The sequence below is a fragment of the Anomaloglossus baeobatrachus genome, chromosome 11 (genome assembly GCF_048569485.1).
Source record: "Anomaloglossus baeobatrachus isolate aAnoBae1 chromosome 11, aAnoBae1.hap1, whole genome shotgun sequence".
Taxonomy (NCBI): domain Eukaryota; kingdom Metazoa; phylum Chordata; class Amphibia; order Anura; family Aromobatidae; genus Anomaloglossus; species Anomaloglossus baeobatrachus.
In genome coordinates, this window is record NC_134363.1 from 29011180 (window position 1) to 29083268 (window position 72089).

The 72089-nt window shown below is 46.6% G+C and overlaps 3 protein-coding genes and 1 pseudogene across 3 annotated transcripts; all 4 read right to left on the bottom strand.

Annotated features, from left to right (window-relative positions):
- Window positions 1-8353: 8353 nt before the first annotated feature.
- LOC142256467 (interferon-inducible GTPase 5-like) lies at window positions 8354-9550 on the bottom strand. Its single transcript, XM_075328164.1, has one exon. The coding sequence runs from the start codon at window positions 9548-9550 to the stop codon at window positions 8354-8356; it is 1197 nt and encodes a 398-aa protein (XP_075184279.1).
- A 3466-nt stretch (window positions 9551-13016) lies between these two features.
- LOC142255767 (interferon-inducible GTPase 1-like) lies at window positions 13017-26163 on the bottom strand (annotated as a pseudogene).
- A 16244-nt stretch (window positions 26164-42407) lies between these two features.
- LOC142256444 (interferon-inducible GTPase 5-like) lies at window positions 42408-43631 on the bottom strand. The gene has a single exon (XM_075328131.1). The coding sequence runs from the start codon at window positions 43629-43631 to the stop codon at window positions 42438-42440; it is 1194 nt and encodes a 397-aa protein (XP_075184246.1). The 3' UTR covers window positions 42408-42437.
- Window positions 43632-55152: 11521 nt separating this feature from the next.
- LOC142256341 (interferon-inducible GTPase 5-like) lies at window positions 55153-56432 on the bottom strand. Its single transcript, XM_075327973.1, is given in 2 exon segments — window positions 55153-56181; window positions 56184-56432. Coding segments are annotated over 2 exon segments (1191 nt in total). The 5' UTR covers window positions 56428-56432; the 3' UTR covers window positions 55153-55234.
- Window positions 56433-72089: the final 15657 nt, after the last annotated feature.

The following is a 72089-nucleotide window of genomic DNA, read 5'->3' on the forward strand; positions in this document are numbered from 1 at the left end:
CCCCGCGACCCTGCACCTCACCAGGCCCCGTAACCCGCCTGACATCCCTATCACCCTCACCGGGCCCCGGGACAACCAAACCCCCCTACCCACGGAGGGGAGAAACAACATCCAAGCTGCTCCCTGTCACCGCTCCCGGGATCCCCGTCCAGAGCAGCGGTGGTGTCGTAACCTCACCACGACCATGGGTGGCGTCACGGACAATATCCCTAAACCACAAACATCCCCCTTTTCAGTCACGGGCGAGGAGCGCCGCTCGAGTCCCCGGGATTCGACCCACCGCTCGAGCCACCGAGCAACAGCAGCAGCAGCAGCCGGACCCGATCAGTGGGTGAGCGCAGCGTCCCCTCCTCCGCCCGCGACAATCGTAGCGTGTAAAGCCTGCTTTAAACTTAGGATCTCTGGGGATCTCAGGTACCTGATCAGACTTTTATAACATATCAAACTTGACTATAACTTTTCAAACCATCGGTTCTCATTTCTGCAGATACTAAAATGAAAAAAAAAAAACATTTCTTTAACTACACGTCCTAGCATACCTATCTGAATCAACAAAGTGATAACCAAAGGAACTGAAAGTACAGAACTCGGAGATCTGGTTACAGCTCACTGTGTGTTATAAGAACAGGCCCTCCATACAGAGATGCTTTCCTTTTTATATCTGGTTTCTACTCCCTTTTTCCCATTTTATGCCATTGGAACTCTAAATTCATAAGATTTGTTTTACAAGCACTTAGAGATATCAATACAGCACACACGTTTGTGATGTACTGAGAGTTTCTGTTTTATTACATCATGTGACCAGCTTATATAGTACCCCAAACAAAGAAATTACTATGCACCAATAGGAGCCACAGGGGTGTGTGTAGAAATGTGAAACTTCCCCACCCATCAGGGTTAGCTGAACAATATGACATCATTCAGTTATAAGATAAGATGGTTTCTATACAATACAAAATGGCTTATATTCTCACACCATCTATGGCTGATACTTTGGCTATGGAGATCTTGTGTTACCTACCTTGCTCTCCACTCTTTCTTTCTACTTATTCAAGTTGTGGATGTGACCTCACGGTGGTGTTTGTATATAATGTAAATGAAACACGATAACCTTGCAGTCTAAACAGGCGGCCAGTCCCTCAACAAATGAACACACCACTTAGTGAAATGATCTTTTGTACTGCATAAAGTGTTGTTTGCGACAGTACATTGTCCAGGGTAAAAAGAGTTTGCGCTACCGAGAAGAATTTAGCTTACGAGCACTGAGCAATTATCACATGGAGTTTTGCACAAAACTCGCCGACTGTCATGGCGGCGTCAGGCTTTGTTCACATTGCAGATTCTGACACTCCGCCCAGTGGTTTCTTTGAGCAAAAAGCAGGTTGATGCCAGGTCTGCCTGTGTTGATCATAGACAGGCTAGCAAGCCTCTGCCAGCCTGCTCGTTAAGCTTCTTTGATCACATGTTGTAAGGAAGCCAATCACATCTGCTCCTCTCATATTTATGTTGGAGGAAATCTTCTACCCATGCCAACTATAGTTTATTCTGTATTGGTCTGTGTGTTGTGGTGTCCCATATTTGCTGGTGAAAAATTTTCTCCTTGGTATTGTTGAGGAGTTTACCCGGCCTAAAGAGGGTATAAGATCAGGACTAGTCAGAAGCAGGGCCAGGAAGGAGATTCAGGCATCCCCACCTTTAGGGGTATCTCTGAGAATAGGGATACCTCAGTTTTGGTTCCCCTGTCTGTCTGTTTAAGTGGGTTAAATCACACTCCTGTCCCGCCCCTCCGGGGAAGGGGAGATAAGATCAGGGCTGGTTAGTAGCAGAGCCAGGAAGGAGATCAAGCATCCTTACCTTTAGGGGTATCTCTGAAATTAGGGATAGCGCAGGCCTTCTAGCCTGAGGGTCAACTTAGGAGTCTCTGTTTCTTGCTACCCCCATACTCGTAACCACAATATGCACATACTCACCTTGTTAAACAGACTACTAATTGACTATCGATCAGGAAACAGGACTCTAATCAGTGGTCAGCCCGTGTAAACGGACCTTAAGAATTCGTCACTGAGCGTGTGCTGAATGGGAGTTTGTAACACTTTTATATGACTTACTAGAAGGTGGCCCGATTCTACGCATCGGGTATTCTAGAATTTACATATTGTGTAGTTAATGTATGATTTTTGTATATATATATATATATATATATATATATATATCGGATGTTGTTGAGTGTAGTTGCCAGTGTTTGTGTAGGGCGCTGTAAATGTGTTCTGGGTGTGCGGGGGGGGGGGGTGTGAGAGAGGTGTTGTTTGTGTGTTGCGTTGTGTGTGTTGCGTTGTTTGTGGAGCGCTGTGTGTCTGTAGCATTGTGTGTGTGTTGCGCGGTTTATGTGGGTATGGGGTGCGTGTGTGTGTTTTGGGGGAGGTATGTTTTGTGCAGTGTGTGTGTTGCGCGGTATGTGCGTATATTTGTGTGTGCCGCGGTGTTTATGTGTTGGGTGTTGCGTGTGTGCGGCGTTGTCTGTGTGTGTGGCTGTCTGCGTAGGGTGGTGTTTGTGATTCCCAGTGTGTGTGTGGTATGTTGTGCGGTGCGTGTGTGGCGGTGTGTGTGTGTTTTGGGGGGAGGTGTGCACCCCCATTGTGCTCCGTTCCCCATGCTGCGCACCCCCCTCGTGCTCCATCCCCCATGCTGCGCACCCCCCATCGTGCTCCATCCCCCATGCTGCGCACCCCCCATCGTGCTCCGTTCCCCATGCTGCGCACCCCCCATCGTGTTTCATCCCCCTATTCTGGGCACCCACCATCGTGATCTATCCCTCACGCTGCACCCCCCATCATGCTCCATCCCCCACGCTGCACCCCCCCATCGTGCTCCATCTCCCATGCTGCGCACCCCCCATCGTGTTTCATCCCCCCATTCTGGGCACCCACCATCGTGATCTATCCCTCACGCTGCACCCCCCATCGTGCTCCATCCCCCACGCTGCACCCCCCCATCGTGCTCCATCCCCCATGCTATGCACCCCCCATCGTGCTCCATCCCCCATGCTGCGCACCCCCCATCGTGCTCCATCCCCCATGCTGCGCACCCCCTATCGTGCTCCATCCCCCATGCTGTGCACCCGCCATCGTGTTTCATCCCCCATTCTGGGCACCCCCCATCGTGGTCCACCCCCCATGCTGCACCCCCCCATCGTGGTCCACCCCCCCATCATGGTCCACCCCCCCATGCTGCACCCCCCATCATGCTCCATCCCCCATGCTGCGAACCCCTCAGAGAGGAGTATAATGGGAGGAGTAGTCCTGGGGGGTGGTGTACAGGTGCCCAACGTGTGCAGGGGGCGTGGCCTAGTGGGTATCGCGTGCGGGGAGCGTGGGCTAGAGGACATCGCGTGCGGGGGGCGTGGGCTAGCGGACATCGCGTGCGGGGGGCGTGGGCTAGCGGACATCGCGTGCGGGGGGCGTGGGCTAGCGGACATCGCGTGCGGGGTTCGTGGGCTAGCGGGCATCGCGTGCGGGGGGCGTGGCCTAGCGGGCATCGCGTGCGGGGGGCGGGCCTGGCCAAATTCTTAATCCATGGGGGGCGGGGCCAGGCCGAGCGGCCAATCCGTGTGGGGGGGCGGGGCCAGGCCAAGCGGCTAATTTGTGTGGGGGGGCGGGGCAGGCCGAGCCAAGCGGCCAATCCGTGTGGGGGGCGGGACCAGGCCGAGCCCAGCAGCCAATCCGACGGATGTCACTATAAGGACACAATTTTGGAGCAAGACAGACAGAATAAGGCAATGATATATATATATATATATATATATATATATATATATATATATATATATATATATATATATATATGGATGATTTATAACCACAGACCACATCAAAGGACAGATGATCTTTAATGTGGTCATAAATCAGCTGAGAGCTCAGTAACACACAGATAGAAGATCACAACAGGTTATTGTCCAGCAAGAGACATTTTTAATTACACCCTATTGCAAAAACTAAATACAAGTGCTTCTTAATAGAATATCAAATAGTTAATTTATTTCAGTAATTCAATACCGAAAGGGAAACACATATTATATATAGTCATTACACACAGAGGGGATCTATTCCTATATATTGTATAGAGTCATTACACACAGAGGGATCTATTTCACATGTTTATTTCTGTTAATGTTGATGATTATGGCTTACAACCCATGAAAACCCAAAAGTCATTATCTCAGAAAATTAGAATATTGCCGACAAAACACCTGCAAAGGTTTTCTAAGTGTATAAAATAGTCTCTCAGCCTGGTTCAGTAGACTACACAATCATGGGGAAGACTGCTGACTTGACAGATGTCCAGAAGGCAGTCATTCACACACTCCACAAGGAGGGTAAGCCACAAAAGGTCATTACTAAAGAAGCTGGCTGTTCACAGAGTGCTGTATACAAGCATATTAATGGAAAGTTGAGTGGAAGGAAAAAGTGTGGTAGAAAAAGGTGCACAAGCAACCGGGATAACCACAGCCTTGATAGGATTGTTAAGAAAAGGCCATTAAAAAATTTGGGGGAGATTCACAAGGAGTGGACGCTGCTGGAGTCAGTGCTTCAAGAGCCACCACACACAGACGTATCCAGGACATGGGCTACAAGTGTCACATTCCTTGTGTCAGGCAATCATGACCAATAGACAACGTTCTCAGTGCTCCAAGGTGTTGTTTTCAGATGAAAGTACATTTTGCATTTCATTTGGAAATCGCGGTCCCAGAGTCTGGAGGAAGAGTGGAGACCACAATCCAAGCTGCTGAGGTCTAGTGTGAGGTCTCCACAATCAGTGATGGTTTGGGGAGCCATGTCATCTGCTGGTGTAGCTCCACTGTGATTTATCAAGACCAAAGTCAGCGCAGCCGTCTACCAGGGAATTTTAGCAAACTTCATGCTTCTTTCTGCCGACAAGCTTTTTGGAGATAGAAATTTCATTCTCCAGGAGGATTTGGCCCCTGTCCACACTACCAAAAGTACCAATACCTGGTGTACTAATCACAGTATCACTGTGCTTGATTGGCCAGCAAACTCGCCTGACCTAAACCCCATAGAGAATCTATGAGATACACCAGACCCAACAGTGCAGATGAGCTGAAGACGGCTATCAAAGCAACCTGGGCTTCCATAACACCTCAGCAGTGCCACAGGCTGATTGGCTCCATGACGCATTAATGCAGTAATTCATGCAAAAGGAGCCCCGACCAAGTATTGAGGCATTTATTGTACAGACTTTTTCAGAAGACGCCAACATTTCTGAGTTCACCAATTTTTTCAGTTGGTCTTATATAATCTAATTTTCTGTGATAATGACTTTTGGGTTTTCATTGGCTGTAAGCCATAATTATCAACAGAAATAAGTGTGCCCACCCATATCCTGTCCACCGCCATTAACTTGAGAACGGCGGCAGCTATAGGCATAGAAGTGGTGTCTAGGTATAGTAAAGTAGCCATGCGCTACGCAATGAAACCACCTATAGCACCACCTGGTGGAAAACAACGAGTTAGCATTTTTATCTCGAAAACGGAACGAGATACAGAAAAAACTGAATTACAAAGTTGTAGGGCATCATCAATTCAATACGAATCAACACCTTGCATACAGAAATGCTATGATTAGAACGTGTAAAACTCACAAGGCTGCGGACGTGAAGCGATACCTCATGGAGACCTTCCTACGAGTCATCGGGTATGGTGGCTGTGTGGAGTGGCCTCCGCTCACCTGACCTGACCCCATTGGACTTCTTTCTGTGAGGTCACATCAAACAGCAGGTATATGCTACCCCTTCACCAACATTGCAGGACCTACGATGACGTATCACAGATGCTTGTGCAAACGTGTCACCTACCATATTGCACAACGTGCAAGCCACCATACCTAATCACTTGTAGGAAGATCTCCATGAGGTATCGTTTCACGTCCACAGCCTTGTGAGTTTTACACGTTCTAATCATAGCATTTCTGTATACAAGGTGTCGATTCATATTGGATTGAAGATGCCCTTCAACTTTGTAATTCACTTATTTTTCTCTCTCGTTCCGTTTGAGATAAAAATGCTAACTCCATTGTTTTCCACCAGGTGGCGCTATAGGTGGTTTCATTGCGTAGCGCATGGCTACTTTACTATACCTAGACACCACTTCTATGCCTATAGCTGCTGCCGTTCTCAAGTTAATGGCGGTGGACAGGATATGGATGGACACACTGTATAATGTATAGGAATAGATCCCTCTGTGTGTAATGACTATATAATATATGAGTTTTCCTTTTTGTATTGAATTACTGAAATAAATGAACTCAATAATATTCTAATTTAGGGCTCATTCACATGACCATTCCGTTTGTCCTGGTCAGTTCCTGTTTTTTTTTGCGGACTTACGGAAAGGACCATTTTTTCAATTTCTTTTGTGTAGGATCGGATGGCACAAGGAAGAACTTCTGTATGCATCTGATCCTACAAAAAAAAAAAAAAAAAACCCACATCGAATGCTGTGTCTGTTCCGGTATTATGGAACATGTCCTATTCTGATCCGTAATAATGGACCATGACTCAATACAAGTCAATGGGCCAGCAAAATCCCTGGAAACCGCACAAAAGCACTTCCGCATGACCTCAGTCGGGTGCCTGTGCAGTCTGTGTCCTGCTCCCGCACAGCAGTGTGTCAGTGTCTGCCCGCAGTGTAGTATCAGCAGCTTCTTACACAGCAGTGCGGGCAGCCGTGGGAATGACGAGCGCTGCTGTCAGGAGGTTAGATGAGATCATTACCTGCTGTGACGATCTCCTGCACTCGTGAGGTCAGCGTTGTCACTGACTTCTATGCCCGCCGCGTTCTCACATCAAGGCTCACGGGCGTCCCGAGACTGTCACTAGTGGTGACGTCACGGGCTTCCGTGATTCTTTGCTGTGAACGTGGCGGGCAATGGAAGGCAGTGATAGCACTGACATCAGGAGTGCAGGAGATTGTCACAGCAGGTAATGATCTCATCTAACCTCCTGACAGCAGCGCTTTTCATCCCCTGCAGTGACCTGAGCTGACCTATTGATGTTAGCTCAGGTTACTGCACTGTTCTCCCAGCCAATGGGGAACATTCTGTTCTTCGACTGCGACTATGGTATGGATCGTCGTGGAACCCCCTTATTGGATTACGCCGGACCCGGATTTGATTTTTCCTTTCAATAAAATTGGTGAAAGAGGTAATGTTTTGGGGAGTGTTTTTTCAATATTTAATTTATTTTTTTGTTATTACTGACTGGGTTGGTGATGTCGGGTATCTGATAGACGCATGACATCACTAACCCCAGGGCTTGATGCCAGGTGACATTACACATCTGGCATCAACCCCATATATTACCCAGTTTGCCACCGCACCAGGGCAACGGGATGAATTGGGGAAAAGCTCCAAGATTGGCACATCTAATGGATGCGCCACTTCTGGGGCGGCTGTAGCCTGCTATTTTTAGGCTGGGGAGTGTCCAATAACAGTGGACCTCCCTAGTCTGAGAATTCCAGACCCCAGCTGTCCGCTTTACCTTGGCTGGTGATCCCATTTGGGAGGGACCCAGTGTTTTTGTTTTAAATTATTTAATTTAAAACAACAGCATGGGGTGCCCTCTGTTTTGGATTACCAGCCAAGGTGAAGCTGCCAGCTGTGGTTTACAGGCTGCAGCAGTTTGCTTTACCCTTGCTGGCTACAAAAGATAGTGGGAACCCCCCATTTTTTTTTTTTTATTTAATGGCTAAATACAAGGCTAAGCACGCTTTAGTGCCACATGAAAGTCACTAAAGGGTGTTAGCTTAGAATATGCAGGGGGGGTAGGACTTTATATATGTCTCTCTCATCTATCTATCCCTCTATTCTTTCGTTCATCCATCCATCCCTCTATCTACTCATCTATTTATCTTTCTTGCTGCTTCCATTTTTTGCGGTCCGCACAAATTAAAAAAACAAAAAAAAAAAACAAAAAAAAAAAAACCACACACCACACAACACACGGAAGGCACACAGATGACAGACCGTATACGGAACGGAAGTCACACGGATGCATCTGGGGAAAAGAAAAAAAAAAAAGCGGACCGCAAAAAGGAAACGGTCATATAAATGTAGCCTTATTGAGAAGCATCGATATATACATTTAAGTAAAAACAAAATACTTATATTTCCCCTTGAATATGTTCACTTTAACTGAACGATAGCAAACATAGATAATGTAAAATTTTATTGCCTCAAATTAATAAATCATTGACTCAATTTTTCATTGCTTTGTTTATTTTTTTTTTTTCCCGTTATATTCCATATCTGGTAGGTTTTTTTTTCTATTGATAACAGATGCCTAAACGGGTGACTCCAATGCCTTCATAAGAACACGCACTGCATCTTCAGCAATTTCTGTAAGAAAGTCAGAGAGCATGCAGTAAGTGGTACCAAAGGAGATGCCCCCGGCTATCAGGCTTCCTAGCAGTGGAATATTGCTAGCAGCATACTCCACGAACATGAGACCCCCCGTGACCCCACTTTTTAGTAAAGTGATGACAAGCTCTTCATTTATCTCTTTTGTGACTGTAGGGGACTTGATCACAGATTTTAACTCGCTGACATCTTTACCAAACGTGTCGGCCAACTTTTCCAGAGATTTTTCATCCAAGCCAAATGCATTCTTATAGCTTGTCATGGCATTCATCGGGATTCTTATGTCACAAGCTACAGACAGGCCTGGGATTGGGACTACAGCCGCTCCAGCAGAAAGTAGAGACAACTTCCATATATCCGTCTTGAAAGCCTGACGCTTCTTCTCAAGGACTGGCAGAGAAATGTTGGGTAGAGAGATCAGGAATATGTGCCTCTTGTGCTCTGGAAGCTCCTTTTCAAGAGTGTCCTGCATTATTTGAAAGTCGAACTTGTCCAGTTCCAGGAATGAGAGGAGAAACACTTGGGGTTTGGTGATTCCCCCATCTCTGAGACTTTGAATGCAGTTATTTCTTATTTCATTGAGCACGTTCTCTTCATTGAACGTCTTCTTCCTTCGGACCTGGGAGGCATACAAGTCGGAGTCAACTTTGGATCTCACAAAGTAGAATTTCTTGTTCATTGCTTGAATCGCCTTCGCTAGGTCAATGTCATTTTTCTTAAAACGTTCTGATGATAGGATGATGAAAAAGTCGTAACGACTGAAATGAACAGATTGAAGGTAACTGTCTGGAGCAAAATTTGGAGTTCCTATTCCTGGAAGATCCCAAACAGTTACATTAGTATACTGTGGATGGAGGTATGGAGTTGGCTTCTCTGTTGTCTCCACCACACCAGTTTTGGCTGAACCTTCTTCTTCATCATCCATGCCACGAATGGCATTAACAAAAGTGGACTTTCCCGTTCCTGACTCTCCCGTGATGGCAATGTTTAACGGAGCATTTTCTATATCCTTGAGATACTCGCTGACTCTTTCAGTTGCTGTACAGAGGTCACCTTCTTCTAAAGCGGCCCGAATGTCCTGCACTTCTTCATTGCTGATGATGTTGAAAGAGGAAGCCATTTTCTGTTATTCTGGGAGAAAAATTAAAAAAAGAAAAAAAAAATGGTGAGAAAAGAACTCAGTAAAATCTGACCTTCAATCTCTACATTTTCTGGTCAAGAATATACAACCCCTGGCAAAAATTATGGAACCACCTGCCTCTGAGGCTGTTCATTCGGTTGTTTACTTATGTATATTAAAAAAAAAAAAAAAAAAAAAAAAAAAAAAACACAGAACAGATCACAGACATGGCACAAAACTAAAGTCATTTCAAATGTCAACTTTCTGGCTTTAAGAAACCTTTAAAAAAACAAAAAAAAAAAAAAAAACCAAAAAAAAAAAAAAACCATGATGTGCTAGCCAGTAATTGTTATTTTTCAAAACCAAACAGGGGGAAAAATTATGGAATCATTCAATTATGAGTAAAAAATTATGTAAGTTTTCATTTCCAAAACTAACACCTGCATCAAATAACATCTGCTCGTTAGTCTGCATCTAAAAAGGAGTGATCACACCCTGGAGAGCTGTTGCACCAAGTGGACTGACATGAATCATGGCTCCAAAATGATAGATGTCAATTGAAACAAAGGAGAGGATTACAGTATCAAATTCTTAAAAGAGGGTAAATCATCATGCAATGTCGCAAAAGATGTTGGTTTAACAGTCAACTATGTGTAAAATCTGGACCAAATACAAACAACATGGGAAGGTTGTTAAAGGTAAACATACTGGTAGACCAAGGAAGACATCAAAGCGTCAAGACAGGAAACTTCAAGCAATATGTCTCCAAAACAGGAAATGCACAACAAAACAAATGAGGAACGAATGGGAGGAAACTGGAGTCAATGTGTGACCGAACTGTAAGAAACCGCCTAAAGGAAATGGTATTTACATACAGAAAAGCTAAACAATATAAAGATGACTGCCTGAAGAGAATATGTAATTTTCCACAGTCATTGATGATATGGGGCTGCATGTCAGGTAAAGGCACTGGGGAGATGGCTGTCATTACATCTTCAATAAATGCCCAAGTTTACATTGAAATTTTGGACATTTTTCTTATCCCATCAATTGAAAGAATGTTTGGGGATGATGACATAATTTATCAAGATGATTATGCATCCTGCCATAGAGCAAAAACTGTGAAAACATTCCTTGAAAGAAGACATAAGGTCAATGACATCTCTTGCAAATAGTCCACATCTCAATCCAATTGAAAGTCTTTGGTGGAAGTTGAAGAAAATGGTCCATGACAAGGCTCCAACCTGCAAAGCTGATCTGGCAACAGCAATCAGAGAAAGTTGGAGCCAGATTGATGAAGAGTACTGTTTGTCACTCATTGAGTCCATGCATCAGAGACTGCAAGCTGTTATAAAAGCCAGAGGTGGTGCAACAAAATACTAGTGATGTATTGGAGTGTTTTTTTTGTTTTTCATGATTCCATATTTTTTCCTCATAATTGAGTGATTCCATACTTTTCAAAACCAGATGGGGAAAAATTAACAGTTACTGGTTAGTACATTATTTTTTATGATTTTCATAAAAACACATTGAGTGAAAGTGAAAGGTGGGTTAAGTTGAGCACATATGAGAATTTGTTTGTTTTTTTTCCCCAACTCATTTGACTTCATAAAAAAAGTGCTTCTCGACCCATAAAACGTACATTTTTTAATGGATATTCCTGCTAATATGCTCACAATTTCTCCTAATCTGCACAGTATTTGCTCTGTCTTCATATTTGAGCCAGGATGGAAGTTTCAACCATCATGAGCCATATTGAAGGCTTTCGGCAGCAGTCCTTGGTCAACCTGTCACCTACAAACTCTAAGGCCGCTTTCACGCATCAGTTTTTTGGCATCAGGCACGATCCGGTGAAAAAAAACTGATGCGATGGCTCCGGCGAATAAACGGATCAATTGCATCAGTTTTTTTCCATCAGTTCCTTCAGTTTGACAGATCCGGTGTGATACTGAGCATGCGCAGTTCAAAAAACGGATCCGGCCGTCGGATCCGTTTTTTGCCGGATCCAGCGTTCACAGGCTTCCCTTATAAAACACGCCGTGCAGCGCGATCAGTTTTTTTCCGGACACAAACGTTCACTTCAACGTTTCATCCGGCCGCCGGACAAGTACATTTTGCCGGATCCGGCAAAAAACTGATGAAACGCAAGGCCAGCCGGCACAATCCGGCGCTAATAAAAGTCTATGGGGGAAAAAAAAAACGGATCCGGCGGCAGACGCCGGATCCATTTTTTCATGATTTTGACGGATTGTGCCTGATGGCAAAAAACTGATGTGTGAAAGCAGCCTTACCTGTTCCCTTCTCTCTCACTTCCCTGTCTATCTCCATGTATTTTGCAGTCCGGTGTGGCTATTTTACATGATGCACAAGAGGTAGAATTGCTAAATAGAGAAACAACCACGTAACCTCACACGTGAAACCACGGAGCAGGCTTTTTACTATGAAGCTTTGAAGTACGGCTCAAACAAAAGTCTAGCAAAAAAGCATTTAGTAGAAGTTACAGTAATTGGCTGGTAGGTTCTCACCATCGTTAACACTAAAAATTAAAAAAAAACAAAAAACTAATGAACCTCAAAATGCAAACATACTGTAAAAGTCATTGTAAATTTTCCTGAAGATCACTGGTGTACCTACAGGGAGTCTTCAAGGGTGGACATACCATCGGTGCAACCTGTACATCTTCTCGAATGCACAAGAGGTAAGCGGGCCACATTCACCTCTAAAGCAGGAGGAATGATGCATTATGAGTTATTTGACTGCAAATGGCCCATATACTGTTCTCCAAACAGGTCCTCTCCTCTCTGTGTCCACTTCTGGTAGTCGTGATGTCTAAAGAGGTAGAAAATGCCCATCTGCGACATACAAAGACACCAATATGTCACCTGGTATCTTGCAGATCCTAGCAGGTATTTTACAGGGATTTCCCGATAAACAGTGGATTCCAGCGGTTTTTCCAATGTGACAAATTACGATTAGTTATTTTTTCCCTGTGGGCTGATTGCCGAGTGCACTTCCCCCTTTAATGGCATTGTATGAAAAATACATCAAAACATGATGGTCTGCAAGATAGACAATGGCTCCTTTTAGGGTTCCCCTTTATTTTGTTTGAACATGGACATCTCTGCAACTGTTGGGGAACTACAACTAGCAGAATGAAAGTTGTAATTCTCCAACAGTTGCAGTTTGGAAACCATTGTCTTAGTCCGTATAAAAAAAGTTGCATCCAAGAAGACCAATTGGCCTTCTCATAAATCATTCTTTTTCTAGGGTATCAAGAGTTCAAAGTGATCTTTGTCCATTTCTAGACAGGACAAGTGGAAGATGATGGGTTGCGTCCAAGAAGATAGACTGTCCTTCTCATAATTGCTCTAAGGTCTGCACCAAGAGTTGAAAGTCATATTTGTCCATTTCTAAACGGGACAAGAGGAAGACGATGGGTTGCGTCCAAGGAGACCAACTGGCCTTCTCATAATCGCTCTTTTTCTAGGGTCTCCACCAAGAGTTCAAAGTCATATTTGTCCATTTCTAGACAGGACAAGAGGAAGACGATGGGTTCCTCCACGCCTCTGTCTCTAAGACTTGTGATACAGTTATCTCGTATCTCATGTAATATTCTCCTCTCGTTGTACGTCCTGTGTCTACAAAGCTTGCTGGCTTTTAAGTCAGTGTCTATTTTGTTCCTTACGAAATAGAACTTCTTCATAGAACAGATCTTCTTGGCCAGTTCCATGTCGGAGTGCCTCACCCGTTCACAAGCTATGATAATGAATAAGTCATACTGATGATAGTTGATTGGTTGAGTCATACATTGAGAAGTTTCTGTACCGGGAAAGTCTCAAAATAATAGATTTCTCAACTTGGGATGTGGGTAGGCGGTGGGCTCCATGGTGGTTTCCACTATGCCGGTTTTAGCAGCATTTTCTTCTTCGTCATTGTGAAGACCACGGATGGCATTAACAAAGGTGGACTTCCCAGAGCCCGACTCTCCCATTATCGCAATGTTTATTATGGGGTTTTTAATGTTCATTCCTCCTGGGTCACAAGCACTACTTTCCTGAATGGCACTGTTCATACATGCTGTGTCGCACAAGCTACTCTCGTGTAGCGCTCTTATGGTGTCTTCCACTTCCTTTTTGCAGAAATTGGATAACGCAGAGCAGCAATAGTGGACCTCATTGGAAAAATAAAACAACTTCAATACATATATGGAAAACAAAAAGAACAAAAAAAGTCTTTATATTTGCCAGTATGCATAAATACATCCCCAAGTCAAAAAGTGACACAAAGAAGCACTAGAGTAATAAATATAATAAAAAAGTGCAAGGGATATAATGTACAAAAAATATATATGGGTAGACAGGGCATTGACAAAAAGGGTGAAAAAATCCCCACATAGGGCCACATGCAAGGCACATAAGGCTGTTCAAATATCGCTGTATAATAATCCCACAAGTAAAAGGGAGGGAAACAGTCAATCTGAACAACGTCTGAGACCTGGATGGGAAAAATTCAGTGTACAAGGGGTGTCAAATGCCCAACAGCAATTATGTAGAAGAGCTTACCAGGGATATTATAGCTCCATGTGGACGTACAAAGGGACAAGTCCCAACACGTGTTTCGTGTACTTCCTCAGGGGACCGTGGGCAACAGACATATGGAGTGAGTATATATTGTATGCTTGCCATGACCTCATGGAATCTGCAGCACCTGTCACAATTTAGGGATTCCCAGGTGCATTGCAACGGCAGGAACGGCTGCTACGGCGTCCGCTGGGCTGAGGGAACCCCCAGTAACGTCATATTACCCAGAGGACGCTGAGTAGAGAGCCGCACCTGCGCAGACTGCGATCCCTGAAGTGCGACCACAGAGTGCCATAATAGGTGCTGGCTGCAGTAAGGGCAAACCGGAGGTGGTAGAAGTATCCCACAACACTGCTTTAAAAACACTAAATATAATACAGATTACATCATTGGGGTCACCATAAAGGAAGCCTAACATCATTAATTAGATACATTAAATACAATAATATAACGTCATAAGGACGTGCCTTACCATCATAATACCCTCTTTATAACCTCCTCTGTCTCCAGCACAGTGCCCCTACACCATCATAATACCCTCCTTATAACCTCCTCTGCCTCCAGCACAGTGCCCCTACACCATCATAATACCCTCCTTATAACCTCCTCTGCCTCCAGCACAGTGCCCCTACACCATCATAATACCCTCCTTATAACCTCCTCTGCCTCCAGCACAGTGCTACACTATAATAATACCCTCCTTATAACCTCCTCTGCCTCCAGCACAGTGCCCCTACACCATCATAATACCCTCCTTATAACCTCCTCTGCCTCCAGCACAGTGCCCCTACACCATCATAATACCCTCCTTATAACCTCCTCTGCCTCCAGCACAGTGCTACACTATAATAATACCCTCCTTATAACCTCCTCTGCCTCCAGCACAGTGCCCCTACACCATCATAATACCCTCCTTATAACCTCCTCTGCCTCCAGCACAGTGCCCCTACACCATCATAATACCCTCCTTATAACCTCCTCTGCCTCCAGCACAGTGCTACACTATAATAATACCCTCCTTATAACCTCCTCTGCCTCCAGCACAGTGCCCCTACACCATCATAATACCCTCCTTATAACCTCCTCTGCCTCCAGCACAGTGCCCCTACACCATCATAATACCCTCCTTATAACCTCCTCTGCCTCCAGCACAGTGCCCCTACACCATCATAATACCCTCCTTATAACCTCCTCTGCCTCCAGCACAGTGCCCCTACACCATCATAATACCCTCCTTATAACCTCCTCTGCCTCCAGCACAGTGCCCCTACACCATCATAATACCCTCTTTATAACCTCCTCTGCCTCCAGCACAGTGCCCCCTACACCATCATAATACCCTCCTTATAACCTCCTCTGCCTCCAGCACAGTGCTACACCATCATAATACCTTCCTTATAACCTCCTCTGCCTCCAGCACAGTGCCCCTACACCATCATAATACCCTCCTTATAACCTCCTCTGCCTCCAGCACAGTGCCCCTACACCATCATAATACCCTCCTTATAACCTCCTCTGCCTCCAGCACAGTGCCCCTACACCATCATAATACCCTCCTTATAACCTCCTCTGCCTCCAGCACAGTGCTACACTATCATAATACCCTCCTTATAACCTCCTCTGCCTCCAGCACAGTGCCCCTACACCATCATAATACCCTCCTTATAACCTCCTCTGCCTCCAGCACAGTGCCCCTACACCATCATAATACCCTCCTTATAACCTCCTCTGCCTCCAGCACAGTGCCCCTACACCATCATAATACCCTCCTTATAACCTCCTCTGCCTCCAGCACAGTGCCCCTACACCATCATAATACCCTCCTTATAACCTCCTCTGCCTCCAGCACAGTGCCCCTACACCATCATAATACCCTCCTTATAACCTCCTCTGCCTCCAGCACAGTGCTACACTATAATAATACCCTCCTTATAACCTCCTCTGCCTCCAGCACAGTGCCCCTACACCATCATAATACCCTCCTTATAACCTCCTCTGCCTCCAGCACAGTGCCCCTACACCATCATAATACCCTCCTTATAACCTCCTCTGCCTCCAGCACAGTGCCCCTACACCATCATAATACCCTCCTTATAACCTCCTCTGCCTCCAGCACAGTGCCCCTACACCATCATAATACCCTCCTTATAACCTCCTCTGCCTCCAGCACAGTGCCCCTACACCATCATAATACCCTCCTTATAACCTCCTCTGCCTCCAGCACAGTGCCCCTACACCATCATAATACCCTCTTTATAACCTCCTCTGCCTCCAGCACAGTGCCCCCTACACCATCATAATACCCTCCTTATAACCTCCTCTGCCTCCAGCACAGTGCTACACCATCATAATACCTTCCTTATAACCTCCTCTGCCTCCAGCACAGTGCCCCTACACCATCATAATACCCTCCTTATAACCTCCTCTGCCTCCAGCACAGTGCCCCTACACCATCATAATACCCTCCTTATAACCTCCTCTGCCTCCAGCACAGTGCCCCTACACCATCATAATACCCTCCTTATAACCTCCTCTGCCTCCAGCACAGTGCTACACTATCATAATACCCTCCTTATAACCTCCTCTGCCTCCAGCACAGTGCCCCTACACCATCATAATACCCTCCTTATAACCTCCTCTGCCTCCAGCACAGTGCCCCTACACCATCATAATACCTTCCTTATAACCTCCTCTGCCTCCAGCACAGTGCCCCTACACCATCATAATACCCTCCTTATAACCTCCTCTGCCTCCAGCACAGTGCCCCTACACCATCATAATACCCTCCTTATAACCTCCTCTGCCTCCAGCACAGTGCCCCTACACCATCATAATACCCTCCTTATAACCTCCTCTGCCTCCAGCACAGTGCTACACTATCATAATACCCTCCTTATAACCTCCTCTGCCTCCAGCACAGTGCCCCTACACCATCATAATACCCTCCTTATAACCTCCTCTGCCTCCAGCACAGTGCCCCTACACCATCATAATACCTTCCTTATAACCTCCTCTGCCTCCAGCACAGTGCCCCTACACCATCATAATACCCTCCTTATAACCTCCTCTGCCTCCAGCACAGTGCCCCTACACCATCATAATACCCTCCTTATAACCTCCTCTGCCTCCAGCACAGTGCTACACTATCATAATACCCTCCTTATAACCTCCTCTGCCTCCAGCACAGTGCCCCTACACCATCATAATACCCTCCTTATAACCTCCTCTGCCTCCAGCACAGTGCCCCTACACCATCATAATACCCTCCTTATAACCTCCTCTGCCTCCAGCACAGTGCCCCTACACCATCATAATACCCTCCTTATAACCTCCTCTGCCTCCAGCACAGTGCTACACTATCATAATACCCTCCTCTTTCTTCAGCACAGTGACCCTACACCATCATAATACCCTCCTTGTAACCACCTGTGTCTCCAGCACTGTTCCGCTTGATGCACCCCCGGGCTATGGGGTACTATGGGTACTCCCGGGCCACATGTGTACGGGGATGCCGTGTCACGGGTGTGTAATGGCCGATGCCCGGACCAGTGACCCTGGGGGGGGGGGGCTCGCTTGTAAAGGGGGAATATATACAAGGCAGTGTTATGAAGTTATGAAAGTTTATATCATGACGCCACTTGCGGGTTGCGGCTATGTAGATGGAGCTGCTGCTGCACAGGTTCTTTCCGCTGGGGCTGATGGTAATGGCAGCCTGGATGTTGGGCCCTCCGCAAGTAGGGCCGGGCCCCAGGGGGTAGTGTGACGCCCTGGCCTGGCCAGGGAGTCACAAATAGGCCCATGTACTACACCGTTCCCTCATAGGCAACAACAGCCAACCTTTAAAACCCTAGTCCCCCCCTCAGGGCTGGATGGACACACCAGAAGGGCGGAACCAGATGTTGGAAGACGCCCACCAAGGAGTCTAGACAGCCCAGGGAGAGAAAGTAAACAGATCAGTGTTAGAGTTCAAGTTGAAGAGGAGTGTGGGCTGGAACTGTGTGCAGCTCCAGCAGAGGCGAATACCCCCAAATTGAATGGCGCCAGGGTAGGAGCCCTGGTGCTTTTGTCTAGGAGGCAGACGGCGGTCTTCGTCTGCAGGAGCCAGGAAGACGGCTCGGTGGAACCTAGGTGGACCGGGACAGGGTAGTGGCCTGCCGGTACGACCCGGGGAACCGACTCGGAAACCGGAGCACACAGGGGGGGTACTCGGACCCTGAAGCCAAGTCCAGAAGCTACTGGAACTGGTTAATTCACCGATTGAGGCCAGGACTAGAGGTCCTGTCCCACCCAAAGTCCCGATTGAAGACAACAGCCCACTGAGGGGGATAGAAGGCCACCGCCAGGGCTCAGAGATCCCATGGGCCAGCGTCTGCGGCCAAGGGCTCCTTAGGCCACATCCAGCCGGGAGCGGAGTCCTGAAGTTGCAAGCACAGGCAGTCCACCATTACACAAAGGTGCGGGAGAAAGACAGACCACCAGCCGGGTGATGGACCAGAACGTAGCCCGCTGCGGGCACCGACCACCATCACCTTGGTTTACCAGAGACTTGTGTGCTTCCTTCAATAGCGAGTACACCAGCACCATGCGGTCGCCCATCTCTCAGCACCAATCCCCGACGGGTCCCGGGGCCACCATCCCTGCCCACGGAGGGGTTAACAACTTGCTGCATAACATCACCCCTGGGTGCCCCGTCACTGCAGCGGTGGTGTCCAACCTCACCACATACCGTGGGTGGCGTCACAGACTTAGTACGGCTCAGTCCGTACATATACGTCCAACATCCACCACTACAGATCGAAGTGACCGCGAGACCCTCGGGTCCGGAGACCCTCGAGCCACCCACAGAAGGTCCGGATCTGAGCAGCTCGGCTGCTGAGAGCAGGGCGGCACAATAGATGGTGGTGTTAGGCGCAGAAAGAAGCTAGGCCACAAAATGGATTAAAGTACAACCAGTCTCTTTACTCATGGCTCGATGAGGACAACTTCCCGGAGGAGTGCTGGGCTTCCCAGTTTGGTTCCCTTGGTCCCAATGCCGGTGTAGTGGCCTGGTGGCTTCTTTCCCCTTCACCTTTCTCTTGTTGTTCTCTTGGTCCCTGTGGCTTGGAGCATTTGGGGGTCCCCTCCTGGTTGTCTTTTAGTCTCTGTCTGTACGGCGGGCAGTGTGAACCCTGTAGGGTCGGTGTTCTGTTCCGGTCCTTGGCTCTCCCGTTACTGCTGATGCCCCCGGACTTCTAGGGTCAGTGAGGTCATTGAGGGTCCCCTCACTGTGCAGATCAGGTCTGCCTGGAGCATTAGCCTGGCTTAGAGCTCTGCACCCAGTCATTGCTATTGTTCCGAGAGTCCTCCACCGTACTCCTTCGGCAACCACACGCCTGCACCAGCCAGGTCACTGCTATACGACCCAGTAGAAGACACGTTTGTCCTCTACCACTGTCACTACAGACTGTCTTGTCCCCTCTTCCCTGGTTGTCGTCTAGTGGACTGGATTGGCTCCACCCCCTTGGTGGCCATCCATTGGGTCCCACCCTAGCCCGTCACCATATGGGAAGGGGAAAGCTGGGTTTAGTAATGTGTGTTGATGTTACCGGCACTAGTCTTCCAGGTCCCTGGGGGTAGGCCCTGCATCGTTGCCAGGATGCAGTACCCTGTAGCGCCTGATGGTCTCAGGGCCGCTACACCCTTACACCATCAAAATAACCTACTCATAACCACAGTACCTAATCACCACCACCTCTCACCCATAGTCCCCCTATCACTGCCAGTGTGTCCCATACAACATCATAATATCTATTGCCAGTACAGTGCTCCTCACATCATTATTATACCCTTATATCCATAGTACTCCATCAGCACAGTGCCCTCATTATAATAGTCACCTCTCACCCATAGTCCCCCTATCATTGCCAGTGTGCCCCCTACAACATCATAATATTCTCTTCATAACCACAGTACCCCTGATTCCAATACCTTGCCCCTTACAACATCATAATACTCTCATAACTATAGGACCACCATCACCGCCACAGTGCCCCATCATAACATTGACCTCACAGCAATAGTACTCACTTACCACCAGTGTGGCCCATACAAGGTCATTTGATAGCCACAGTTCCCCAATCACTTCCATAATACACTCCTCCAACACTGCAGCAGTACCCCCCCACACACTCTTTTTACCCTCCACCATCGCTGCAGCAGTACCCCCCCCCCACAGTCTCTTTACCCTCCCCCCCACAGTCTCTTTACCCTCCCCCATCGCTGCAGCAGTACCTCCCCCCACAGTCTCTTTACCCTCCCCCATCGCTGCAGCAGTACCCCCCCACAGTCTCTTTACCCTCCCCCATCGCTGCAGCAGTACCCCCCCACAGTCTTTACCCTCCCCCATCGCTGCAGCAGTACCCCCCCCCACAGTCTCTTTACCCTCCCCCATCGCTGCAGCAGTACCCCCCCCACAGTCTCTTTACCCTCCCCCATCGCTGCAGCAGTAAACCCCCCCACAGTCTCTTTACCCTCCACCATCGCTGCAGCAGTACCCCCCCCACAGTCTTTTTACCCTCCCCCATCGCTGCAGCACCACCACCCCCACAGTCTTTTTACCCTCCCCCATCGCTGCAGCACCACCCCCCCACAGTCTTTTTACCCTCCCCCATCGCTGCAGCACCACCCCCCCACAGTCTTTTTACCCTCCCCCATCGCTGCAGCACCACCCCCCCACAGTCTTTTTACCCTCCCCCATCGCTGCAGCACCACCCCCCCACAGTCTTTTTACCCTCCCCCATCGCTGCAGCAGTACCCCCACAGAAGTACCTCATGAAGTCCCCTCACACCCTATTGCCACTTTATGTCTTCCACTATAAGGCGCACCCGTCTTTACCTCCTTGAGTATCGCCGCCGTCTTATCCTCTGAGTTTTGCCACTTCACCTGATACTTCTATTCTTTTATCTGTACAAAGGACCAAGTTTTTGTTCTGATTTTTCAAAAACTGAAACCGAAACCACACAACTTTCTTGTTTCCTTTCTCTTTCACTTTTTTTCCCATCAAGCCAATGGATACTTTTATCTCTTGTGACGGCTGTGTACAATACAAGGGAACCCCACCCTGACACAAGTGTGAGAAAGTTCTCTTTAAATCTTAACCCCTTAAGGACTTTGCCAGTTTTAGGCTGCTTTCACACATCCATTTTTTGCCGTCAGGCACAATCCGTCAAAAAACCGGATCCGTCGCATAAGTTTTTCCATCCGTTTTTTGACGGCTCCGTTATGATACTGAGCATGTTCAGTTTAAAAAAACGCAATCCGTTGCTGTATTGCTTTTTTTTGCCACATTACGACAGATCCGGCGCCCATAGGCTTCCATTATACAACACGACGGATGGCGCCGGATCCGTCAGCATCCGTTTTTATCGCCGATCCCAATAATCTTTACATTTTCACACAAGTTTTTTTTTCCATCAGGCATAATCCGGTGTGTGCCTGATGCGACGGATCCGTCGCAGATTGTGACAAAACTGATGTGATGGATCTGGCAAAAAAAAAAACGGATCCGTCTCATTTTCCCCCCTCTGGCGAGAGAGAGATTTTTTTTTTTTATGCAGAAGTGAATTTACATAAGTTCTTGGCATGCCCGGTATCAAAAAACGGATCCGTTGCCTGATTCCGTCTTTTTACGGATGACGACGGATCCAGCGCCCATAGGCTTTTATTGTAAAAAACGGATGGCGCCGGATCCGTCCCCGTCTGTTTTTTTTTGCCGGTTTCAAAATAGTTGCATTGCGCGTTGCTTCCAGCGGCTGCACAGACAAATTTTGCTGGATCCGACGCACGCCTGATGAAACGTGAGGCCATGCGGCACAATACGGCTCAAAAGCAACACTATGTGGAAAAAACGGATCCTGTACCGGATCCATTTTTTTTCAAAAATCACCTGATTGCGCATGATGGCAAAAACTGATGTGGGAAAGAGACTGTACATGGTGCACCCTCTCCGGCGGCCGCACAGACAAATTTTGTCGGATCCGTCACACGCCGGATGAAATGCAACACCATGCGGCACAATCCTGTGCTAATACATGACTTTGGGGAAAAAACGGATCTGTCGCGGGCGGGGGGTGCGCCGCTGCTCGACCGCGCTTGCGGCTCGGGTCCGGCTGCTGCTGCTGCTCGGTGGCTTGAGCGGTGGGCCGGATCCGGGGACTCGAGCGCCGCTCCTCGCCCGTGAGTGAAAGGGGATGATTTGGTTTGGGGATGTAGTCCGTGACGCCACCCATGGTTTGTGGTGATAATGGGACACCACCGCTGCTCTGGACGGGGATCCCGGTAGCGATGACAGGGAGCAGCTGAGATGTTTCTCTCCCCTCCGTGGGTAGGGGGTTTTGGTGGTCCCGGGGCCCGGTGATATGGACTGGAAGGTGGATGGCGGGAGTTGGGAAGGTGCAGGGTCACGGGTCAGCGCGGTGCCAGACGGCACAGTGGTACTCACTCAGCCAGTAACGTACACGGAGTCTCTGGTCAAACAAACGGCTGGATGGACGGGTCCCACAGACGGCTGCGGTAGTCACTCCCGGTAGGTTAGCGGTGACTGTCTCTCCCTGCACCTTTGGTGTGTTGTCGGCCCCGATGGCTTCCCACCGGTAGCCCGCTCCCCAGCGGTGTGGTTGCTAGAGGAGCCCCTCTTTGCCCGCAGGCTCTGGCCCTAGGAACTCTAGCTGTGGCGGTAGCTGTATTTCCCTTCACGGTTGAGCGGTTTCCTTCAGTCGGGTCTTTGGCTGCTGAAGAACCCCGAAGGTTCCTGTCGCTGCCGGATTTGACCGGTTAAACAGCGACTCCAAGCCTGGTCGGGGTCCGCAGGCCCTGCCGAGTGGTGCTGGCGTTTCTTCGCTCCCCGATCCGGTACCGGTGGGCCACCGCCCGACCCCGGTCCTTACGGTTGTGCGTCAATCGGCCTCGCCTGCAGACGGTCACCACCGTCTGCCAACCTTGCTGTATGTGCCCGGGCCACGTACCCGGACACGGTCAGTCAGCTCCTCGACTACCACTTTCCTCCACGCTCAAACTAAACTGAGTCCTTTTCCCGCCTCCAGGGCTGTGAACTCCTCGATGGGCGGGGCCAAACGCCTGGCTCCGCCCCACCTGGTGTGGACATCAGCCCCTGGAGGAAGGCAACAAGGATTTGTGTGTGACTGGTGTGCCTAACCGGGGTGTGGGGTGTGTTGTTGTAGCTTCTGTGACGTCCTGGCTTGTCCAGGGCGCCACAGATCCGGCGCCGGATCCGTTTTATCCGTTTTCCGCCAGATTGTGCCTGACGGCAAAAAACTGATGCGTGAAACCCGGGATAGTAAGGCCAGGGCCACATGGGGCACTAGTGCGATGCTCGCATGACACTGTGCTCACGATGGCAGTACAGCAGGAGCCGAGTGTCATGTGAGTGTCCCTGCGACTGAGGTCCGACTGTGCAAGCGGACCTCAGCTGCGGGGGGCGGGCCGGCTCTGAGGAGGGGAGGGAGGGATTTCTCTCCCTCTCTCCTCCGTAGCCGGCTATTGCGATTCTCGCTCTGCACGCGCGGTACACCGATGTACCGCGAGTTCAGTGCAATTTTTCTCTCGCCCCATTCACTTGAATGGGTGCGAGAGAAAAGAGTCTTGCATTACACCTGCAGGATGCTGCGACTGTTTTCTCGGTCTGATTAGGGCTGAGAAAATAATCGCTCATGTGCGCTGACAAAAAAGGCTAAAATTGGTTCGAGTGGAATGCGATGTTTTATTGCACTCCACTAGCACAGATTTTCTCACCGTGTGGCTTAAGCCTATCTATCTCTCTGTCTCTCTCCTAGTCTCTGTCTGTCTCTTTCCCTGTCTGTCCCTGTGTGTCTGTCTGTCTGTCTCTGTATGTCTATCTGTCTCTCTCTATCTCTGTGTCTGTCTGTCTCTATCTCTGTGTCTGTCTGTCTCTCTCTATCTCTGTGTCTGTCTCTCTCTCTCTCTCTCTCTCTGTCTGTCTCTTTCCCCGTCTGACTCTTTCCCTGGTCTGTCTCTTTCCCTGGTCTGTCTCTTTCCCTGGTCTGTCTCTTTCCCCGGTCTGTCTCTTTCCCCGGTCTGTCTCTTTCCCCGGTCTGTCTCTTTCCCCGGTCTGTCTCTTTCCCCGTCTGTGTTTGTCTTTCTCTGTCTGTCTCTTTCCTTGTCTGTCTCTCTCTGTCTCTTTCCCCGTGTCTTTGTTTCTGTTTCTTTCTGTCTGGCTGGCTTTTTTTCCTATTTGTCTCTGTATGTCTCTGTTTGTCTCTTTCCCTATGTGCCTCTTTCTCTGTCTGTGCCTGTTTGTCTGTCTTTGTCTGTCTCTCAGTCTGTGTCTCTCTCTATCCGTCTCTCCACCGACATCATATTACCTCACACATTGGCTTCTTATACTATGAATGCCCTTTGTTCCTATAGCAACCAATCACAGCTCTTATTAATAGCCTGTAGCTCGCAGCTCCATTCAGTTTAATGGAGGTAGTTTTTTTGGAGAGTATCTGTAAAGCGCGGGGTTAAATTTTCTTGTCAAAACATAGTCTATGATGTTCCCTGAGTCCTGAGTCATATGAGGCGTCTGTGCAAAATTTTGTGATTGTAAATGCGACGGTGCGATTCCTTTAGTGGAGATACATACATACATACATACATACACACATACACTCAGCTTTATATATTAGACTAGTATCACACTTGCGTTGTGCGGCATCCGTCGCATTGTGTTGTCTGACGGATGTAACGGATGTGTTGCATATAGTGGTACAACTGATGCGACGGATCATGCAAAACAACGGAATCCGTTGTAGCTTCTTTTTCAGCAATTTACTCAACTGAGCATGCGCAGTTGTGTAAAGACGGATCCGTCATATGAATCCGTCAAATGATGGATTCCGACAGATTCCGCCACCATAGGCTTCCATTATAAAAATGACGGACGCCGACGGAATCCAGCACATGGCGTTTTTTTGACGCTCTGGGAAGCGCAGAAAAACGCTACATGCTGCGTTCTTTCCGCCAGGCGGATGCAACGCAGCGTCGGCCGGCGGATACAACGCAAGGCCATCCGTCACAATGCGTCATTAATACAAGCCAATGGGAAACAGCGGAATCCGTTAACGGATTGCGCTGTTTCCCAAAACAGCGGATTGCAATGGCTGCCAAACAACGGAAGTGTGAAAGTACCCTTTTTTTATATATATATATATATATATATACCTCTGTATATTTACAGTATAGACCAAAAGTTTGGACACACCTTTTCATTCAAGGAGTTTTCTTTATTTTCATGACTCTGAAAATTGTAGATTCACATTGAAGGCATCAAAACTATGAATTAACACATGTGGAATGAAATACTTAACAAAAAAGTGTGAAACAACTGAAAATATGTCTTATATTCTAGGTTCTTCAAAGTAGCCACCTTTTGCTTTCATTACTGCCTTGCACACTCTTGGCATTCTGTCACGCTCCCCGTTTCCCGGCGCCGTCTGTCACTCACCGCTCCGGTTCCCGGTCCTTCTGCCCGCGGCTGCCCCCCTCACTCTCCCTCCTCTGTGTCCTCCGTGCCTCCTGCCGCCGGTCCCGACGTCTCCCTGTGACCCAGGACACTCTGTCTGGTCCCCCTGCATCTCCTGCACCGCTTCCTTCTCTGGTCTCCGGCACACGAGCCTCGCGCATGCGCATTAAGGCGCGCTCAAAGGGACAGCGTCTAGAACAACTGTTAAGAGGAGACTTTGTGCAGCAGGCCTTCATGGTAAAATAGCTGCTAGGAAACCACTGCTAAGGATAGGTGTGCTGCATCCGTCTATCTATTGATCTTTAGCCATACATGGAGATTTGTAATCTTATATATTAATCGTATCCTCATTTGCATCTGCTATCCTTCGCTGCCATCTTCTGGTCATTGTTTGTATTACGTTGTATTTTATGTTATTGTATTTTCCCATAATACCTTTGGGCGGTAAGCCCTCCTCTCTTCTGGCCTGGCTTCCTGTTGTGGGGTTTTCTTTGCCTTGTTGGAACTTCATGCTTCATGACAGGAGAAAGGATTCTCTTGTTACCTTTAATCTGGTGTGCCTATGACAGCCTTTTCTACAGTGCTAACTCCCACCTCATCTTCATCCTTTTATCATCTCTGACATCTCACTTCTTCAAGGTATTGTAAATAAAGACTGTTGACTTATCACTGCATCATCCTTCCTACCACCATGCGCAGTCCTTGAGGCCTAGGAGCACAGATTAGTGAGTAACGCTATCCGCCATTGTTTATATAGAGATCCGTGATCACATCTCTAGACACATCTCATCCACATATATCGGTGGCAGAATAGTAACAAGAGACCTAAGCCTAAAGTGTCCGTATGCATATACATCGTCTGCTAGCAAGTCTTTACTGTCCGCCATCTTACCTAAAGAATGTCCACTAAAAGCACCGTGAACCCATCTGCAAGTGAAACGCGTCATGTTCCTGACATCGAAGATGCTGCAGGAGCAGAGTCCGCACTTACTGCAGAGTAGGATGTACAACCCAAACGTGTATCTAAGCCGAAACAAAAGGTCAGAGAGAACCTTGAGACTACTAGAGACGAGTTCCATGATAACCTAGAACATCTATGGTGCAAAGTTGATCACTATCTATCAGCTCTTCCACGCTCCAACAGTGACGCCGCAGAGTTAACCGCCACATTGAATCGTTTATCTGCCACCTATGACCGCTACCAGAGATTGTCGGCAAGGTACATCACATTCTTTGAGTACTTATGACATGGAAAATGCCCCAGCAGAAATAGACGAAAGGGAAGCTCTTCTCCAAGAAAGGGCCTCATTAGTGCGAGACGCGCAGAATAAGGCAGAGATCCGCATCGCTCACCTCCAAGAGGCCAGGTCATGTCGTACAATGTCGACCAAAATCACGTCTCGGTCTTCCAGATCATCTCACTCCAGGAAGTCGACATTGTCCGACAAGCTACCGGAGATCTGTGCGCCTTCAGAGAAAGCTAGAGTAAAAAGCTCCTTTGCTAAGAAGGAGGCTGAAGGCGAAGCAGAAGCCCAAATGGAAGCTCAAAGAAATGAGATGGAAGCTCAGAGAAACAAGATGGAAACTCAAAAGAAATTAAAAATACTCCAAGCAGAAAAGGAAGAAGCAACAGCCCTTGCTAAACCTAAGATCCTTGAACAAGCGCAGGGACAAGATCATAATTCGGACTGTTTTATTCCAGGAGAAATGGAGGACTCAGTTGAATGCACTACTAACTACGTGCTAAGACATTTAACAACTATACCAGCACCACCTCCGTTTCTTAACACGGATGCATTGGCAGGCCAAGAGCTGTCGCCACCTACTGTTGACAAGGTAACTTCCAGCACTAACTCACAATTTAGGCTGCAGCCAGCGGACCCATTAGAGACCAAACCGCAGCTTAACCCTTATGTCGCATCATTTGTCGCAGTCATATAAACCAGAGAACTTACATTCCCCACGGCTATCACAGGTTCATCCTGCAGCAATGGCGGGGAGATCGGAAATGTCTGACTTCGCCAGATACATGATTCGCCGAGAGTTAATAAATATCAGTCTCTCAAAGTTTGACGACCGTGCCGAGAATTATAGACCCTGGAAATCGACGTTTCAAGCAGTGATCCAAGATCTTAACCTCACCGGCAAGGAGCAACTGGATTTGCTTGTTACTTGGTTAGGCCCTGAATCAGCAGAGCGCATCAAAACAATAAGGGCAGTTCATGTGGACTATTCAGATGCAGGCCTTATTGCAGCCTGGGAGAGGCTGGAAGAAACCTACGGCAGCTCAGAAGCCATAGAATGTGCCTTATTTAAGAGACTGCAAACCTTCCCAAGGATAACGAACAAGAACAATAGAAAACTTCAAGATCTGAGTGATCTGCTAAAGGAAATAGAATTGGCAAAATTAGACCCATGCCTTTCAAGACTGAGCTACCTAGATGCTGGTCATGGCGTTAATCCAAAAGTGTCCAAATTACCACACAGCATGCAAGATAAATGGGCAGACCATGGCTCATGATACAAAAGGCAGTATAATGTGTCCTTTCCCCCCTTTTCGCATTTTTCCAGGTTCATCAGTGACCAAGCTCGGAAGAAGAACGATCCCAGCTTCGACTTCACTGAACCTACTCAACCAGCATCATCATCTTCTGCAAGGTATGATAACATCACCAATCGCAGAGAGTCAAGGAACACAGTGTCCGTGAGAAAGACCGATGTTCCACCTATTGAATCAGCCTCCACTAAACCAAATTATGTTACTCCCGCAGTTATGAACAATAACCGTATGTGCCCTATCCACAAAAGGCCTCACCCACTAAAGGAATGCCGTTGATTCAGAGCAAGGACCTTGCAAGAGCGTAAAAATATCCTCAAGGAGCTCGGAATTTGTTATAAATGTTGCGCCTCTTCAGACCACCTCGCAAGGGACTGCAAGGCCGTCATTAAGTGCACAGAATGCAGTAGTGACAAACATGTTACATCTATGCATCCCACACCAGCTCCACACAACTCACAACCTTCCGCATCCAATCCTGCTCAAAGGCATGATGGGGAGCCACAAGTTCCTAAGCCAACAGCAACCTCCGTCACCTCCTCATGCATTGAGGTTTGTGGAAAAGGGACTGGACCTAAATACTGTGCCAAGGTGTGTCTGGTCAAGGTCTATCCAGAAGGACAGCCAGACAAGGCCTCCAAAATGTATGCCATAATAGATGAACAAAGCAACCGGTCTCTAGCAAGGCCCAAACTCTTTGAGATTTTCAACATAAGGGGAAAAACGAGCCCATATACCCTCAACACTTGCTCTGGTCGTGTCGAGACTTCTGGAAGGAGAGCCTCTGGGTACATAGTCTCTTCAGTCAAAGGAAATGTGCATATACCCTTGCCAACCCTAATTGAATGTGACCAGATACCTGATAACAGGGAGGAGATTCCAACTCCGGAAGCCGCCCTTCATCATCGCCATTTGAGGCACCTAGCTAAGGAAATTCATCCTTTGGACTTGAATGCTGAAATCCTAATTTTACTCGGGAGGGACATTCTGAAGGTCCACAAAGTGCACCAACAATGCAACAACCCAGATGATGCTCCATATGCCCAAAGACTCGATCTAGGCTGGGTAATCGTGGGCGACATATGTTTGGATAGAAGTCACGAGACATCCGAAGTCAACGCCTGTAAAATGTACATGCTCCAAAATGGTTGCACAACTCACTTTAAGCCATGCCCTCGTCACTACGAAGTAAAAGAAAGGTTCTCAGATTGCATCCAGGAGCTTGACATCATTCACACCCCCTACGGCGATGGCTTAGGGAGAACAGTGTTTCACATGATACGATACGATACGACAAAGGATGACAACAAGGTCGCCTTATGCATAGAAGACAAGGAGTTTCTTAAAATGATGGACAGTGGATTCTTCAAAAGTGAATCTGGCCACTGGGTTGCTCCCTTACCCTTCAAGGCTACAAGGGCTAAGCTTCCTAACAATCGTGAACAGGCCTTCTCTAGGTTCATCTCACTGCAGAGAGCATTAAAGAAGAAGCCTGAAATGAAGGAACATTTCATAGCCTTTATGGACAAGATATTTTGCAATGACCACGCAGAGCCAGCTCCGCCATTGCAAGCCGATGAAGAATGCTGGTACCTACCTTCCTTTGGAGTATATCATCCAAGAAAGCCGAAACAAATCAGAGTGGTGTTTGATTCAAGCGCCAAACATGACGGTGTATCTCTGAATGATGTTCTCCTCACTGGTCCCAACCTGACTAACAACCTAGTGGGAGTGCTCATGAGATTCAGAAAGGAACCAGTCGCCATTACCGCTGACATCGAACAAATGTTCCATTGTTTCATCGTGCGACAAGACCACAGAAATTATCTCCGTTTCCTATGGCACCGAGACAATGACACCAATAAGGAAATGGTTGAATACCGCATGAATGTGCATGTGTTTGGCAAAAGTCCTTCTCCTGCAGTTGCTACATATGGCCTACGTAGGACTGCCTCCGATGGCGAAACACAGTTCGGGAAGGACACCCAACAGTTCGTTGAAAAGGACTTTTATGTGGACGACAGACTTAAATCCCTGCCCACAACGGAAGAAGCCATAGATCTGCTTAAATGGACACAAGGTATGCTTTCTAAAGCTCATCTAAGGTTGCATAAAATTGCTTCAAATAGTGCTGTTGTCATGAAGGCCAAACTGGCACCTAAACCCGGGCTCACTATACCCAGACTCAAGCTCTGTGGGGCTGTACTAGCCATAGAGATTGCAGACTTCATACAAGGTGAATTAGCTATTCACGTGGACGACACAAGATTCTACACAGACAGTAAGGTAGTTCTTGGTTACATATACAACCAGACGAAACGCTTCTACGTCAGTAACCGCGTCGAAAGAATAAGAAGATCCTCTAAACTTCAGCAATGGCAGCATGTTCCATCCCATCTGAACCCTGCGGACCTCGCTACCAGACCAGTGTCTGCTGGTGCCTTCGCAAACTCTTCTTGGTTAACCGGACCAGAGTTCCTTCACAACCAGTGCGAAAAGACTGCCGTTGAAGACAGATTCAGCATTCAGGATCCAGATGTCGACCCAGAGATTCGTCCTGATGTCAACTCCTTCATCACCAAATCCAAGGAGAAGGTTGGCTTGGACTGTCGTCAATTTGAGCGGTTCTCAAGATGGACAAGGCTGGTTCATACCATTGCAAGATTAGTCCACGTAGTACAATGCTACCGCAATAAGGACAGTAACACTGATTGCCGTGGTTGGCATATCTGCCATAAGCCTCTTTCTGCAGAAGATATTGCTCCGAGTGAACTGTTTGTGATACGCAAAGTGCGCAAGGTCGAAGTGATAGTTGCCAAGCAATGCGAACCCAAATCCTTTATTAGACCTATATCAGAGATTATCCTGCTCATACCGGTTGAGGACTAATTATCCATCCAAACCAAAGGAACTCCTCCAAGTAACTTAGGCTTGGATTACAATTGGGTTCGAGACAGTTTGGCCTAGCGCGACTTCTTTAATCCGAAGATGGAGTTATACTTCGGACTACTTCCGGAACTTGTTACAGACATTCATCCACCTTGTTATATTTTGGCTATTATTGTTGCATTGTATGCATTGTTTTCCTTATCTTACAGGTTGAAGTATTGCTTTGTGCACTCCAGGTACATACACCAAATACGGGACTGTTCACATAGTGAAATCCAAGGATTTCAGACGGGGAGTGTGCTGCATCCGTCTATCTATTGATCTTTAGCCATACATGGACATTTGTAATGTTATATATTAATCGTATCCTCATTTGCATCTGCTATCCTTCGCTGCCATCTTCTGGTTATTGTTTGTATTACGCTGTAATTGTATGTTATTGTATTTTCCCATAATACCTTTGGGCGGTAAGCCCTCCTCTCTTCTGGCCTGGCTTCCTGTTGTTGGGTTTTCTTTGCTTTGTTGGAACTTCATGCTTCAGGACTGGAGAAAGGATTCTCTTGTTACCTTTCATCTTGTGCGCCTATAACAGCCTTAATCTTCAGTTCTAACTCCCACCTCATCTTCATCCTTTCATCATCTCTGACATCTCACTTCTTCAAGGTATTGTAAATAAAGACTGTTGACTTATCATCCTTCCTACCACCATGCGCAGTCATTGAGGCCTAGGAGAACAGATTAGTGAGTAACACTATCCACCATTGTATATATAGAGATCCATGATCACATCTCTCAGACACATCTCATCCACATATATCGGTGGCAGAATAACAGGCAACAAGCAGAAGAGACTTGTTTGGGCTAAAGAACACAAGGAATGGACATTAGACCAGTGGAAATCTGTGCTTTGGTCTGATGAGTCCAAATTTGAGATCTTTGGATCCAACCACCGTGTCTTTGTAGAAAAGGTGAACGGATGGACTCTACATGGCTGGTTCCCACCGTGAAGCATGGAGGAGGAGGTGTGATGGTGTGGGGGTGCTTTGCTGGTGACACTGTTGGGGATTTATTCAAATTGAAGGCATACTAAACCATCATGGCTACCACAGCATCTTGCAGCGGCGTGCTATTCCATCCGGTTTGCGTTTAGTTGGACCAGCATTTATTTTTCAACAGGACAATGACCCCAAACACACCTCCAGGCTGTGTAAGGGCTATTTGAATAAGAAGGAGAGTGATGGAGTGCTATGCCAGATGACCTGGCCTCCACAGTCACCAGACCTGAACCCAATCGAGATGGTTTGGGGTGAGTTGGACCGCAGAGTGAAGGCAAAAGGGCCAACAAATGCTAAGCATCTCTGGGAACTCCTTCAAGACTGTTGGAAGACCATTTCCGGTGACTACCTCTTGAAGCTCATCAAGAGAATGCCAAGACTGTGCAAAGCAGTAATCAAAGCAAAAGGTGGCTACTTTGAAGAACCTAGAATATAAGACATATTTTCAGTTGTTTCACACTTTTTTAAATATTTCATTCCACATGTTTTCATTCATAGTTTTGATGCCTTCAATGTGAATTTTAATGTATTTTTTCTCAATACTTAATATTACTTACAAGGTCACTTGAAAATGTGACCATTTATTTTCTTTAAATAATAAAAATTCTCAGGTCTTTCGATATCTTGAACTGGAACAGCACAGCTCCGTCTAATGGTTATTCTTGAAATTGCAGCTCAGGTCACATTCACTTCAGTAGAAGCAGAGCTGTAGCACTTAAGAATATGCAGTACATAGTGTAAAAAGCTGAAACACCATAGCTCTGATCACTGTTTTTCCTTGGATCCCGCTAACAGCTGATTGGCGGGTTGCCAGTTATTAATCACCCATTGATCTGATATTGATGACGATCCCGGGGCCTGGTCTTCAATATCTTAATAGTGACAACCTCTTGAATAATCTTTTAAACGTGGCAGGCCTTCAGGATTGCCTTTATTATTAGACCTTTCCCTGCTGTAGTACCCCGCCATCATGTTCTAAGGGAGTTGATGGGGTAACAGAGGGAGCGCTCTCCCTCTATCAAACGTCTTAGATGCTGCAGTTGATCGACTTAAATGGTCGACACACTAAAAAGCCTTTGCAATGTGAAATTCTCGACATTTAAGTCAAATTCCAAGAACACCAAGAAATAAACCTCAACAACCAAAATTCTCTCCTGTTTGTGCGTGGATTTTGCTGAACAGTCTCCTTTGCAGTTTGGTTTGCAAGATTGTCATAATATGAAAACTGTTGGTGAGTATTGGTCAGAATCAGAGTTAGGCCTTGTGCGCACTAGGCGTTTTTGCCGCGTTTTTAGCGGCGTTTTTTACCGCGTTTTTGTGCTGAAAACGCAGTGACATTGCTTCCCCAGCAATGTCAATGGGTTTTCAGAAGTGCTGTCCGCACACAGCGTTTTTTTGTAGCTGCGTTTTTGTGGTGACCACAAAAATGCAGCATGTCAATTATTTCTGCGTTTTTCACTGCGTTTTTCACCCATTGAGTTCAATGAATGTTCAACAACGCAATGAAAAACGCATATAGCCGCGTTTCTATGACTAAAAACGCAGCTATAAACGCAATGGGTGGGCAGTACAGTGACGTGTACAGGAAGAGGATTCCTTCTGTTGGTAAACACAGAAGCATGAATCCTCCCGGTACCATCACCGCTGCTTCCACCTCCCGTCCTGTGCATGTCAGCTCCGTGCGGCGTCATGTCTGGGCGGGAGGTGGAGGCAGCGGCGAAAACCAAAGTGAACAGTAGAAAAAAAAAAATGTCATATATACTCACCTGTCTGCAGGGTCCCGGTGCCATGCCCGCTCCTGTCCCGGTACCGCCGCTCTGGCTGTGTGCAGTCTCCCCGGGGCAGGACCTTGCTTACAGGACCTGGCGGTGGATCACCTGATGCAGTCACCTGACGCATCAGCTGATCGTAGTCTCGCCGGCTTTTTCGCGCCCGGCCGGCTATCAGCTGATCCTGCCGTCAGGGGACTTCATTAGCTGATTACCGGCAGCTCCTGCAGCGATCGGACGGGATCAGACTCCTGTCCAATCGATCGCTCCAGGAGCTGCCGGTAATCAGCACATAAGTGAGTATTTTTTTTTTTTTTTTTTTTTTTGCACCGATGCATCTGCTGATTGTATAATCGGCTTTTATACAATCAGCTGATGTGTGATGGGATTCACATAGTTTAACCTGACACATCATCTGATCGCTCTGCCTTCCAGCAAACCGATCAGATGATATTGGATCCGGATTGGACGGCGCGGGACCCCTGACCCAGGATTACTGCGGAGGGGGGTTCTTTATTTCAATAAAGATGGAGTCACTAATTGTGTTGTGTTTTATTTCTAATAAAAATATTTTTCTGTGTGTTGTGTTGTTTTTTTTTTTATCATTACTAGAAATTCATGGTGGCCATGTCTAATATTGGCGTGACACCATGAATTTCGGGCTTAGGGCTAGCTGATAATATACAGCTAGCCCTAACTCCATTATTACCTAGCTAGCCACCCGGCATCAGGGCAGCTGGAAGAGTTGGATACAGCGCCAGAAGATGGCGCTTCTATGAAAGCGCCATTTTCTGGGGTGGCTGCGGACTGCAATTCGCAGTGGGGGTGCCCAGAAAGCATGGGTACCCTGCACTGTGGATTCCAATCCCCAGATGCCTAGTTGTACCCGGCTGGACTCAAAAATTAGGCGAAGCCCACGTCATTTTTTTTTTTTTAATTATTTCATGAAATTCATGAAATAATTAAAAAAAAGGGCTTCTCTATATTTTTGGTTCCCAGCCGGGTACAAATAGGCAGCTGGGGGTTGGGGGCAGCCCGTACCTGCCTGCTGTACCCGGCTAGCATACAAAAATATGGCGAAGCCCATGTCATTTTTTTTTTTCTTTTTGGGCAAAAAACTGCATACAGTCCTGGATGGAGGATGCTTAGCCTTGTAGTTCTGCAGCTGCTGTCTGCTCTCCTGCATACACTAGTGAATGGAGGATGCTGAGCCTTGTAGTTCTGCAGCTGCTGTCTGCTCTCCTGCATACACTAGTTCTGCAGCTGTCTGCTCTCCTGCATACAATGAACATTTTGAAGAAGGAAATGACATCAGACCTTTTTTTTTTTTCATCAACAATCTTTAATGGCATTGTGCACTGATTAAAAACGCAGTGAGCAAAAACGCAGCAAAAAACGCACCAAATCACGGCAAAAACGCATGCGTTTGTGTCGCGTTTTTTAGCCGCGGGTGCGTTTTTTGAGACAAAAACGCACATAAAAATGCAGCATGAAAAAAACGCCTAGTGTGCACATACCCTTACCTGTATTTTACTGCTGACAATTGCAGTAGATAGAACAGATTCGGCTCCGGAGATGTGTGGTGGTCTGCCACAGAAATATGCACAACCCACAAGAGGGCGCAGTTATAAACTCCTGGCAAGAGTTTTCAAACATTAATTTGTCTTTTTTTATGCTTCTTTTGGAGTAATTGTTTCTTCCTGGCAGAGCGGCCTTTCAGCCCATGTTGATACAGTACTCGTTTGAGTGTGGATAATGACATACAGTTAGGTCCAGAAATATTTGGACAGTGACACAAGTTTTGTTATTTTAGCTGTTTACAAAAACATGTTCAGAAATACAATTCTATATATAATATGGGCTGAAAGTGCACACTCCCAGCTGCAATATGAGAGTTTTCACATCCAAATCGGAGAAAGGGTTTAGGAATCATAGCTCTGTAATGCATAGCCTCCTCTTTTTCAAGGGACCAAAAGTAATTGGACAAGGGACTCTAAGGGCTGCAATTAACTCTGAAGGCGTCTCCCTCGTTAACCTGTAATCAATGAAGTAGTTAAAAGGTCTGGGGTTGATTACAGGTGTGTGGTTTTGCATTTGGAAGCTGTTGCTGTGACCAGGCAACATGCGGTCTAAGGAACTCTCAATTGAGGTGAAGCAGAACATCCTGAGGCTGAAAAAAAGAAAAAATCCATCAGAGAGATAGCAGACATGCTTGGAGTAGCAAAATCAACAGTCGGGTACATTCTGAGAAAAAAGGAATTGACTGGTGAGCTTGGGAACTCAAAAAGGCCTGGGCGTCCACAGATGACAACAGTGGTGGATGATCGCCGCATACTTTCTTTGGTGAAGAAGAACCCGTTCACAACATCAACTGAAGTCCAGAACACTCTCAGTGAAGTAGGTGTATCTGTCTCTAAGTCAACAGTAAAGAGAAGACTCCATGAAAGTAAATACAAAGGGTTCACATCTAGATGCAAACCATTCATCAATTCCAAAAATAGACAGGCCAGAGTTAAATTTGCAGAAAAACACCTCATGAAGCCAGCTCAGTTCTGGAAAAGTATTCTATGGACAGATGAGACAAAGATCAACCTGTACCAGAATGATGGGAAGAAAAAAGTTTGGAGAAGAAAGGGAACAGCACATGATCCAAGGCACACCACATCCTCTTTAAAACTTGTTGAAGGCAACGTGATGGCATGGGCATGCATGGCTTTCAATGGCACTGGGTCACTTGTGTTTATTGATGACTTAACAGCAGACAAGAGTAGCCGGATGAATTCTGAAGTGTACCGGGATATACTTTCAGCCCAGATTCAGCCAAATGCCGCAAAGTTGATCGGACGGCGCTTCATAGTACAGATGGACAATGACCCCAAGCATACAGCCAAAGCTACCCAGGAGTTCATGAGTGCAAAAAAGTGGAACATTCTGCAATGGCCAAGTCAATCACCAGATCTTAACCCAATTGAGCATGCATTTCACTTGCTCAAATCCAGACTTAAGACGGAAAGACCCACAAACAAGCAAGACCTGAAGGCTGCAGCTGTAAAGGCCTGGCAAAGCATTAAGAAGGAGGAAACCCAGCGTTTGGTGATGTCCATGGGTTCCAGACTTAAGGCAGTGATTGCCTCCAAAGGATTCGCAACAAAATATTGAAAATAAAAATATTTTGTTTGGGTTTGGTTTATTTGTCCAATTACTTTTGACCTCCTAAAATGTGGAGTGTTTGTAAAGAAATGTGTACAATTCCTACAATTTCTATCAGATATTTTTGTTCAAACCTTCAAATTAAACGTTACAATCTGCACTTGAATTCTGTTGTAGAGGTTTCATTTCAAATCCAATGTGGTGGCATGCAGAGCCCAACTCGCGAAAATTGTGTCACTGTCCAAATATTTCTGGACCTAACTGTAATCTTACCAGCTTCCGCCAGCATCTTCACAAGGTCTTATACTTTTTATTCTTGGGTTGATATGCACATGTCTGACCAAAGCATGTTCATGTCTGTTACACAGAACCTGTCTCCTTCCTGAGTGGTATGATGGCTGGACATTCCCATCTTGTTTGTACTTGGGTATAATTGTTTGTAGAGATTGTCATGAACAGCCAAGGGTGTCACTCAGAAATCCCGCAGCTGTTCGCTGATTTGTCAAACACGACTACTCTCTAGCGCCTCCCTTGTCTGCAGGCCACTTTTGGTACTGCAGGACAATGCATAAAATGAGGCTGCTGAGCTAATAATGCCAAATATTGGAGGTCTCACAGCAAGGGTAAATGTATATATCACCGATTCGTGCTAATGGAATATATATACCTCTGTACTCTTAATGATAGCACTCCAATAATTCTATGCAATAACAATTACGCTGCCACCACCCAGCTTTTCGGGATAGCTGGGGACCCGTTTCAGATAGCATAAGGCCCTTCGGGTTTTGGATTCGTATATAAAGCATGAGGAAAGAAACTATTACATTTTAGATATTTAATCCGAAAATAGGCAGTGTTTAAAAAAATATACAAGAATTTACAAAAAGGAACAATACAAATACAGTATAGAAAGTTACATAAAAAAATAAAAGGTATGAACATGAAACTTACTAAACTCGTGCTATAGAAGTGACGTCCAAACTTAGAGAGGGAAGGTCTCCAAAGGAAGAAGATGTTAAGAGACAGCCAGCGTAACCTCTTACGGATGCCTTCCAATACTGACTGCCCCCCTTCAAGGAGCTAGTTGCTTTTATGCCTTTGGTAACCCCTCTTCTATGTGACCTCATTTTACAGTCTCTTGTGGGCTGTGCCGAGATTGTCCCAAAGGTTCCTTAATTCTAGCTTTTCACATATCTTTGCCCCTGGGCCACTCAGGTGAAAGATATTAGCATCATATTTTATATCTCGATTTTACATTTACATAGATACCAAACACAACGCATCTAGCACGATTTTACTGGCCAATACTAATTCGTCGTGATACCGGTGATCTCCCCGTCAAGTGAAACAGTGCGCTGGGTTCAGCACTCCACAGGGATTCTGGAAATATGCTTTTAATTTTTCTAGCATTAACGGAGCGCTTAAAACTGCTTTGGGAGCTTTCCCTCCAACAGAACAAAGGATTGTTTTTCTCTGCATTTTTTTTTCTGTAGTTCTACCATCACCCAAAGTCATAAATACCTAAGTTTTCAGGCCAATCAGATAATCGTCATGACGATCTGTGGCTGATGGCTAAGAGAGGGGTGAGGACCCTTCGAGAGTTTTACATGATACCTCCCCCTTTTTGAGGTAGCATGGGAGATTGATTTGCCAATCGTTTCCTAAGCCTACCTCACTGGCATTCCCCTGCCGGGACAGACCGTCGGCGTTGCCATGCTCAACACCCTTCCTGTGTTGAATGGTAAAATCATACTGCTATAGTGCCAAGCTCTACCGCAGTAGCTTACCATTGTCGCAGGCCACCCGGTGTAGCCAGCTGAGAGGGTTGTGGTCTGTTACTATGGGGAAGTTGCGTCCATATAGGTAGGCCTGCAGTTTCCGCAGGGCCCACACTATAGCGAGGCACTCCTCCACAGTGGCGTAGGCCACTTCCCGGGATAAGAGCTTGTGGCTGAGAAACACCACCGGATGCTCTTCTCCCTCCCTATTTACCTGGCTGAGTACTGCACCCAGGTCAAATGCACTGGCATCTGTCTGGACTAAGAACCGTCGGGTGAAGTCTGGGGCTTGTAGGATTGGGGAATTGACGAGGGCAGCTTTCAGTGCTCCGAAGGACCGTTCACAGTCATTTGTCCAGGTGACTACTTGCGATAGCTTCTTTTTGGTGAGGTCCGTCAACACTATAGTTAGTAACGAACTTCCTATAGTACCCTGCCGTACCCAAGAAGGACATCACCTGCTTCTTTGACTTGGGAGTAGGCAGGAGGTGATGGGATCAACTTTCCCTGGCTCTGGTTACAGGGTCCCGCCACCCACTCGGTGTCCGTGGTACTGTACCTCCGTCATGCCGATCTGACACTTCCCTGGCTTTATAGTCAGACCAGCGCTTTGGATCCGCCTGAGCACCTGCTCCAGGTGCCCCAGGTGTTCCTCCCAAGTGGGACTAAAGATGGCAATGTCATCCAGGTAAGCGACTGCAAACCCTCCTAGTCCCTCGAGCAGCTGGTCGACCAATCGCTGGAAAGTGGCAGGAGCATTTCTCATGCCAAAGGGCATGACAAGGGATTCGTACAGCCCGAATAAGGTGATGAAGGCGGACCTTTCTTGTGCTTCCTTGGACATAGGATACTGCCAGTACCCTCGATTCAGGTCCATGATTGTCAGGTACGGGGCCCCGGCTAAGCAATCCAGTAGCTCATCGATGCGTGGCATAGGTACGCATCGGGTGCTGTGATTGCATTTAGCCTCCTGTAGTCCACACAAAACCGGGTTGTCCGGCCTTTTTTTGGAGACCCATGCACATTTGGACCTCTGTATCACCCCCAGGACTAGCATTTCATCGATCTCCCTTTTTATGTCCTTTTGTACCTCTAGGGAGACACGATATGGGTGTTGACGGACAGGGGAATGACTCCCTGTGTCCACCTGGTGGGTGGCTAGGGACATTCGGGAAGGTCATCAGGTAGGGCCGGAATACCTCCCGCAACTGGGACTTTTGGTCCATGGATAGCTGTGGGTTGAATGCCTCCTTCTCGATAGACCCTCCATCCCGGGCTGAGGCGAGCAAGTCCACCAAGACTTCGCTTTCGCCTTCCTCGGGAAGGCTAGACACAGGAAGGGCGAAGGCTTCCCTGTCATGATGAGCTTTCATCATGTTGACATGGAAGACCTTTTGCCTCTTCCTGGTATGGTCGATGGTAACCACGTAGTTTACATCATTGAGGCGCTAATGCACAAGGTATGGACCCTCCCAGACCGCCTGAATCTTGTTTTGGGTCATTGGGACTAAGACCCACACCTTCTGACCCACTTCATACACCCGCTCTCGAGCGTTTTGGTCATACCATAGCTTCTTGCTGGCCTGGGTTTGCACCATATTCTCATGCACCAGCCGCGTCATTGACTGCATTTTGTCATGCAGCCGAATGATATACTCCACAACAGACACTTCTGGGGAGTTCTTCCCAGGATTCCCTTACCAGACCAAGAGGCCCCCGGACTTGTCTGCCATACAGTAGCTCGAAGGGGGAAAACTCTGTTGAGGCCTGTGGTACCTCCTTGTAAGCAAACAACAGGTGTGAGAGATACCGCTCCCAGTTGCGTCCATGCGACTCAACCAGCATCTTAAGCATCTGCTTAAGGGTACCATTAAATTGCTCACACAAACCATTGGTCTGTGGGTGATAGGTGCTTGATACCAGATGCTGCACCTGCATTTTCTTACAGAGAGCCTCCATTAGACGAGACATGAACTGAGTCCCCTGGTCGGTAAGCATCTCCCTGGGAAATCCTACTCGGGAGAATATGGCCAGCAGGGCATCTGCCACCTTATCGGCCCTGAGGACAGAGCCACTGCCTCCGAATACCGGGTAGCATAGTCTACCAAAGTAAGGATGAAACGTTTTCCAGAGCTGCTGGGGATGGCCAGAGGCCCGACGATGTCCACAGCGACCCTCTGGAAAGGCTCCTCTATTACTGGCAAAGAGATCAGGGGAGCTTTGGGAGCAGGCCCTGACTTTCCTACTCTTTGACATGTGATACAGGAGCAGCAGTAATTGGCAACATCTGTCCCCATTTTGGGCCAATAGAAGTGGTGAGACAGCCGGGCCTTGGTTTTACTGACCCCCAGGTGTCCGGCGAGTGGGATCTCATGGGCAATTCGCAGCAACTCAGTCCTAAAGCGGTGAGGCACCATCAGCTGTCTTTCTTTCAGCCACTCATGTTGGGGGTTACAGGGAACAGTCTCCCGGTACAACCTCCCCTGGTCCCAGAATACCCTCTCCTTATCGGTCTCGGAGGAGGGCTTCTCTGCGAGGTCCCTTCACGTCTCTAGACTGGCATCAGTTCATAGAGTCACCTGGAACTCTTGGCTAGAGGCAGCCAAAAGTGACGTTAAGGTTCCGACCTCACCGGGACCCTCTGGGACCTGCTCTGGGTCTGTAACCAGTTCTGTTATACCTCTGGGTGAAGAGGTGTCAGAAGGCAAGGTTTCATTTGCGTTCTGGGCACTCTGACTGTGGGTGACAGCACCCATGAAGGCTGTCTCCCTGGGGGATAACAACTCTTCCCCATCAGCCTGACAGGCTCTGGGTGCTACTTGCTCCTCATCCCGTAGTACCTTAGGAGCAGTGCCAATCCTGGGGCAGCTACCACCGGCTGTGTCACTATCCGCTGTGACACTGGTCAGCTGCATTTGACCATTTTCCTCATGGTTCTCATGTCTGCCTCAATCTCTGTCAGCACAGACACTTACTACCTTGGGGTCGTCCTCAGCCACATCACCCTGCAGCGTGGCATGGCTGAGTTCCTCTGTACAAACCTCCACTTTATTACCATGCACAACATTTGTAATCACGTTTTGGATATCCGCATTCGGGTCACATGACTTAACAGCGCTTGCATCACAATGCTTATCAACAACATTTGCATCACATGACTTATCAACAACATTTGTATCACATGACTTATTGGATTGGAGAGGATCATCAGTGAGAAATCCAAAATTTCAGGTCCCCCTTGACGTATATGGTGTTCAGGGTCCAGGAACAACAACTTTTAACTAAAGTCTAGTCGAACCTAACCACGAGTCCGCTCATCCCTAATTCTAAGTATAAGTTTGACAAAAGATGATGGGTCGGAGACTAAGCACTCAGATTTCATTTGTAGGATTGATTGGAAAAGCTCCTTTAGTGGAATTTTTGAAGACAAAAAATAAAATCATAGCAAATATAGATATTGTAAAAATGTTATTTTCTCACTTATTTAAATCGTTAAATCAGTTCTCAATTACTTCCTCATAATTTTTCTTCATTATAAGCCATATCTGGGTGTTTTTTCTATATTTTATTGTGTAGGAGGAAAATGCCTAGTGGGGTGACTCTAATGCTTTCATAAGAATGCGCACTGCATCTTCAGCAATCTCTTTAAGGAAGCCAGAGAGCATCTGGTAAATGATACCAAAGGAAACTCCCCCTGCTACAAGACCACCTAGCAGTGGGATAATGCGAACATACTCAACTATCATAAGACCCCCCGTAGTTCGTCTTGTTAGTAAAGTTATAATGAGCTCTCTATTTATCTCTTGTAATACTATAGGGGACTTGATCACAGATCTTAATTCGCTTACGCATTTACCAAACTTGTCGGCCAACTTTTCAATAGAGTTTTGATCCAAGCCAAAAGATTTCTGGTAACTTATCATGGCGTTTACTAGGATGTCTACATCACAATATATTGACAGGCCTGGGATTGGGACTGTAGCCAATGCAGAAGAAATAATGGCCCACTTCCAAATTTCCTTCCTGAGAGCCTGACGCTTCTTCTCAAGGACTGGCAGAGATATGTTAGGTAGAGACAACAGAAATATGTTCCTCTTTTGTTCTGGAAGATCCTTTTCTAAAGTGTTCCGCATCTCGTCAAAGTCAAACTTGTTCAGTTCCAGGAATGAGAGGAGAAACACTTTGCACTCGGTGATTCCCCCGTCTTTGAGACTTTGAATGCAGTTATTTCTTATTTCATTGAGTATATTCTCTTCATTGAACGTCTTCTTTCTTCGGATCATAGAGGCATGCAAGTCGGAGTCAACTTTGGATCTCACAAAGTAGAATTTCTTGTCCATTGCGTGAATCGCCTTCGCTAGGTCAATGTCATTTTTCTTAAAACGTTCTGATGATAGGATGATGAAAAAGTCGTAACGACTGAAATCAACAGATTTAAGGTAACCGTCTGCAGCAAAATTTGGAGTTCCTATTCCTGGAAGATCCCAAACGGTTACATTAGGATACTGTAAATGGATATACGGAGTTGGCAGCTTAGTTGTCTCTACCACACCAGTTTTGGCTGAACCTATTTCTTCATCGCTCATGCCACGGATGGCATTAACAAAAGTAGACTTTCCCGTTCCTGACTCTCCCGTGATGGCAATGTTCAACGGGACATTTTCTAAATCCTTGAGGGACTCACTGAGTTTTTCGATTGCTGCACAGAGGTCACCTCCTTCTAAAGCAGAGTTTATGCCCTGCAATTCTTCATCACTCATGATTTTGATAGAAGAATCCATCATCGATTGTTAATCTGAAGAAAAATAAGAAAGGATTGGTGAGAGCAGAATCTTTACTCACTAAATTCTGTACTGATATTGTTACATATACTAGTCCCATCTGCGGTGTCGGCACCCGAAAGGACATCCCCTTCTTCCCACATCTGTGCAAAATGGTCACAGTCTATCACTGCACAGGTAGGTAACTGTAAATGTTCTTTTACTTATCAATTGCCGAGTCTAGGACAACACACAGCAATTATTTAAACAGCTTGAGATTTAGAATGAACTATGGAAGCATGGTCATGCTAAATTATGTTTTCTCCATTCATGACAGTAGACAGTCAAGGTAGTCGCATCATACAATATCTGCAGAACAATATGCCATCCACAAACGATAGGTGCAGGTATCGTAGGGTCTTTAGTAGTGAATTTTGGTAGCTCCATTATTTAAAAAAATAAAGAACTGAGATACAATTCACTTGAATGTCAAAGTAAGGTTGTGTTCGAAACAGAATTTAGATCCCTATATGTCATCACACTCCACCTCATATTACTAATGCGTACAATCTCTGGAAAAGTGGTCCACATTACCACAGATACAGTGCTGGCCAAAATTATTGGCACCCCTGCAATTCTGTCAGAGAATACTCAGTTTCTTCCTGAAAAAGATTGCAATCACACATTTTTTGGTATTATTATCTTCATTTATTTTGCCTGCAATGAAAAACCACAAAAAAGAATGAACCAAAAATCAAATCATTGATCATTTCACATAAAACTCCAAAAATGGCCCGGACAAAAGTATTAGCACCCTCAGCCTAATACTTGGTTGCACAACCTTTAGCCAAAATAACTGTGAAAAACCGCTTCCGGTAACCATCAATGAGTTTCTTACAATGCTCTGCAGGAATTTTAGACCATTCTTCTTTGGCAAACTGCTCCAGGTCCCTGAGATTTGAAGGGGGCTTCTCCAAACTGCCATTGTGAGATCTCTCCACAGGTCTTCTATGGGGTTCAGGTCTGGACTCATTCCTGGCCACTTTAGTAGTCTCCAGTGCTTTCTCTCAAACCATTTTCTAGTGCTTTTTGAAGTGTGTTTCAGGTCATTGTCCTGCTGGAAGACCCATGACCTCTGAGGGAGACCCAGCTTTTTCACACTGGGCCCTATATTATGCTGAAAAATTTGTTGGTAGTCTTCAGACTTAATAATGCCATGCACACGGTCAGTAGTAACTACTGGAGATGGGAAACAAAAAGGCGCAATAGGGTCTTACCCGATATGATGGTTGGTAGTATAAAGAAAGGTACACTCACCTGGTGTGGTTGTGCCAGTCACAACCCCTTATGCGCATATGTGAGTGTCCGCGTGGTTAAGCAGCGGCCCCGTCGGTAACGTGGTTCAATATAGATGACAGAGGAAAGCGGGTTTATGCCGCGCTAAAAACCACTAATGCCGGTGTATTAAAAATTTCTTTCTTTTATTTTACAGTCCAACGCGTTTCAGAAACATTGCCCGTCTCCTTCTTCAGGGAAAAAGAAATTATTAATTATTATTAAATATTAGATAATTTCTTTTTCCCTGAAGAAGGAGACGGGCAATGTTTCTGAAACGCGTTGGACTGTAAAATAAAAGAAAGACATTTTTAATCCACCGGTATTAGTGGTTTTTAGCGCGGCATAAACCCGCTTTCCTCTGTCATCTATATTGAACCACGTTACCGACGGGGCCGCTGCTTAACCACGCGGACACTCACATATGCGCATAAGGGGTTGTGACTGGCACAACCACACCAGGTGAGTGTACCTTTCTTTATACTACCAACCATCATATCGGGTAAGACCCTATTGCGCCTTTTTGTTTCCCATCTCCAGTAGTTACTACTGACCGTGTGCATGGCATTATGAAGTCTGAAGACTACCAACAAATTTTGCAGCATAATGTAGGGCCCAGTGTGAGAAAGGTGGGTCTCCCTCAGAGGTCATGGGTCTTCCAGCAGGACAATGACCCAAAACACACTTCAAAAAGCACTAGAAAATGGTTTGAGAGAAAGCACTGGAGACTTCTAAAGTGGCAGCAATGAGTCCAGACCTGAACCCAATAGAATACCTGTGGAGAGATCTCAAAATGGCAGTTTGGAGAAGGCACCCTTCAAATCTCAGGGATATGGAGCAGTTTGCCAAAGAAGAATGGTCTACAATTCCAGCAGAGCATTGAAAGAAACGCATTGATGGTTACCGGAAGCGGTGGTTCGCAGTTATTTTGGCTAAAGGTTGTGCAACCAAGTATTAGGCTGAGGGTGCCAATACTTTTGTCCGGGCCATTTTTGGAGTTTTATGTGAAATGATCAATGATTTTATTTTTGGTTCATTCTTTTTTGTGGTTTTTCATTGCAAGCAAAATAAATGAAGATAATAATACCAAAAAATGTGTGATTGCAATCATTTTCAGGAAGAAGCAGAGTATTATCTGACAGAATTGCAGGGGTGCCAATACTTTTGGCCAGCACTGTAGGTAACAGTAACAAATCTAAGAAGCAGTACAACCTGGCTGTTATGCACAGCTAAAGGGAGTATAAGTAACCCCACCTGGAATGTGATTGGACAGTGAAAATAAACAAGTGAGAACACCTGTGACTGAAATCAAAGGAATAGAAGAAAATGTAAAAGTAATAAACCTTCAGCATTTGGATAAGGACAGACCAAGCTACAGTTCAGCAAAGAAGAAAACAGATTCTGGAGCAGAAGGTCAACAGAACAAATCCCAAAGCCCGACAGTATCCTCCTTTCCATGAGGGGCAACTGGACCCTTAGCAGATTCTACCTTCTGATGTTTATGATAGAATTCACACATTGAGCGATCTGCGTGAAGACCTGCCAAATAAACCATACCTCCCAACTTTGAAAGAATGGAAAGAGGGACAAGTTAGGCCACACCCATGGCCACGCCTCTAACCACGCCCAGTCAGCAATGACAATCATTGTTTTAGAAACAATAATTAAAAAAATATACAGAGATTTATTTCTAAGTAGTAAATTAAAATATAAATGCAAACTTGGCTGTGTTACATTTAAACTAGAATATTTTAGACCACAAAATTCTGTTTTAAAGCAGATCTTTTCCCTAAATGTACAAAACTGCAGACTTCATGACAGATCCGCTCCATTAGATAAAATATCTGTAATACTGTGCTTTTGGTTAATGGGAGGAATTAGTGAATATGGGCAACTTACTGTTCTGATTGTTCCAATTGTAGAGACACAGGGGTCAGTGGGTGCTCTCGTCCGCTGATCCAGTCGCCTTTAAAAAGACAGCAAGGCCCAGAGCTCATCCCAACTGAACGCCTGACATCCTTAATCCCTCCCTCTCCTCCTCAGCTGTTATCCGATCGCAGGATCAGATCACAGTGTAATGGCTCACGCTCATAGCACAGCAGGAGCCGAGGGTCATTAGCATATCGCATCACGTGATATGCCAGTGTGACCTCAGCTTGGTATGTGCGCAGTGCGGAAAAGAATACACTCTCTGGCAGACTGGAGAAATGTAAACACTGTTTGTAAAAAAAAAAAAAAATGCATCCAAAACGCATGCATTTTGGATGCATTTTCCATGTGTTTTGCATGCATTTTTGGCAGTGCATTCCCCCGTCAATTCAGCTCTGCTACATGCCCGCTGACAGCAGACAGAGTCGCGCGATGAGAATGAACTCGGATGAACTTCACCCGACTTCATTGTCACCCCGCGGCTCTGTCTGTCGCGTCCTGGTTAGCGGTCAACCGGTGAAGGACTCACCGGTGACCGCAAATCCCCTGAGTGACTGAAGTGAGCAGTGCGATTAGCGGTGCCATCACTCAAGTTACCCGCGGGCAGCTGGAGTCCTCCATCTGAGACCGCAACTCACCTGTGATGTCATCGCTGATCGCGCTGCTCACTTCAGTCACTCGGGCAACTTGCTGTAACAGTTGGAGGATCCAGCGGTGGCCGCGGGTAACCTGAGTGACGTCATCGCTGATAGTGCGGCTCACTTCAGTTGCTGCGTGGAGCTGATAGAGAGCGGTCTGGTCTGTGACCGCTCCTGTCAGCTTCATGTAGCAGAGCTGGATGCATCGCGGAACCTCATGTGGATTACGTCGGACCTGGAGGGGTATTTGGGAATTAATAAAGTGGTGAAAGAGGGTGGGTTTTTTTGTCTTTTATTCCAAATAAAAGGATTTTTTGGATGTGTGTGTTTATTTTCTTTAACTTACAGGTTAATCATGGAAGGTATCTCAGGGAGACGCCTGCCATGATTAACCTAGGACTTAGTGGCAGCTATGGGCTGCCATTAACTCCTTATTACCCCGATTGCCATCGTACCAGGTCAATTCTGGATGACCCGGGTAGAGTCCCAGGACTGGCACATCTAATGGATTTGGCAATTCCGCACGGCTGCTGGCTGATAGTTAGGCTGGGGGGCTCCCCATAATGTGGAGCTCCCCATCCTGAGAATTCCAGCCTTGAGCCGTGATGCTTTACCCTGGCTGGTATCAAAATTGGGGGGGGGGACCGCACGTCGTTTTTTTTTAATTATTTATTTTACTCCACAATATAGACCTGCCCACCGGCGGCTGTAATTGGTTTCAGTGAGACAGCTGTCACTCAGCGTGGGGGCGTGTCTGACTGTAACCAATCATAGGTGCTGGTGGGCGGGGAAAGCAGGGAACATGAGATGGAATAATGAGCGGCCGGCATTTTCAAAAGAGGAAAAGCCCCCGGAGCAGTGTGAACGCTGTGCAGCGAGACGCCAGTGAGCTGTGAGTAAGAGAGGGGGGCAGACCGACCGACGATTGTACAGCTAGTACACACATATATTTGAAGAAAAATTTACAAAATTCACATGAACAGATGTAAATCTACACACAGTCATACACACATCATACACACAGACACATTAGAGGTATTAATATGGGGAAGTCGGCAGCAGCCTTACTCACCTCCCCCGCTTGTCTTCGTCCAGCTCCTCCAGGGTATGTGGCTGTGCAGGCCGCACTGCGTGATGGCTGGGGGCAAATACAGCACAGGGGGCATAGACAGCACTGGGTGGGGCATATATGTTACTGGGGTCACCAGGGGGTATACATATTACTGGGGGTGCATAGACATCACTGGGGACATCCATGTCACTCGGGTGGCATACACATTACTGGGGTCCGTGGGGGGGGGATACACATTACTAGGGGAATAAACATTACTGGGGTCAGTGGAGGGGGCATACACATTACTGGGGTCCGTGGGGGGGGCATACACATTACTAGGGGCATAAACATTACTGGGGTCAGTGGGGGGGCATACACATTACTGGGGCCTGTGGAGCCTAGATACTGACAGTGGTGGCCTGTGGGGCATACATACTGGCCCTAGGGATGCTTAGGGCACAGGCTGGCAGCAGTGGAAGACACTCAGGGCCCAAGCTGGCAGCACTGGAGGGTGCTGAGGGCATAAGCTTGCAGCACTGCGGGGGGGGGGGGGGGGGCGCTGAGGGCACAGGCTGGCAGCACTGCGGCGGGGCACTGAGGGCACAGGCTGGCAGTACTTGGGGGAACTGAGGGCACAGGATAGCAGAACTGAGGGCACAGGATGGCAGCACTGGGGGGGCACTGAGGGCTACTCTGGTTGCTTTCTCTGAGTCCCCTCTGTTTCTGCTTTTTTCTATTGCAGGTACAGGGGGACCTGAGAAGACAAGTGCTGTACTCTCCCCTGCTCCCCCCTCCTGCACTCACTCTGCACTATCCTCCTGCACTCACTCTGCACTATCCTCCTGCACTCACACTGCACTGTCCTCCTGCACTCACACTGCACTGTCCTCCTGCACTCACACTGCACTGTCCTCCTGCACTCACACTGCACTGTCCTCCTGCACTCACTCTGCACTATCCTCCTGCACTCACACTGCTCTCTCCCTGCTGCTGCTCTTACCTCAGTTGCAGAACAAACGAAGCAGCCGCTGTGGAGAGCCGGTCACGTGTGAGAATCCTGGGCAGAAGAGGCAGGCAAAGGGGGCGTGGCCAGCATAGAACGAGCAGCAGGAGGGGACAAGGAAGGCATCCCAAGGAGTGTATGTGTCCAGCATTCAGAGAGGGCATGGACGACAGCAAAGCAGCGTGCCCAGCAGCATAGATGCCATGGAAGGCATCCAGAAAGTGTGGCCTGCATCCGGAGGGGGCGTGGTCGGCAGAGTGCGGGGGCGTGGCAGCTGCCTCTCACTACACTGCGGGATTACGGAGCTCCCGGGCGTGAGAACGGGACTGGACTATAAAACCGGGGCTGTCCCGCTGTATCCGGGACGGTTGGGAGGTATGAATAAACTCAGGAATTACATTCATGCATGTGACCCTTCCATTTGACAAAATATTGAAAATAGTGCCTGACCTGCCTGGAACTCAGTAATTACTCCACCTCACACTTGTGCACATTAAGCACAAGGGCTTTTTACAGTTAACACCTCTTTTGGACTGGTCACTGGTTATGTGAGTACCCAGTGGCAACGGAGCCTCACTAGGCGAGAGTAAACCTGCTGAGATCTGCAGAGAGGTTTTAAATTGAACACAATCTCTACTGTTACGGGCACACTCTCCAGTGTCATTACGGGCATTCTGAATACGCTGTCTGAGATTTGGTCTCAGAACACCAAGTACCACCCCTTCACCATGAAACCTGACCAATTCCTTAATGCTAGAAGATAAAGCATCAGTCTTGGCATTCGTACATCTGGACACCTGTACAAGAGGCAATCTCAGAGGAATAGCAACAAATGTAAACGTAATCGACCTTCAGCACTTGATTAAGGACAGACCGAGCCATGGCTCAACAGAGAAGGATATGGACACTGGAGCAGAAGGTCATCAGATGAGATCCTGAGGTGCAAAACTGGCTTACCGGATAGAAAATCTGTAATGATATAGTGTACCTTCAAATCTCATCCCCAAATTGGAAATATGCAGTACAAGGGAGGATTGAGATATCAGGCAGAATTTTGTTTTTTCTCCCCAATACAACCACTCTTTTTATCATGATTCTCCCAACACATTTAAAAATTGTCAAGAAAGCCAGCTAAACTCAAAATGGCATGTATTATAAGCTGTGCACTGCACTAAAAATTCCAAACTGTACTATTGTAAATTTGAGATTTTTGACAATAAATTGCAATTGCTTGAGCTATCCCGCCACATTTCTTTGGGGCAGTCCTACTCTAAAATATTTTGTATTTACGGTAAAATGTGCCATACGGCCTCACATATGAAAAAAGTAGAACCGTTCATAGCAGTTCTACTTTTTTCATATGTGAGGCCGTATGGCACATTTTCAATAATAATAATAATAATTAATAATAATTTAGAGTAGGACTGCTCCAAAGAGATTTGCCATGACGTGGTGGGGTAGCTCAAGAAATTGCAAATTGTTTTGACAAAAATCTCATATTTTAATAATAAGTACAGTTTGGAATTTTTAGTGCTGTAGTGCACATTTAGTGCTGGCTATTTTGTTTTTTCTACATTTAAAAAGTGTGTTTGGGTATAGCCAAAGCCTCCTGAAACATGCTTTCCTTGGTCCCCAGGAGGTCCAGCGAGTGAAGATGAGGTCCAGTGTGTGGCCATCTTTGTGAGTAGCTGCAGAGGACCATTGGGTGAGGCCGAAGGAGGAAGTGAGTGTTAGAAGTTTGGAGACAGATGAGTGGGAAGTGTCAATGGGGATATTGAAGTCACCCATGATGATGGTGGGGATGTCGGTGGAAAGGAAGTGTAGTAGCCAGGTGGTGAAATGATCAAAAAAGGCAGTGGCCGGCCCTGAGGGTTGGTAAATGACAGCTAGTTGAAGGTTGGAGGGGGCGTAGATGCGTACGGAGTGCACCTCAAAAGAGGGAAGAGTAACCGAGGGTGGTAGTGGAATTGGTGTAAAGGAGCATTGGTCGGACAGGAGCAAACCAACTCCTCCACCATGCTTGTTACTGGGGCGGGGGGTGTGAGAGAGTTGGAGACCGCCATAAGAAAATGCAGCAGGAGAGGCAGTGTCAGAGGGGGTGGCCAGGTTTCTGTGATGGCAAAAGTGGAAAGTTTATTAGTGATGAAAAGATGATGAATGTAGGATAGTTTGTTGCAGACAGAGCGAGCGTTCCATAGAGCTCCTGTTAGTGGGACTGGGGGAGCGGGGGCTGGGTGGATGGGTATGAGGTTAGAGAGGTTGCGGAAATTTGTGATAGGTTGTCGATGAGGGTTAGAAGTGACAATAGGGATGTGGTGAGGAGGACCAGGATTAGGAGCGATATCCCCAGCAGTGAGGAGAAGCAGTGAGAGTGTTAGTAAGTGGGAGCAGGAGAGGCCATGAGATGGACGTGTGTGTCTGGGGACACTGGGTGAAATGTGGAGGAAAATATCTGAGGGGAAGGTGAGATGGGTGGGGAGCATGGAGGGAGAGATGTATAGTTCATTACTGGGCTTAGGGATCAGAGGGGGCAGTACAAAGTGAAGTATTATAGGGGTGAAAGTAAAGGTAAACACAAACATTGTGTACTAAGTATGTTTCCAGTTACCTTCCGGTCCCTTCCGGCCCAATTCAGGCCTAATTCACTGCATCATACTTATATGGTGCAGACTTGTATTGGTGCAGACAAGAAGTCTAACCTTCCAACCACCCTCACTTCTAAAACGTCACTCCCTGTCCGGATTCACTCCTGCTAGGGACAATTAGGAGCAGGGGACACCAACTCAACCTTAGGGTGCTATGCTCCGCTGTACAGGCAGAGCCCAAGAGGGTGAGATTAGAATGTTACAGGGAACTAATGGTTATCCCTCAATTATCAAGTGAGATAGTACCAATGTTTTTTTATTATTAAAAAGGATATGGCTTGCTAATAGTCTTCTAAAGAAACTAATAAAAGGTATATTTTAAGGTATATTTTCGGTGATTTCTTAAATTTTTCAAACCTCTTCATTCCGATCTTTTTTGCAGATGATGACTTACGTCACTCAGCGGGCCACCAATAGAAGCGGAGGGGCATAGACCAGCCGCATGAACGACACTCCCACCTCGTTGCCGGAGGACGCAAGTACGGTGTTGTTCATTGTTCCTGGGGTGTCACACGGTGCGATGTGTGCTGCCTCAGGAATGACAAACAACCTGTATCCTGAACGAGCAACGATATTTTGAAAATTAATGACGTGTCAACAATCAACGATTTGGTGAGTATTTCTGATCGTTAGTGGTCGCTCGTAGGTCTCACACAAAACGACATCGCTAACGAGGCCGGATGTGCGTTACAAATTCCGTGACCCCAGCGACATCTCGTTAGTGATGTCGTTGCGTGTAATGGGGCCTTAAGATTTCATTCTCAGCTAAATATGAGTATTGTATGTAATGAAGGGTAAATTTCATTAAAAGTGTACCAGAGATAATTGTCCATTGTTCACAAACAAGGGCAGCGGAATGACTCAGTAGTTTGTATTGTTGCTGTGTAGTGCTGGGATCTTGGGTTACACATAGCGATGTTGTTAGCAAGATCGCTGAAACGTCACAGGTTTTGTGACGCAACAGCGACCTCGCTATGTGTGACACATAGCAGTGACTGACCCCCCCCCCCGCTGCGATATCGCCGATCGTACTTGAACGTCCTGTTTCATTTTTTTGATCATTGGTGTCCCGCTGGGCAGCATGCATCGCTGTGTTTTACGCCATAACAACGGCGAGCGACCTCGTTGGCGACTCAGAACTCAGTGATGCGGGCGTGTTTTTGCTTTGTCTTTTCAATGCCCCCTCAGCTCCGATTGGTGGTCACAACTGCGTTATGATTGGGCAACCTTGCCATAAAGAAGGCAACGTAGTAGGAAGGAAGCGCTACTGCGCTGCCTTCTAATGGAAAGGTCGCCCAATCCGAGAATGACAGCGCAGCAGTAGTTGCCACCAATCTGAGTAGAGGGGCGTGGAAAAGGCAACACAAAGGCATGCTCCCTTGTTACACCTCGTGGCCCCCCTGTTGCAAAGAATGATGTGGTCTTCCATTCCTTGCCTGCCACGAGCCCTCCTGCTCAGCAGCGCCAAAGGTCTAGGAGACTATGTGGCTCCCCTGTTGCAAGGAATGATGTGGTCTCCCATTCCTTGCCTGCCGCGAGCCCTCCTGCTCAGCAGTGCTGAAGGTCCAGGAAACTACACAATGTGCAGACGATAGCTACTCAGGAAAGCAGCAAGAATCCCGTTATCACTGCACCTTGTGAAACCGCAGATCCCGCCTTTATGTCTCAAAGTCGGGAGAATGAGCATGTGCACCACGTGGTAGGTTTTGATTCGCCCACTGGCATCACATGGCTTGATGACGAGGCTGGTGATGTGGTGAACCCTGATTGGCTGGGCTGGGATGTCGTGGACCCCGATTGGATCAAGTCCGTCACCTCCGCCTCGCGCCCGCCTTTGGGTGGAGCTGTGCCTCCTTAAAAGCTCCGCTCTCCAATATGGCAGTGCGCGACCGTCCTCTATTGTTGGATGACTGGCAGCGTGCTGCTACGCCGCTGTACAGGCATTATTGTCTTCTTATGGGCTATGCCCTTGCTGCTCCGGCAGCGCCTTGTTTTGCAGGTCGTGTCCCTGCCTTCGGTGAGCTCCTCGGGACCCCCTTGGACTCACCTTGTTATTGAAGCACACGTGTGCAGGCACCACTGTGCTACCCTCATGCCACGTTTCCGTGACTTCCGTTTGGGCACACGTGCGTGGGCGCCACTGTGCTTCTTCATGCAACAAGTGCACCGAGCTGTAAGCCCCGTCCCATACAACCCTCACAGGTTAGGGCGAGCTGGTGTACGCAGATCGTCTGTTACGTAACAGACGATCGTCAGCAACAACTCGCTCACTCTTTAACGAACATAGCAGCAGTCCCCTACACCGCACAGTGGACCTTGACTGGCGGAAGCTGCCTCTTCACCATCTTGGCACGCTTCCCCGGGTCCCCCTCGTAACACTCCCCTGTACACATATTGTCTCTGCTGTGTGTTTGAGTGCAGTGTGTACAAGTTTTCATTCCCCCTTGCCCGTGTTGTTTCTGTGTAGTTTGGTTATTGTGTTTTCTAATCCGTCCCAAGGGTGGGGGAGGAAAGGGGGAGTAAGATCAGGGCTCAGAAAGGAGTTGGGGTCACACTGGAAGATCGGACCTGGCTACCATCAAGCTTACCTCTAAGATAAGGTACAGTGCAGGTTCTCGAGTCCGAGGGCCAGCCTAGGGGCCTCTGTTCTGTCATTAGATGCCTTGTGACACCTTTCCACATCTTCTATCCAGCCTGTCATCAGCAAATTTGGATTTATATAACTTTGCATTGTGATTCAGTAAGTCTACATGCACATATTGAGTATTTTGTGAGTTGTTTGTTTCACACCTGGTTTTGGCTAATCAGAGGAAAAGTGTAATAGAAACACATGCACCATGTCTGTCTTTTTATTCTGGTTTTGCAGGAAAGGTAATATAAATGACTTCAGATACACAATAATAAACATGTGGTTAATGTAAAAGCTTTATTGCCACATACAAATCATTTAATCATTTAATTAAGTATTGTATCCCATGTCTGGGAGTTTTTACTACATCTTCTTTTATGTAGAAAGATGTCTAATCAAGTGTCTCCAATGTCTTGTAAAGAACACGCACTGCATCTTCAGCAATCTCTTCAAGGAAGCTACTGAGCATCCAGTAAATGGTACCAAATGAGATCCCCCCTGCTGCGATAGTACCAACGACTGGGATAGTGCTAACAAAATATTCAATTATTGAAAGACACGCCACAGCCGCTTTGCTTATTAAACTGATGACAAGCTCTTTATTTACCTCCTGTATGACCAAAGGTGACTTGATTACAGATCTTAACTCTCTGACGTCTTTACCAAACCTTTTCGCTAACTTTACTAAAGATTTATTATCCAAGCCAAATGCTGTCTTATAGCTTATGATGGCCGTCACCAGGATTCCTATGTCACAAGCTATAGACAGGCCTGGAACTGGGACCATAGCCACTCCACAAGAAAGAAGAGACAACTTCCATATGTCCTTCTTGAAAGCCTGACGCTTCTTCTCAAGGATTGGCAGAGAAATGTTGGGTAGAGAGATCAGGAATATGTGCCTCTTCTGTTCTGGAAGCTCCTTTAATAAAGTATCCTGCATTTCGTCAAAGTCGTACTGGTCCAGTTCCAGGAATGAAAGGAGAAACACTTGGGGCTCGGTGATTCCCCCATCTCTGAGACTTTGAATGCAGTTATTTCTTATTTCATTGAGTATATTCTCTTTATTGAACGTCTTCTTCCTTTGGACCTGGGAGGCATACAAGCTGTCATCAACTTTGGATCTCACAAAGTAGAATTTCTTATTCATAGCGTGAATCGCCTTCGCTAGGTCAATGTCGTTTTTCTTAAAACGTTCTGATGATAGGATGATGAAAAAGTCATAATGACTGAAATTAACAGACTGAAGATAATTGTCTGGCGTAAAATCTGGAGTTCCTATTCCTGGAAGATCCCAAACAGTTACGTTAGGATACTGTGGATGGCCGTATGGAGTTGGCTTTCCTCCACCACACCAGTTTTGGCTGAACCTTCTTCTTCATCATCCATGCCACGGATGGCATTAACAAAAGTGGACTTTCCCGTTCCTGACTCTCCCGTGATGGCAATGTTCAATGGAGCATTTTCTATTTCCCTAAGGGATTCGATGAGTCTTTCGGTTGTTGTACAAAGGTCACCTTCTTCTAAAGCGGCCCGGATGTGCTGAACTTCTTCATCACTGATGATGTTGATAGAAGAATCCATCATCCGTTGTTAATCTGGAGAAAAATGGGATTGGTGAGAGCAGAATCTTTAAAGTTTCAAGTCCCATCTGCAGTGTCAGGACCTGTAAGGACGTCCCACTCTCCCCACAGCTGTGGAAGATGGTTAACGACCTTAATGTCCTCTTCCTCATCCACTCCCGACTCTACGATAACATATAAAACCCTTATTTCAGCATCTTGAGCAGATTTAGAATGAATTGTGGAAGCATGCAGAATTATATTGTCTACCTTCACAGTCAAGGCAAAAGCATCTGATCTGCAGAACGATGTGTTATCCACAATCTATCTCCACACGGATTGCCTTGTTCTTTTCTACTTTATTTCATTATTTTTTTAAGTATCTCATAAGTTATTTGAGAATTTACCAGAATAAAAAGCAATTTATGCTTCCATTTGGGCTTATTAATAGTTATTTTCTTTCTGAGCACATGTATTAACTCATTAACAAATCGATAAATAATTGTATGCACGTGGCATCATCCCATTGTCTAGACTCAATGTGTATTCTCATGCACTACATCTATAAATATAATCCAATATTCTCAAATCCTCAGCTTCATTCTGCTTTAAAGTAGTATAGCAAGTTGTACAAGTGCATCTCAATAAATTAGAATATCATCAAAACGTTAATTTAGTTAAGTAACTCAATACAAAAAGGGAAACACATCTTTATATAGAGTCATTACACACAGTGATCTATTCCTATACATTATATAGAGTCATTACACACAGGGGGATCTATTCCTATATATTATATAGAGTCATTACACACAGTGATCTATTCCTATACATTATATAGAGTCATTACACACAGGGGGATCTATTCCTATATATTATATAGAGTCATTACACACAGGGGGATCTATTCCTATATATTATTTAGAGTCATTACACACAGAGGGATCTATTCCTATATATTATATAGAGTCCTTACACACAGTGATCTATTCCTATATATTATATAGAGTCATTACACACAGAGGGATCTATTCCTATATATTATATAGAGTCATTACACACAGGGGGATCTATTCTTATATATTATATAGAGTCATTACACACAGTGATCTATTCCTATATATTATATAGAGTCATTACACGGGGGGATCTATTCCTATATATTATATAGAGTCATTACACACAGAGGAATGTATTCCTATATATTATATAGAGTCATTACACACAGAGTGATCTATTCCTATATATTATATAGAGTCATTACACACAGGGGGATCTATTCCTATATATTATATAGAGTCATTACACACAGAGGAATGTATTCCTATATATTATATAGAGTCATTACACACAGAGTGATCTATTCCTATATATGATATAGTCATTACATACAAACGGATCTATTTCTTTATATTATATAGAGTCATTATACACAGAGGGATCTATTCCTATATATTATATAGAGTTATTATACACAGAGTGATCTATTCCTATATATGATATAGTGTCATTGCACACAAAGGGATCTATTCTTATATATGATATAGAGTCATTACACACAGGGGGATCTATTCCTATACATATTATCCTTCCTGCCCCAACCCTTTATCCTTCCTGCCCCAACCCTTTAACCTTCCTGTTCCTACCCTTTATCCTTCCTGCACTTACCCTTTATCCTTTCTGTCCTGACCCTTTATCCTTCCTGCCCCAACCCTTTAACCTTCCTGTTCCTACCCTTTATCCTTCCTGCCCTTACCCTTTATCCTTTCTGTCCTACCCTTTATCCTTCCTGTCCTGACCCTGTATCCTTTCTGCCCTGACCCTTTATCCTTCCTGCCCCTACCCTTTAGCCTTCCTGTCCTGACCCTGTATCCTTTCAGCCCTGACCCTTTATCCTTCCTGCCCTGGCCCTTTCTTTGCTAGGTGTTTCCAGTCATCCACATTCTTCTCCGGCACAGCACTTTCAATCAAGCATCACATCATCATAAATTTCCTTTTTGAGTTTTCTGGAGTAATTTTTTCTTTTAAATAGAGTTTTGTTGGTAATGCTGGAGATCAGGCAGGTCTACAACCAAAGCACTTATCTCTGGCTGCCACAAGACATAAACCACTCCCTTGGTCTGTACATACGCATGCTCATATATTTCTGCAAGGAGAATAACCTCTCGTGTAGGCTCGTTCAGCTGACTGCTTCTTTTACCACTGGCGGTACCAGCTTGACCTGTTCCCTAATCCTAAAGAGAAACTGATGTAAGGCTTTTACACCTCAAATTAACGGCATATCCGTATATACCGGTAAGTGCTTTTATACTGATTAAATCCATACCTTATTTGTAGACATTGTTGGGAAATCCAACTCTTAAATCACATGCACAAGAGCTGCAAGTGCTTTGGGATGGGTCAATGCACTTGCAGCTTTCCTACTGTCTATCCATATACCCCAGCCACCTTCTGTATCTGACTGACAGCGTCAAACACAAATCAAATGAAACACAAAAGTCAGATGGTGGGTGGGCAATGGGGAGGGTGGTGTCATGATGTGACTGCAGGTTTCTTGGCTGGTCATGGGAGGACTCCCAATGAGCGGCACAACACAATGGGAACACAAGCGTAGTGTCAAACTGGGGGAGGTGAGAACCCATGGTGAGCGACACAATACACAAGGTAAACCAGGAAAGCGATACAATGGTGGGCCCTCATGCTAGGGAGAGTGGAGCGGGGTCAACTTCTGACACTCACCTGAGGTTGCACCCTGTGCTTCCTAACATCTGTAGACATGTCCTTACCCTGTGCGCCGATCACATGCCTAGGCCCTTGCTGACTCTAAACTCACCCTGGCTAGTGAAGGCCAGAAAGATGCTAGTCACACCACTACAATAAAACAAGCCAAGGTAGGCAAGAGAAATTGGTGGGGAAAGACAAAAACAAGGTCTCATCCTTTTCTTCAATGAGGAACTTGACAGCTGCAATAGGAACGATACCAACATGGTCAAGTGTGAGCTATAGCCAGCATAGGGAGGAGTGAGAAGCGGATATTTATAGCAGAAGGGATTGGCTGCAGCTGAGATTACAACTACCTGTTAGATCACTGCAGGATAGAAATGAACCTGAACCCCTTCAGTACTGGTTGGAATAAAATATGCTTCAACTCAGGGTAAAGGACGAGGGGGCACTAAAGCGGACCTGTGATCCATAATGCGCTATGACCTTCTGATCCCAGATCCCATCAAGATTACAGGCCGCGCCACACTTGTTACCGGTGGACAGGAGAGCTGCAAGTGCAATTTATCCACCCAAAGCACAGATTTACATATGATTTTGAAACCTAGATTTCTCAGAAAGTACAAAACGGATTTATATAATAAAGGTATGGATTTAGTCAGCATGAAATCAACAGTATATACGTGCCATAAGTTTTAATTTCAAAATCCTCATTCCAGGTTTAAGCTTTTCTACCTTCCCAAAACTGGACTTTCTACATGGACTAACAGCTTGCCTATACTCTTCCTACAAATAACCGGTGAAATTTTGCTTTTCTTCTAGTTTTACTCAACCATTCAGTACTCTGGATCACTTTTCCACATGCTCTTTGAGATTTGCAAACCTGCTTTCTTCTAGATGCTGTACTTTAATCTTAAACCAAGGGGCAAATCCATAGTCTACCTTTCAATTCCGCTGTCCCCTGTAGTGGAAAGTACTATGAATGATGGAGCTATATGTTCAGGAAATTCAGGAGAGAAGGAGGAAACTGGTCCCCAAATTGTGCTCACAGTTGTTTTGCAGCCATAAGTATTAGGGAGCATGTAATGACAGGTCAGGGGCCCCTACACTGCCCTAATACGCGAGGCCTTGCACTTTCCCTTATCTCTGAGGTAGGTTTGATGGTACCCAGGTCCAAGCCCCCAGCGTGACCCTGACTCCTCTCCAAATCCTGATCTTACTCCCCCCTTTTCAACACCTTCGGGACGCATCGGAAAACGCAATAACCAAACCCTGCAAAACGACACGGACAAGGGAGAATGGAAACTCGTACACACTGCACTTAATACACAGGAGAGACCATAAGTGTACAGGGGAATAAAGAAAAAGGAAATGAAGTAACGCACAACAGGGGAGCTTTCACACCACTCAATATTGCAACAAAGATTCACGAAGACCGGTATTGCTTGGAGCCAAAGCTGAAGCTATAATCGGCACTGAATTGTGAGTTCCAGGATCTTAAATAGTAAATAGATGACTTTGATTGGCAATTGGCAACCTGAGTTCCTAGCAGAGTTCCCCAGGAATTAACTTCTGCAGGGCTGAGGAACAGAGCACATTAAACAGCCGATGCCCAGCTCTGGCTGAACAACTAGGAAACATCAGGTTGTCTATCAGGCTCTGCAGTGTCAACAGAGCCTGACGTCACCGTGACACCTGATGAGTCTGGACCTAAACACTGCATGACAGTACCCCTCCCTCTATGAGAGGCCTCAGGACCCTCAAGGCCCTCAGACCTTGGTCTCTCCAGATGTCTGCGATGGAAGGCCCTGACCAGTTGATCCGCATGGATGTCTGATTCTGGCACTCAAGTTCTCTCCTCAGAACCATAACCTCATCAGTTCACCAGATACTGAAAGGAATAGCATGCAACCCGAGAATCAATAATTTTAGATACCTCAAACTCCTGTGCACCTTCAACCAAAAAAGGGGGAGGAGGGATGGGAATCGGGGTTACCGGACCCACAAATCTCTTTAAAAGAGATATGTGGAATACATTGTGGATCTTGTATACCACTGGTCATATCAACTAATTGGACAGCGGATTGATGATAGCCGAGATTTTGAAAAAAACAATAACACGAGGACCCAACTTAAGAGAAGGCACTTTCAGTTTAATGTGTTTTGTGCACAACCACACCCAATCACTCACACACAGGTCTGGACCAGACACATGTCCACAGCCACCTGCTTACATCTATGCTCATGCTACGTAAATGCTGCTGAACCTTACACCATGTAGATCATGAAATGGAACCTGCCTGGTCCTCCTCCAGTAACCCTGAAAAGAAACCCTTACGCAATGTACAAAACTGAGGATGTTGACCATAGTCACAGAAGAAGAGCCATACTCCAGAGGTCTCATGACGGTGGTTGTTAATAGCAAATTCCACCAGGGGAAGGGATGCTGACCACTCCTCCTGATTATCAGTTGCGAAGCAGTGCAAATACTGTTCTAGGTTTTGATTCATACGCTCCATCTGACTATTGGATTGTGGAATTGAAATCCATAGTCCACCTTTCAATTCCACTGTCCTCTGGGGTGGAAAGTACTATGAATGATGGAGCTATGGGTTCAAGATATTCAGGACAGATGGAGGAAACTATTCCCCAAATTGTGCTCACAATTGTTTTGCAGTCGCATGTTAGGGCCAACAGAATTCAGTGTCCTCATCCTCGATCTCCACCGCACACTCATGTTTGTGCTCTCATTTTATATGAAGATGGATCTGCATCACGTTTTCTCGCCACCAATTGCGTCTTACATTTCGTAGATGAGTTACCTATTCTCACCTATGACACTGAGTGTTCACTCACTCAGTAGATTTTTTTATACTTCCTAAAGTTGGGTTGGTATCGTAGCTACTTCTATGTATCTATATCCTCAAGAAACGCTGCTACTCAACTTTTCCTTATCACGAAGAACAACCAAGACACGACCACAAACCGGCAGGGTATCTCGCTTCTGACCCTTATATTTTGCCTCCCTGCACTGTCCACTATAAACACCAGTGAGTATTAGAAGGAAATATCTCTCACCTGCAATAATGTTGCTTGGGATCTCTCCAGGGGGTGCACAGGAACAAGAATTTGGGAATGGAAAAGAACTGGCAGGATCACCACTGATATTGCAAGGCTGGAAAAGTTAATTAGCTTTCTTTACAGTCAATGGTTATCGCAGAACCATAACCCGTTCGAGCTAGAATAATACAAAATTGAAAGTTACGTGACATTTTATAAAGAAATACTTGGCTACATGCCATTTTTCCATAGGCGTAGCTTAAGGTTAAGATGAGGTGTGTAAAAATATTTGACTTGGCCCCTGACCAGGTAACCATGTTTATGGCTACGGTGGCGCACCCTAATCATGGGTATAGAGGAATATTAGCATATTATTGGGCTATAACGGGAATAAATCTCTATACGAAGACCAACACCAGTATTACTGCCATAGGTTGACCATATAGTGGTAGATACCTGTCCTGCAGAATATATAACAAATTACAGATAGTGACTTACATGATGTACATGTATGATGTACAGTATGTACAGTATGATGTACAGTATGGTCTCTCACAGCTCCTTATATACAGTATGATCGGCCCACAGCTCCCCTATAGCCAGTATGATGGGCTCACAGCTCCCCTACACACAGTACAGTGGGCGCACAGCTCCCATATACACATTATGATGGGTCCACAGCTCCCTTATACATAGTAAGATGGGCCCACAGTTTCCCTATACACAGTATGATAGGCCCACAACTCCCTATGCATAGTATAATGGGCCCACAGCTCCCCATTGCACAGTTCAGTTTGACGGTCCCAAAGCTCCCTTATACACCGTATGAAAGGCCCACAGATTTCCCATACTTAGTATTATGGGCCCACAACTCCCCAATTCAAATTATGGTGGGCCCACAACTCCCCTATGGACAGTATGATGTTCCCAAAGCTCCCTTATACACAGTATGAAAGGCCTACAGTTCCCATAAACACAATATGATGGACCCACAACTATCGCCTTTATGCACAGTGCCTAACCCTAACCCTAACCCTACAGCTCCCTACGATGGTTGGAAAGCTCCCTTATACACAGTGTGATGGGCCATTAGCTTCCCATATATGTAGTATGATGGAGTCACAGCTCTTCTATATGCAAAATGATGGACCAATAGCTTACCTATGTTCAGTATGATGGGCCCACAGTTCTATACGCAGTGTAATGCCATTCATGCTGTAGGATGCCCCCACAGTAGTCCCTACTGTGTACGATGCATCCATATTTTATGGTAGCCCAAACACTATGTGTAATGCTACTCGCTACCTATGGGAAGTACAAATGGAAGAGTAGTCAGGAAAGCCAGAGTCTGGTAACATAAGTACACATATGGGTACAGGGAGTACACAGAAGCATAGTCAGGTCACGATCTGAGGGTCAGAATTCTAGGAAGGCACGTACTGGATTCAGGGAGTAAACTGAGACGTGGTCAGATAACGGTCAGAGGTCTAAAGCCAGGAGGTTGCGACAGGAACAGGGAGCGGGCAGAGAGGAATCAAACAACAGTCCGGGGTCAAGAAACAAAGATCAGAATACATACAGAAATACAGGCCAAAAGCACAACAACAGAACCAGAATTGACGACTGGCAAGGTTCTGGGAAAGCATGCTTAGTAAAGAAGCAGAGCAATTACCAAAAAGATGAAACACCTGAGCAATCAGCACCTTCCAGGACAAGAATGGAAGCCTGCGCTGTCAATCAACCTGCCAGCTCAGTAGCCCAGTTAAACACAGCAGAACATCTCCTGATGTGCAGGATGCTCTGCACAGAGGAATCGTGACAGTACCCCCTCTTCAAGGGGCAGCCACTGGACCCCTAGGTTTCTCAGGAAACCTCCGATGGAAGGCCCTAACTTACTGACTGGCTCTCACCAAATGAGCTGGAACCCAAAATCTCTCTTCGGGTCTGTATCCCTTCCAATGAACCAAGTATGGAAGGGAATTCCAGACCCCATGAGAGCCAATGATCCTCTGCACCTCATATTCAAAACCTCCATCAATGGAAACAGGAGGAGGCAGGGATGAGGGAGACAAAGCTGAGGGAACACATTTTTTCAACAGGGACTTGTGAAACACTTTCGGGATACGAAAAGACTGAGGGAGCCTCAGTCTAAAAGCAACTGGATTGACCACCTCAGAGATCTCATATGGCCCAATACATTTAGGACACAACTTAGTTGAGGGTACTTTGAGCTTAATATTCTTAGAAGACAACCACACCATATCACCCACCTGTAAAACTTGAACCAAAGAACGTTTCCCAGCAGCCTTTTGTTTCTGGCGAAATTGGGCCACCCCAATATTCTTTTGTACCTCCCTCCAGACATCCCCAATTTTTTGTACGGCAACATCTACTCCATGATACCCAGATCTTGTCCTAGAAAATTCTCCAAAATGGGGATGAAAACCATAATTACAAAAGAATGGCGAGGTTCCAGTAGACTGATTGGCCCAACCATTGAAGGCAAACTCTGCAAGAGCTAAGAACAAGCACCAGTCCTCCTGCTGAACCGCAACAAAAAACCTTAAAACCTTAGAATTCCTTTAAATCACTGATTTGTTCTTTTGGTCTACACGTTGGTTTCAGGGTGATCAGCAGAGGAAAATTGACAAATCAATGCCCAATTTTTACAGAACGCCCTCCAAAATTTAGAAATAAACCGCACTCCCCTATCGGACACGATATTCAGGGGAATACCATGCAATCTTACCACATGACTGATGAACAATCTGGAAAGTGTCTCGGCATTGGGTGACTCAAGATATGCCAAGAACCCAGTTAGCAGTCGAAACGCGTTGGTGATTCCTCGGCTCCCTTTCTCCACATATTATGGTGTTATGTATTGGAAAAATCTGTGGTTTTAATGGAATAAAGATTCAAAGAATTGTTTTACCATATTCCGGAAGCTGGATCTCTTTTTCTCTTCAAACACTTTGTATGATGCATACTTTCAAAAGATAAGGAAAAGTCTGTGTATTTTTTGAAGATGATGAAAAACATGTTTCTGAGATGTATGAGGAAAGAAATGTAGATATTGCTAACATAGCTATTAAAAATAAGCTCATGCGTGCCTGATCTTCTAGAAGACGTCACTGGATAATAATGAAGGCTGCAGTTAGAAAGAGAGCTTACCTTGTCTTATAACAGTTATATGACAATTTCTATAAAATGTATATATCTATATATATATATATATATCTATATATATATATATCTACATACAGTACAGACCAAAAGTTTGGACACACCTTCTCATTCAAAGAGTTTTATTTTCATGACTCTGAAAATTGTAGATTCACGTTGAAGGCCTCAAAACTATGAATTAACTCATGTGGAATGAAATACTTAGCAAAAAAAGTGTGAAACAACTGAAAGTATGTCTTATATTCTAGGTTCTTCAAAGTAGCCACCTTTTGCTTTGATTACTGCTTTGCACACTCTTGATGAGCTTCAAGAGGTAGTCACCGGAAATGGTTTTCACTTCACAGGTGTGCCCTGTCAGGTTTAATAAGTGGGATTTCTTGCCTTATAAATGGGGTTGGGACCATCAGTTGTGTTGTGCAGAAGTCTGGTGGATACACAGGTGATAGTCCTACTGAATAGACTGTTAGAATTTGTATTATGGCAAGAAAAAAGCAGCTAAGTAAAGAAAAACGAGTGGCCATTATTACTTTAAGAAATGAAGGTCAGTCAGTCCGAAAAATTGGGAAAACTTTGAAAGTGTCTCCAAGTGCAATGGCAAAAACCATCAAACGCTACAAATAAACTGGCTCACATGAGGACCGCCCCAAGAAGGGAAGACCAAGAGTCACCTCTGCTATGGAGGATAAGTTTATCCAAGTCACCAGCCTCAGAAATCATGGGTTAACAGTAGCTCAGATTAGAGACCAGGTCAATGCCACACAGAGTTCTAGCAGCAGACACATCTCTAGAGCAACTGTTAAGAGGAGACTTTGTGCAGCAGGCCTTCATGTTAAAATAGCTGCTAGGAAACCACTGCTAAGGACAGGCAACAAGCAGAAGAGACTTTTTTGGGCTAAAGAACGCAAGGAATGGACATTAGACCAGTGTAAATCTGAGCTTTGGTCTGATGAGTCCAAATTTAAGATCCAACCACCATGTCCATGTGCAATGCAAAAAAGGTGAACGGATGGGCTCTACATGGCTGGTTCCCACCGTGAAGCATGGAGGAGGAGGTGTGATGGTGTGGGGGTGCTTTGCTGGTGACACTGTTGGGGATTTATTAAAAATTGAAGGCATACTGAACCAGCATGGCTACCACAGCATCTTGCAGCGGCGTGCTATTCCATCTGGTTTGCGTTTAGTTGGACCATCATTTATTTTTCAACAGGACAATGGCCCCAAACACACCTCCAGGCTGTGTAAGGGCTATTTGACTAAGAAGCAGAGTGATGGGGTGCTACACCAGATGACCTGGCCTCCACAGTCACCAGACCTGAACCCAATCGAGATGGTTTGGGGTGAGCTGGACCGCAGAGTGAAGGCAAAAGGGCCAACAAGTGCTAAGCATCTCTTGGAACTCCTTCAAGACTGTTAGAAGACCATTTCCGGTGACTACCTCTTGAAGCTCATCAAGAGAATGCCAAGAGTGTGCAAAGCAGTAATCAAAGCAAAAGGTGGCTACTTTGAAGAACCTAGAATATAAGACAGATTTTCAGTTGTTTCACACTTTTTTGTTAAGGATTTCATTCCACATGTGCTAATTCATAGTATTGATGTCTTCAATGTGAATCTACAATTTTCAGTCATGAAAATAAAGAAAACTCTTTGAATGACAAGGTGTGTCCAAACGTTTGGTCTGTACTGTATATGTACAGTTTATCTCATATCATCTGGTGGATATTCATTTTCCAATGACATGCTTTTCACATATGATGCTACTTAAAAGTTCATTGGCAATGGATCAAACCTGTCCATATTGCTCATCTCTACGATCAAGGCATGCTGTGAAAATAACTGACCCACCTTAATGCACAGGTAAAATATATCTTTGTACCGTGTTAGCCAGTAGAGATAAAAAAATTGTTTAAAAGAACTGAGAGTCCCCAGTGGTTGATATCTTTTAATGGCTAACTGAAAAGATGGTGATATATATCAGCTTTCGAGACTACTTGGATCTCTTCATCAGGCTCAGTATAAAGGCAGCGTTACACGCAACGACGGATCTAACGATATATCGCCGGGGTCACGGATTCCGTGTCGCACATCTGGCATCATTAGCAACGTCGTTGCGTGTGACAGCAAGGAATGAATGTTAACGATGGAAAATACTCACTTTATCGTCCATCGTTGACACGTAGTTCCTTTTTAAAAAATCGTTGATTCTTGCAGGACACAGGTTGTTCGTTGTTCCTGAGGCAGCACAAATTGCTACGTGTGACACCTCGGGAACAACGAACTGCAGCTTACCTGCGGCCGCCGGCAATGCAAAAGGAAGGAGTTGGGCAGGATGTTACGTCCCGCTCATCTCCACCCCTCTGCTTCTATTGGGCGGCCGCTTAGTGACGCTGCTGTGACGCCACACGAACCGCCCCCTTAGAAAGGAGGCGGTTCGCCGGCAACAGCGACGTTGCTAGGCAGGTAAGTACATGTGATGGCTCCAAACGATTTTGTGCGCCACGGGCAGTGATTTTGACGAACAAACGACGGGGTCGGGTGCTTTCACCAGCGATATCGCTAGCGATATCGCTGCGTGTAACACCCCCTTAACAGAAAATCTGAAGAGTCACATATTTATATGTGATGCCCTGGACTAGCCAGGTAGTCACAGCCAGGCCCTTGCACAAACACCTGTTCCCCTAAAAAGGTAACAGCAGCCAAAATAAAAACCTTGGTCACCCCTCTCAAGTTTTGACGTTCACACCAGGGGGCGGAGCCAGGTGGTTGGCCATGCCCACCGAGGAGTTCGGATAGCCTGAGGCTGGAAAAACAGGAGAGATGAGTTTGGGAGGTGAAAGAGAGAGGACTTGAAAGGAGACAATGTCTGACAGGGGTCTGGGTGGTAGCCTGGACACCCTTTGGCCAGGAGGCAGATGGTGGCCACCGCCTGCAGGAGCCGGAAAGGCGGCCTGGTTGAACCGTAAGGGACCGTAACAGGGTAGTGGCCCGCCGGTACCGAACCGGGGAACCGACTGGAAACCAGAGCACAGAGGGGGGTACTCAGACCCTGAAACGAGGTCCCGAATCTACCGGACTAAGTTAATTCACTGATTGAGGTCTGGACTTTAGGTCCTTTCCCATCCAAGTCCTGACTGAAGACAACAGCCCAACGAGGGGGATAGAAAGCCACCGCTCAGGCAGAGAGGTCCCACGGGCCAGCGTCTGTGGTCAAACGGGCTCTCCCGACACACACACACACACACACACACACAGCGGACTCCCATCACTGAAGCGCAGGCAGTCCACAGCTACAAAACAAAGTGCAGGAGAAAGGCGGGGACCATCAAACCGGGTGGGGGACCAGACGCAGATGGCTGCGGGCACCGACCACCATCTTTTTGGTTTACCAGAGACTCCGGTGTATCTGTCATAGTGAGTACAACTGTGCCCTCAGGCCGCGCACCGCCCCGCACCACACCAATACGTCCGCACCCTTGCAACCGGGCCCCGGGACCATCACCCCCTACCCACGGTAGGGTCAACATCTGGCTGCGCAACACTGTCCCCGGGAGCCTAGCAAACAGCAGCGGTGGTGTCTACATTCACCACAACCAGTGGGTGGCATCACGAACTTAACCCAAACCACAGCCCCAGCCGTAAACCTACCTACCAACCCCCTACGTAGCGCCAGCTCCCCTTCAGAGCGACGTGACCCCGGGTCCAGAGGCGCTCGAGCCACCCACGAACGAGCCTGGATCCGAGTGGCTTGGCTGCAGCCGAGTGCGGGGCGGTACATATACACAACAGGTCATAGAATGGAGCAGTAAATAAGACAAGTTACGTGAAGCAGAACGATCAGTTTGGCAAGGGGACAAACAGTTGTGGCAGTAAATATTGCAGCAGTTCATAGATAAGGAGTGTGAGAGTTTTATTGTCCTCTGATTGAGGTCTGGTCCAGAGTTGTGATGCCCCCAGATGCTCTGAGGAGCACATTTCTTAATTGATGTAAAAAGACACAATGTGTATTGCTAGATGTGATGTGACTTGGCTGTCTCTCCTTCGTCTCTGCCAGAGACCATATCCCATACTATAGGGATATTTTGAATACAGCTTGAAATCTAGCCAATAAGAGCCCAGTCTTATCCACCAATTGTGAAGACCCCAATGGTCTGAATGGAGAGCTTAGGGGTATAAGAAGGAGGACTGTCCATTGCCCAGGTAGACTCTTGCTACATGCTACCAATCTAGGATCTGCGGATCCGATTGACAAGCCATAACCGAACCAGGATTATTATACTACATGGACTTCAGAATCGAATGTAAGGATTTGGCTGAGATATCAAGGACTACCTAAGGACGGAATCCAGCTTGGGACAATCCAGTCACCTGAGTACAGGCTTTGTGGACCTCAGCCAGCTTCCTAAATCTGGTAAATCTGGCGTTATTCCATTCTCGGTGGGTGCCCTCCGAAAGCGTTGTGCTGCTAGTTTGGAGTAAGTAACCCTGGAAGCTCTGAGGCACAGACATTCTAATCCCTGGTGAGCCAGCGGAAGGGTGAAAAACTGCTGCCGGTTACATTTTGTGGTTTTGCTAGTTATGTGCTATGTGAGACTCATATATGTGATAACAACTAGGGAATAACAAAAATACATGCACATAGACTGTCCCGATAAAATTTAAATACTTTATTCAATCACTTTAAACCACACCGTGATTACTAAAAGTGCACAGGATAGATTGCTAGCCCTCAATAGCTGCACCTATCTGTGCACTGCCTAACAGCGGGGGTTGGCACCCTAAAAATGTGATATGGCGTCCCCACTCCGCGACGACTTTTCCTGATGCCCCTGAAGTCCCTGCCGGAAAAAAGGTGCAGTGTCTAAGATAAGTGCAACAAACAAATTGGTGTGGCAGGTGGACAGTAGGGAGGAAAAATCAAAAATGTATCTCATTGATGTGAAAGAATGGTAATGTGACACCCTGGACTAGCCAGGTAGGCCCCCGCACAAACACCAGCCCCTAAAAAGGTACCATCAGTCAACCTTTAAAACCCTGAGTCACCCCTCTCAAGTCTTGACGTCCACACCTGGGGGCGGAGCCAGGTGGTTGGCCACGCCCACCGAGGAGTTCGGATAGCTTGAGGCGGGAAAACAGAGATTAGCTTGAGAGGTGAAAAGGAGAGGAGGTGAAGCGTATTTGAGGAGTAAAGCATCTGTAAGGGATCTGGGTAGGCGCCCGTATACCCTGTAGCCAGGAGGCAGACGGTGGTGGCCGCCTGCAGGAGTCGGGAAGACAACCGGTGGAACCGTCAGGGACCGGGACAGGGTAGTGGCTTGCCGGTACCGAACCCAGGGAACCAAACAGAAACCGGAGCACCAGGAGGGGTACTCAGAACCAGTACGAGGCCCAGAAGCCACTGGACCGAGTCGAATTCACTGATTGGGGTCTGGACCTGAGGTCCTTTCCCACCCAAGTCCCGACTGAAGGGAACAGCCCAACGAGGGGGATAGAAAGCCACGGCCCAGGCATGAAGATCCCATGGGCCAGCGTCTGCGGGCAAACGCGCTCCCCCGACATCTACAGGCCGGGGAGCGGACTTCTGTCACTGAAGCGAGGGCAGTCATCATTCAACTAAAGAGGTGCAGGAGGAGAGTGGACACCATCAACCCGAGTAAGGGGCATAGTGCTGCCGGCTGCGGCACCAACCACCATCTCTTTTGGTTTACCAGAGACTCCGGTATGATTATAATAGTGAGTACAACAGTGCCCTCGGGCAGCGCATCGCGCCACTCCACCCTGCAGCCCTCGCCCACCGGGCCACGGGACCAACATCCCCTACCCACGGAGGGGTCAACACCTAGCTGCACCACACCACTGTCCCCGGGAGCCCTGTTATCAGCAGCGGTGGTGCCCGCCTTCACCACAAAAATCAGCCATTAGGCTACAGAGGGTTTTAATGAATGACCATTGTAGTTTACTATTGGCCTCCTGAGGAATGCACTTCTGGGAGAAACGCGTTGAGGCTTGAAATTACCATTCTTTCACATCAATGAGATAAGTTTTTGATTTTTCCTCCCTACTGTCCACCTGCCACACCAATTTGTTTGTTGCACTTATCTTAGGCGCTGCACCTTTTTTTCCGGCAGGGATTTCAGAGGCAGCAGGGAAAGTCGTCGCGGAGTGGGGTAGCGCCATATCGCATTTTTAGGGTGCCAACCCCCGCTGTTAGGCAGTGCACAGATAAGTGCAGCTATTGAGGGCTAGCAATCTATCCTGTGCACTTTTAGTATTCACGGTGTGGTTTAAGTGATTGTCCCTATAAAACTTAAATTTATTCAATCTATGTGCATGTATTATGTGCTATGTGCCATTAATTGTTTGGGGATCCAATAAAGTCTTAATATTGTGATTCCCTCACCCTGTGTTGTCTGAGTAGTGTTCCACCGACGGTTAAGGAGGTTGGGCGTTCAGTTGAGATGAGCCCTGGGCCATGCTGTTTTTCTAAAGGCGGCCCGGCCAGCGGACGAGAGCACCCACTGACCCCCGTGTCTCCACAGCCTGTTCTTCCGAAGGCATGCGTGCACTGAACAGGTCTTCCAGGACCTTCCTTAAGTGATGCCCATCACATCCTGCTGGGATTTAAAGGGTCAGTACCCCTTAACCTGGCAGTGCTTCCCGGCCTATGGTGGAGAGGCACTGAGCATATAAGGCATCTTCCCTTTCTGGGAGGTGCCTGAGCAACATCTT

What these genes read in the sequence shown, in the direction of transcription:
- LOC142256444 (XM_075328131.1), bottom strand. Translation starts at nt 43,631, where the DNA reads ATGGATTCTTCTATCAAAATCATGAGTGATGAAGAATTGCAGGGCATA.
- LOC142256467 (XM_075328164.1), bottom strand. Translation starts at nt 9,550, where the DNA reads ATGGCTTCCTCTTTCAACATCATCAGCAATGAAGAAGTGCAGGACATT.